The 72089-nt window shown below is 41.5% G+C and overlaps 1 protein-coding gene across 5 annotated transcripts; it reads right to left on the bottom strand.

The window, feature by feature from the left end:
• Positions 1-39519: 39519 nt before the first annotated feature.
• On the bottom strand, positions 39520-45163 carry LOC147606038 (putative pentatricopeptide repeat-containing protein At3g15130). 5 transcript variants are annotated; one of them, XR_015265096.1, is made up of 4 exons: positions 44897-45163; positions 44727-44812; positions 40798-44585; positions 39520-40761 (listed from the first exon to the last, which is right to left on the bottom strand). XR_015265096.1 is itself a non-coding variant. In XM_086792824.1 (3 exons), exons 1-3 carry the CDS (start codon positions 45087-45089, stop codon positions 41292-41294), a joined length of 3573 nt encoding a protein of 1190 aa, XP_086648950.1. In that variant the 5' UTR covers positions 45090-45163; the 3' UTR covers positions 39520-41291. The 5 variants fall into 5 exon arrangements, 4 of the variants coding, with proteins under 4 accessions (XP_086648950.1, XP_086648951.1, XP_086648952.1 ...); XM_086792824.1 differs by having other exon boundaries at positions 39520-44585; XM_086792825.1 differs by having other exon boundaries at positions 39520-44555.
• Positions 45164-72089: the final 26926 nt, after the last annotated feature.

Raw genomic sequence — 72089 nt, 5'->3', positions numbered from 1 at the left:
AAAATGTGTTTTCATTGGTTACTTCCTTGAGCAAAAGGGATACAGATGTTACAATCTTGTCACATGTGAGATAAGGGTGAGCAGGGATGTTGTATTTAATGAGATGAGCAACTAGTATGCTGATTTAAAAGAATCAATTGGGACCGATAAACAAGAACAAGTGGTTACACAAAATGCAAGGTTAACAATCATAGTCATGGAGTGGACCAAGAGAGTCCTCAAATAGTGGCTCTATTATGTCAGAATGCCAATCCTTCAAGTTCAAGAAGTGCATCACGTAAAGGCAAAGAGAAGGTCGATGAGCCCCTTGGTATGCTTGAAATTTTAGCATGGCATTCATTTGTTGATGGAGAGTCTAGTAGCTTAGAGCAGAGCCTTGACATGAGTAGTTTGGGATTCTAGCTCTATCAATACACCTAGTGTAAGGAAGGCTAAGGTAGCTACAACAAGGATACCAAGGACAGATCCAGGACCACGCAGGTTGAATTGATTATTGATGGAGTCTAGTGGCTCAGAGCAGAGCCTTGACGGAGTAGTTTGGGATTCTAAGCTAGCCAGGACACCTGGTGTAAAGAAGGCTAAGGCCGCAAGGACAAATCTAGGACCACATAGGTCGAATAGGGTGAAAAACCCTATTTAGAGATTTATGTATGATGGTTATGTAGCTCACCATTATGCATACATGGTAAAGGTTATGCAGGATGTTGAACCCACATGTTTTGAGGATGCTACTAGGCATGCAAATTGGGATACAGCAATCTTTGTAACCTGTTCCTGATTGTTGTCTGTTCTAATTGCCACAAGATCTTTTGCTCTCCCTGCCTTGAGACTCACCTCTTCCACATGTGTATGATTGATACCTGCTGTGCTGCGAATCATTGGACTACTGTTGTCCATAATTTTGGTTTCCATGTTGGCCACCAACTTGGCCTCGACCACTACCTTTACCAAACCAGGTAGAGAGCACATAATTGTGTACTGTGGCAGGCATATACCCTCTCCTGAACACAGCACAAAAATATAATCCAGAAAGATGTGGTGCTCATATGCGCGCCGCCGTGGTAGACCTATGGTAATCAAACAAAAAATCGGTAAAAATTTCACGAAAAGAGGTGACCGAAATTCGAAAAAAATTAAAAAATGAGCCGGTCGACGGATATTTATAGCCTTGGTGATACATGGCACTAGCCCACGTGGACACATGGACAAACGGATATTGCCACATGGTGTAACAGCTAGTGCCATGTGTCACCGAGGCTATAAATATATGTCGACCAGCTCATTTTTCATTTTTTTCTAAATTTCGATCACCTCTTTACATGGAATTTTCATTGATTTTTTGTTCGATTGCCATAGGTCTGCCGGCGGTGCTCATATAAGCACCACATCTTTCTGGATTATACTTTTGCGCTTCATTCCAGAGAGGGTGTTTTGCCATAGTACACAGTTTTAGAGAGGGTGTTTTTTTTAAACATTGTCAGCATTTTTCGCTGCGCTCTTAAGCATCCACCTATTTGATGAGGCATGTGTTTTCCCTTTTCATATTTCTTGCCGTACTTTCGAAAGGTCTTCATGGTGTGCACATCCAATTTCTGGGTAAATAAGGTACTCCATTTGCGCATCATACAAAGAGATATACAAAGTCATATTTCTTAAATGGTGTGCAAATTAATTCTCTTCTCTCCCCTGATAGCTTCTTGCGCGTGTACTTGCCTGACCACTTCTTGAGCACAGTGGACAAATAGAACAACGTTCTTGCACGGTGCACAAATGTAACTCCATATCATGAGGGGTAAGGTGTTGCCTTTTTATTTTGTTTTCTATTTAGCTACACATCCTTCATTTCTCTTGTATTATTTTCTTTCTTTTTGTGTAGTTCTCATTGGAATGTCATAGTAATTGACCTTAGATTTAAAAAAGTATTTTTCTCATTGGAATGCCATAGTAATTGACCTTAGTTCTCATTGGAATGTCATAGTAATTGACCTTAGATTTATTTTTTTTTTCTCAACTCAATGTATGGCCAACATGGAGAATGAATATTGTAAGCCTAAATTTTACCTCATGACCCTTTTTTTGAAATTGTCTTCCGTTGGCTATTGCTTATTATTTTTGATACTTGCAGATTTTCTAAAAGATTACTTGCTCATTTGGAGATAATGCATCCTCCTCTCAAAGATAAACAACCAACTATGTATTCATTCCTAGTTCCTTTACAAAAGGATGCTACTAGTTGTAGTTGGAGGGTCATTGCTAATGCTTGGAGGCTTGTTAGTGCCAAGCTATTTATTGGACCTCAAAGAACTCTTGTAAGTGCTTTATAATGTATTATTTAAGTTTTTTTGTTGTGTTTTGTCAATAATCCATGCTTTTTTTTAAAGTTTTCTACAACGTGCTACACAGATACATATGTCTGGTATGTGAGAGTCATTGCCATCAGGAAGATGCTTGAACTACATGTTGTCATACCAGAGTTGATCCTGACACATAGGACTCAACAGTGTGTGTCATTCCAAAGAAAAGAAAATCTACAGACTAGAAGGTAGATTCTTTGGGTAAAAAAGGATACCATGTGCTTACCCCAGAACAAAAATTGCATTTCTCTTTTAAAAGACAAAAGGTGTAGAAGTGGAAGTCTCCAAAAAAGCAGATCTCAAAGGAGTCACCAAAGAAAGCAATTACAAAGCCAAGTGAGAAGGAGACAACTCCCAAGAAGAAAACAAAAAAGGGGCAAGCGAAGAAGCAAAGGGACAAAAAACTAATGAGACATTAGAGATTCAAGACTCTAAGAACAACAACTCCCAAAGGCAGAGATTCAAGACTCTAAGAACAACAACTCCAAAGGCAGGTGAGAAAGAGGCAACTCCCAAGAAGCATACTCCTAAGAAGCAAACTCCCAAAGCATCAGAAAAGGAGGCAACTCCTAAGAAGCAAACTCCCAAGGCATCAGAAAAGGAGGCAACTCCTAATAAGAAGCAAACTCTCAAAGCATTAAAAAAAGACAAAACTCCCAAAGCATCAAAAAAGGAGGCACCTCTTGAGCAAGGCAAAACCAAGGAAGAAGCTACCAACAAAGAAGACTTGCATAAAGAGAATGTCTCTAGAATCATATTATAGACTCATTGTGTATGTCAATTTTGCCTTGACGACACTCATGTACACAAATCTTTATGTCGATATTATTAGCTTTCATCGATAACTCACATTTGTAGACATGTTTTAAACTATTGCTTGGATAAACTGTAGCTGCATGTAAAGTAAAAAAACAATGTTCATTGCATTGCAAAAAAAGGAGAGTACAAAATGTTTCAAGGAGAGAAAAATACATGTGCTGATATAGGAATATCAGTGTAACAAATTATCTTCTCTGATCTTTTGTCAATTTTCTGTTTGTTTATACAAAAAAGAAATTATGTTGATTCATTGCTTAGAATGAATTCCAGGGCTACACGAACATCTTTTAATGTCCACTTTGAAGTCACTGACAATACCTTGCATTCACCAAAAGTAAGCCATACTTGCAAATCCTTCTATTCCATATTCTCTTGTGAATCCAATGGAACCCAATAACCTTGCGTTTTCTTCCATCACCGCTATTATTGGAAGACCATGTAAAGTGTTTGTCATTGAATTTGGTATGACAAGATCAGTGAGTCATTGCATGCCCGACACATAAATAGATCCCCTTTGTGTATCTCCTCCTTAACCCTCCATTCCTCTCTAAGAAAATCATCAAATGTTGAGGCTTCAACATTTTTTTAAAGCCACATTGCCCTAGTTCGCTTGTAGAAGGTGACGGTGCTGTAGGAGGTAGCAAGTGGTGTAGCGCTCAGGGGCAGCAAGTGGCACAGCACTCAAGAGCAGCAAGAGGGCACAACAGACGCTGAGGTGGGCACAGGCGACGACGAAGGTGGCAATGTCTCAAAAGCGACGGGAGGCGGCTCTGGACGACGGGCGGAGATGGCATTTTTGCCACTGGAGCTGCGGCGATGGCTCTGAGGCAGTGGCGGAAGCTCTATAGTAGAGGTGGCACCTCTGAAGCTGTGGCTGTAAGATTCCTCCCCCAACCCCTTTTTGATGTCTAGTATATTCCCCTGTAATCAATTCCTTTTCTAAAATATAAGAGATCTTGTTTGTGGCTGTTTTAACCTAGAGAGAAAATATTCTAGAGAGAGAATATTCAGATTTTGAATATTTTTGGATAGAAAAATATCTCTTATAATTCAGATGAGTTTCCCTGAAACAGAAATTTAAAAAGAATTTTCCAATGTGCAATTGGAATTAATTGGAAATAGGTATAAAGAACCTTAGCCTAAGGGTCTAGATTTTCAGAAATCTTTAGGCTATGGTCCAATTAAGGTTTCTATGGGCCAATAGCATCAATCCATGTGTAGGGAGGAGATAAATCCAAATTGTAAAAAGAAAATACCCAAAAATGAGTAAATGCTCGCATGAGGTGAAGAGTTGAAAATGTACAAGGTTTATTAGTAAATAAACTCATATGTAAGGAAGAGGAGTTCTTTAAAGGAGGTGCATATTTCACATAAGATGAAGAGTTGAAAATGTACAAGGTTTATTAGTAAATAAACACATATGTAAGGAAGGGGAGTTCTTTAAAGGAGGTGCATATTTCACATAAGATGAAGAGTTGAAAATGTACAAGGCTTATTAGTAAAAAAAAAACTATGACACATATGTAAGGAAGAGGAGTTCTTTAAAGGAGGTGCATATTTCACATAAGATGAAGAGTTGAAAATGTACAAGGTTTATTAGTAAAAAACTATGAGCAATACAATTTTGACACATATGTAAGGAAGGGGAATTCTTTAAAGGAGGTGCATATTTCACATGCTTGAATGAGTTTTAAACTCATAAAAATTGAGATATTTCATCTCTCCTCTCTCCTCATTCAAGTCTAGTTCCAGAAAGTTAGCTTAACTGACCTAAAAATGGTCAAAAGTGACCAAACTGACTTAGAAAATTCTAGAATCAGTTTGTTTGGTTAGGAGCTCAAATTTTCCTATAAATATAAGCCTTCCCTTGTTGAAAAAGATAGAGAGTCTTATGCCTTGTTACTCTACTCCACCTAAGCCAAAATATATAGTCTCTTATGCTTGTTACTCTACTCCACCTAAGCCAAATTAGATAGTCTCTTATGCTTTGTTACTCTACTCCACCTAAGCCAAAATATAGTCTCTTATGCTTGTTACTCTACTCCACCTAAGCCAAATTAGAGAGAGTCTTATGCCTTGTTACTCTACTCCACCTAAGCTAAAATATATAGTGTCTTATGCTTTGTTACTCTACTCCACCTAAGCTAAAATATATAGTGTCTTATGCTTTGTTACTCTACTCCATCTAAGCCAAAATATATAGTGTCTTATGCTTGTTACTCCACCTAAGCCAAGAACTGTGAATTCTTAATAATTCACTAGTTTTTGACACTTCTCTCTTTCTTCAATCCCCATTGGTGGCTCCATCAACATACTAAACCAATTGATTGGTTGGGGGCCTCTACCGTGAATAAAGAATCAAGCAAATCATAAGGTAAGTATATTGAATTTTGATCTTTTCTATAATTTCTCAATGATTCTCTCTTCTCAACCCCTCTCAAGCTTGAGAAGTTTAATTGGTATGGTTTTTTAAATGCTATTGAAGTTAATTAGTGAATAGTAGTGAAGAGTTACATAATTTAATAAATGCTATAGAAGTTAATTTCCATTTATATTTAAATTCTAATGGTTTTTATAATTTCTCTCTCTCACTCAAGAAATGGTCATACTCATGACCCATTCTCAATCCAAATGAAGCTTTTCATAAAGCTTTTCCTTAATCCAAGATTAAGCTATGCTTGAGGCCAAATTAATGGCTTTTGCTATGCTTTTAGTTTATGCACATTGATGATTCAATCCATTATGGATTGATGACCCAATTAGAGACCATTCTTATTATTTCCTTAATGATAAGCTTTATCCCTTAGAAAAAAATTGAGATTTATCAGTCATAGTAGCGGAACTATGGCAAAATTTTTATAGAAATTACGCATAAAATAAATTCATTCAAAGCATAAAAAGAGGACTTCCTACCATATCCTAGGAACTATCATCCTAGATTAATTAAAAGAATAAATATTATTATGCATGGAGATATGGATGTTTGCATGTATGTAGATGTATGGATGTGAGTGTGAATGTGGAGGTGGATGTGTGCATGGAGATGTGGATGTATGCATGTAGAAGTAGATGTATAGATGAGGATGTAAATGGAGACGTGGATGTATGCATGTAGATGTAGATGTATAGGTGTAGATGTGAATGGAGATGTGGATGTATACATGTAGATGTAGATGTATAGATGTAGATGTGGATGTGGAGGTGGATGGATGCATGTAGATGTAGATGTATAGATGTAGATGGGAATGGAGATATGGATGTATGCAGGTAGATGTAGATGTATAGATGTAGATGAGGATGTGGAGGTGGATGGATGCATGTAGATGTAGATGTATAGATGTAGATGTGAATGGAGATGTGGATGTATGCATGTAGATGTAGGTGTATAGATGTAGATGAGGATGTAGAGGTGGATGTATGCATGTAGACGTAGAGGTATAGATGTAGATGTGAATGTGGAGGTGGATGTATGCATATAGATGTAGATGTATGGAGGTGAATGTGAATGTGGATGTAGATGTATGCATAGAGATGTAGATGTATGCATGTAGATGTGAATGTACGCATATAGATGTAGATGTATGGATGTGAATATACGATTGTGAGGTGAGGGAATCTGAAGTGATGAGATGGAAATGATGTGATGGGATGAGTATACATATAAATGGAATATGGAATAAGTAATGTAGATTGAGGAGGGATAATGTGGAAAAATGAAAGTTAAAATAGAAATTGTATTGTAAACTGTTTGTAAATGCTGTTTGTAAATGCTGTTTGTAAATGATTGTTTTATGTCAAGAATGCTGGGGGGAGCATTTTGACCGTCTTGTGATTAAAGTCGTGATGGTAAAGTTGCAACTGCTGACGGGGAGTCAATGAAGGACGTCTCGCGTAGCAAGGTCGGCCGAGGTCTTGACCAGCCTCGGTGCGATTAAAATGGTGAGCTTCCGGTACGGTGGATGAGGGGCCAAGGAAGCGGCCTATGCGTGAAGCGCTAGGTTACCTGCGAAGGATCCTAGAGGGTGCTGACCATACGGTGCTCGGGCTCTGGGTTGCCTAGGATACCCACGCGTGCGTCGAGGAAGATATTGGAACAGAGTTGGAGTTGTTTTCTGAATCGGGCATGGATCTGGTTGATTGACCTTGCTGGTCTTCAATGGATGAGTCCATGGCCCCTTATATGGATCTGTTGGTTGATCTTGCTGATCTTCAACGAGAGTCCATCTTGATAAGTGATTATATTGCCAAGTATTAAAGGCTAGGAACTATTGAAACGGCCCCTGAGCGTTCTAGTTGCCAATGATGCCATATATACTCTGATGAAGGAATGATGGAAAATTATTAAAGGCTAGGAACTATCGAAACGGCCCCTGAGCGTTCTAGTTGCCAATGATGCCATATATACTCTGATGAAGGAATGATGGAAAATTAAGAATCAATGGGATAAATTGGAAGATTGTGATCAGTGATACTATGGTTTTATTAAAGGATTGTTTTAAACTGGTTGAATCTGATTGAAAAAGGCAATTTCATATTGGGTGTGTGAGTGGTGTGACTAGTTTTATTTTGCATGAACCTCCGGTTAGGGGGCCTTGGAACTCTTTTCCCTGGTACCCGGGACAAAACCTTACCAAATTTTTAATTGGATCCCATCACTACAGTGGTTGGGCGGTTGGCTAACCCATGGGATCGGATGGGGTTAGGCTGGACTGATGGATCCGTAAATCGAGACTCAAACTTTTGTTTTTACGATAGAAAAAAAAAATAAATCCCGGACAGAAACTGTTCTATGGATAGGAATCAACGGCTGTGCCTCTTGAATGGGGAAAAAAGCGTTGATCCCAATGATCCAAGTGCAAGTTTCTTCCTTGAACTGACTAAGTATCTTATAGATGTAATCGGATCCTCTCGATCAGAAATGATCTTGACTACGTTAGAGTAAAAAGTTATCCTGGTGGAATCGCCCGTGCTTTCCGGTAAAGGAAGTTTTTCCGAGTTCGGTTTTGGAATAACCGACGGATTAGTCTCTTATCCGGATATCCGTGGGCGAGGCCCCGAGTGTGGGACCCCTGTCCCGCGCGAGAAGCGCTACTTCCGCTGCCAGTACCCCGAATCCGTTGCTCGGTGGGAACAGGGATCTTACAGTTGGTATCAGAGCATTTGGTTAATAAAGATCAACTGAGAAGACAAATATGTCAAAAAATTATCAAGAAACACCAAAAGGTTATAATTGTGTGATATAATTCATACAATTTGATATTCAAACTGAAATTCATAATTTGGTAATCGGTTCTTCAGATGGAAGTACCGCAATTATATAGAATCCTTGACTTGCTTGAGGCCTAGACATGATAGTATTTACATTATAATTCCAAGGGCCGTGACTACGCGTATATATCGAGAGTATACTGCAGCTCTTTACTGACAGTATATACGAGTAAATCTAAGACTTAAAATTATAAGCGTTAATGCTATCCAGATGATGATTTCGAATGTGATTGATATGATTTTTAATTCTGTTTGAGAATTGATGAATTGATTTGGATTCTGATTGAAAATGCTGATTGAAAATGCTGATTGAAAAAAAAATGTTGATTTTTAAAAATTAGTTGAAATATAATGAAACCACAATGAGGGGGAATGGGACGAGTCCCTGTGATGATATTCATAACTAGAATGATGATAACGAATTCAGCAAATCACTATGAGATTAGTGGGTTGTGCTGTCAGATTGCTACTGTTAATACTTGACCGGTAGATCAAGTTAAGGGATGTCAAATTGAGAACTTGCTTGACTGAAATTTCCGTGTGGAGGAATGTTCCGAAGGAAACTTTTCGGTCTAATGGACCATTATCATGTTAAAGATATGAATGATATAATCTGAATGAATTGTTATTTAATGATGAGTTCTATATAAGGGATATTTATCCCAGTGTTCTGTTGGGTTGACCAGAATATAAGGAACCCCAGAATAAAATTGGATCTTAAGATTAAGAGCTGTCCTCTACCTTGCGAGATGAGGACATCTCGCACTTTTTAAGTGGGGTAGGATGTAAGATTCCTCCCCAGCCTTCGAGGTATATAGGAGTAAGAATCTCCCTTTCGGATCTTATAATTATTCCCTCTCTAAAATAAAAGAAAGTTTCTGTTTAAAAAAGGAATACCCTTTTCCTAAAATACTTCTCAGGAGTCACGCCTATTTTAAGGATTTAGAACAATGAGTTTAGAAGTGAGAATCGGTGTTTTGGATACCAAGGTTTTGGTTTTCATTCGAGTACGGCCCAAAAGAAGTTCTTTATCTCTTGGGGAGTATAAGAAGTTATCCCCCAGATATTGTGATCCTTATATCTGAATTTAATGAAAGTAGGTGACTTAGCCTACAAGTTTCTTTTATCTCCTCATCTCAAAATTCTTAATGCCTTCTATAGAAAAATGTGTCAAACACAAATCATGGAAAGACGGTAAAACTTCAGTGGTAAGTTACCGTTGGCTTCTAGGTTACGCTAGCTCCTTCCTTTATATAAGTCGTAACTTTTACTTGTCGCTCACAGTAATCTTACTCCCATCAATCTCCTTTCTTTCTTAATCTCCTTCATGGCTTGGCAACAGGAATTAGTTTTATCCCTGATGATTTCTCACTTCAAGACGCAAGAGAGTCTGTGAAGAAAGACTTTATAGAACAGTATGAGCGCTCACTTTTTCCTCACCTAGGAACTTCTGTAGCGCAGACCAAATGGCGGACCTATCAAAACATAACTAGGGTAACACCCTGGGGTCAGCAACACTTTTGTAACAATGTCCACTTGGCCATGGTTATTGAAGCTTTGGGTTTGGGTCCCCGATACTACTGTGTCATGAGATCAAGGCATCTTGGGTTTTCTGAGCGGGTCTTCTTACTGGCGTGTTTTCTTCCTCATGAGAAGATATGCCTTTATCCCGTTTTTGGCTTGCCTCTCAGAGGTCCTTTTGTTAGATCACCTCATACCACTGAGATAGGTGCGGCAATAACCAGCAGAATCATTCCCATAGATGAGTTACCCTATACTTGTGCAGCTTGTGAGGACTGCTTTTGTGACCATATGATGGACGGGCTTATGGAAGTGTAAAGAGTTCTTCTATCTTTACTGTATAAGTCCCGTGAATGAATAAAGTTAAATCTTGTTCTTATTTTGAATCTTGCTCTCTTTAAGACTTTTCTTGGTGGTTAATCGTGATTAAAATTTTTCTCTAAGTCTCATATTCGTGCATCTTGTGAAATTATTCCAAGTTGCGAGATGAGGACATCTCGCGTTTTTTAAGTGGGATAGAATGTAAGATTCCTCCCCCAACCCCTTTTTGATGTCTAGTATATTCCCCTGTAATCAATTCCTTTTCTAAAATATAAGAGATCTTGTTTGTGGCTGTTTTAACCTAGAGAGAAAATATTCTAGAGAGAGAATATTCAGATTTTGAATATTTTTGGATAGAAAAATATCTCTTATAATTCAGATGAGTTTCCCTGAAACAGAAATTTAAAAAGAATTTTCCAATGTGCAATTGGAATTAATTGGAAATAGGTATAAAGAACCTTAGCCTAAGGGTCTAGATTTTCAGAAATCTTTAGGCTATGGTCCAATTAAGGTTTCTATGGGCCAATAGCATCAATCCATGTGTAGGGAGGAGATAAATCCAAATTGTAAAAAGAAAATACCCAAAAATGAGTAAATGCTCGCATGAGGTGAAGAGTTGAAAATGTACAAGGTTTATTAGTAAATAAACTCATATGTAAGGAAGAGGAGTTCTTTAAAGGAGGTGCATATTTCACATAAGATGAAGAGTTGAAAATGTACAAGGTTTATTAGTAAATAAACACATATGTAAGGAAGGGGAGTTCTTTAAAGGAGGTGCATATTTCACATAAGATGAAGAGTTGAAAATGTACAAGGCTTATTAGTAAAAAAAAAACTATGACACATATGTAAGGAAGAGGAGTTCTTTAAAGGAGGTGCATATTTCACATAAGATGAAGAGTTGAAAATGTACAAGGTTTATTAGTAAAAAACTATGAGCAATACAATTTTGACACATATGTAAGGAAGGGGAATTCTTTAAAGGAGGTGCATATTTCACATGCTTGAATGAGTTTTAAACTCATAAAAATTGAGATATTTCATCTCTCCTCTCTCCTCATTCAAGTCTAGTTCCAGAAAGTTAGCTTAACTGACCTAAAAATGGTCAAAAAGTGACCAAACTGACTTAGAAAATTCTAGAATCAGTTTGTTTGGTTAGGAGCTCAAATTTTCCTATAAATAGAAGCCTTCCCTTGTTGAAAAAGATAGAGAGTCTTATGCCTTGTTACTCTACTCCACCTAAGCCAAAATATATAGTCTCTTATGCTTGTTACTCTACTCCACCTAAGCCAAATTAGATAGTCTCTTATGCTTTGTTACTCTACTCCACCTAAGCCAAAATATAGTCTCTTATGCTTGTTACTCTACTCCACCTAAGCCAAATTAGAGAGAGTCTTATGCCTTGTTACTCTACTCCACCTAAGCTAAAATATATAGTGTCTTATGCTTTGTTACTCTACTCCACCTAAGCTAAAATATATAGTGTCTTATGCTTTGTTACTCTACTCCATCTAAGCCAAAATATATAGTGTCTTATGCTTGTTACTCCACCTAAGCCAAGAACTGTGAATTCTTAATAATTCACTAGTTTTTGACACTTCTCTCTTTCTTCAATCCCCATTGGTGGCTCCATCAACATACTAAACCAATTGATTGGTTGGGGGCCTCTACCGTGAATAAAGAATCAAGCAAATCATAAGGTAAGTATATTGAATTTTGATCTTTTCTATAATTTCTCAATGATTCTCTCTTCTCAACCCCTCTCAAGCTTGAGAAGTTTAATTGGTATGGTTTTTTAAATGCTATTGAAGTTAATTAGTGAATAGTAGTGAAGAGTTACATAATTTAATAAATGCTATAGAAGTTAATTTCCATTTATATTTAAATTCTAATGGTTTTTATAATTTCTCTCTCTCACTCAAGAAATGGTCATACTCATGACCCATTCTCAATCCAAATGAAGCTTTTCATAAAGCTTTTCCTTAATCCAAGATTAAGCTATGCTTGAGGCCAAATTAATGGCTTTTGCTATGCTTTTAGTTTATGCACATTGATGATTCAATCCATTATGGATTGATGATCCAATTAGAGACCATTCTTATTATTTCCTTAATGATAAGCTTTATCCCTTAGAAAAAAATTGAGATTTATCAGTCATAGTAGCGGAACTATGGCAAAATTTTTATAGAAATTACGCATAAAATAAATTCATTCAAAGCATAAAAAGAGGACTTCCTACCATATCCTAGGAACTATCATCCTAGATTAATTAAAAGAATAAATATTATTATGCATGGAGATATGGATGTTTGCATGTATGTAGATGTATGGATGTGAGTGTGAATGTGGAGGTGGATGTGTGCATGGAGATGTGGATGTATGCATGTAGAAGTAGATGTATAGATGAGGATGTAAATGGAGACGTGGATGTATGCATGTAGATGTAGATGTATAGGTGTAGATGTGAATGGAGATGTGGATGTATACATGTAGATGTAGATGTATAGATGTAGATGTGGATGTGGAGGTGGATGGATGCATGTAGATGTAGATGTATAGATGTAAATGGGAATGGAGATATGGATGTATGCAGGTAGATGTAGATGTATAGATGTAGATGAGGATGTGGAGGTGGATGGATGCATGTAGATGTAGATGTATAGATGTAGATGTGAATGGAGATGTGGATGTATGCATGTAGATGTAGGTGTATAGATGTAGATGAGGATGTAGAGGTGGATGTATGCATGTAGACGTAGAGGTATAGATGTAGATGTGAATGTGGAGGTGGATGTATGCATATAGATGTAGATGTATGGAGGTGAATGTGAATGTGGATGTAGATGTATGCATAGAGATGTAGATGTATGCATGTAGATGTGAATGTACGCATATAGATGTAGATGTATGGATGTGAATATACGATTGTGAGGTGAGGGAATCTGAAGTGATGAGATGGAAATGATGTGATGGGATGAGTATACATATAAATGGAATATGGAATAAGTAATGTAGATTGAGGAGGGATAATGTGGAAAAATGAAAGTTAAAATAGAAATTGTATTGTAAACTGTTTGTAAATGCTGTTTGTAAATGCTGTTTGTAAATGATTGTTTTATGTCAAGAATGCTGGGGGGAGCATTTTGACCGTCTTGTGATTAAAGTCGTGATGGTAAAGTTGCAACTGCTGACGGGGAGTCAATGAAGGACGTCTCGCGTAGCAAGGTCGGCCGAGGTCTTGACCAGCCTCGGTGCGATTAAAATGGTGAGCTTCCGGTACGGTGGATGAGGGGCCAAGGAAGCGGCCTATGCGTGAAGCGCTAGGTTACCTGCGAAGGATCCTAGAGGGTGCTGACCATACGGTGCTCGGGCTCTGGGTTGCCTAGGATACCCACGCGTGCGTCGAGGAAGATATTGGAACAGAGTTGGAGTTGTTTTCTGAATCGGGCATGGATCTGGTTGATTGACCTTGCTGGTCTTCAATGGATGAGTCCATGGCCCCTTATATGGATCTGTTGGTTGATCTTGCTGATCTTCAACGAGAGTCCATCTTGATAAGTGATTATATTGCCAAGTATTAAAGGCTAGGAACTATTGAAACGGCCCCTGAGCGTTCTAGTTGCCAATGATGCCATATATACTCTGATGAAGGAATGATGGAAAATTATTAAAGGCTAGGAACTATCGAAACGGCCCCTGAGCGTTCTAGTTGCCAATGATGCCATATATACTCTGATGAAGGAATGATGGAAAATTAAGAATCAATGGGATAAATTGGAAGATTGTGATCAGTGATACTATGGTTTTATTAAAGGATTGTTTTAAACTGGTTGAATCTGATTGAAAAAGGCAATTTCATATTGGGTGTGTGAGTGGTGTGACTAGTTTTATTTTGCATGAACCTCCGGTTAGGGGGCCTTGGAACTCTTTTCCCTGGTACCCGGGACAAAACCTAACCAAATTTTTAATTGGATCCCATCACTACAGTGGTTGGGCGGTTGGCTAACCCATGGGATCGGATGGGGTTAGGCTGGACTGATGGATCCGTAAATCGAGACTCAAACTTTTGTTTTTACGATAGAAAAAAAAAAATCCCGGACAGAAACTGTTCTATGGATAGGAATCAACGGCTGTGCCTCTTGAATGGGGAAAAAAGCGTTGATCCCAATGATCCAAGTGCAAGTTTCTTCCTTGAACTGACTAAGTATCTTATAGATGTAATCGGATCCTCTCGATCAGAAATGATCTTGACTACGTTAGAGTAAAAAGTTATCCTGGTGGAATCGCCCGTGCTTTCCGGTAAAGGAAGTTTTTCCGGGTTCGGTTTTGGAATAACCGACGGATTAGTCTCTTATCCGGATATCCGTGGGCGAGGCCCCGAGTGTGGGACCCCTGTCCCGCGCGAGAAGCGCTACTTCCGCTGCCAGTACCCCGAATCCGTTGCTCGGTGGGAACAGGGATCTTACAGGCTATATAGTGGAGGAGGAAGATGATGGCCATGTAGAGGCACAAGATGGTGGAGAAGATAATGAAGATGATCATGATGCTCTCTTGCTCTTCCGAAGAAGGCTCTCCACGAGTGCTTCTCCACCTCTTCAAGAGGGTACAAGCTTCTTATATACTTGAAAGGGGTCCCTACTTTTTGCCATGGCTTGCTTTTGCCTTTTCGCTTTTCATCTTTTAAATAGTCAAATATGGCCAAAGTTCTTGATTTATGCTTTTGTAGTTTCAAGGATTTGCTTTTTGGCTCTGGAACTGCTTTTTGAAAAAGCGACTTTTAGCATTTTGGTTCGGCTTAATCTCCTCTTTCCAATTGTGCCCCTGGCTCATGATCAACCTAGTTTGACTTTTTGCTTTTTCTTATTTTTTGACCAAAACTGGTGCTTTTTATTAATCAAACCTTATCATTAGGAACTCAATGGAGTCTTTTTGGGCCCTTTAATTTGCCATTGCCTAATGGAGGTGATTAAGAAATAGACAAATAGGGAGATTACATGTGGACTGACACCAATGGTTTGTAAGAGCCTAGAAGGTAGTGGTCAAACTTAGAATAATAGGCTAAATAGGCTCTTTTTAAATTTTCAAAATCAACTAAAACTCAAAAATTCAAAACGTATATGCATTTTTCCCCTATTTTATATAGAAAAAGATAGCTGCAGCCTGCCAGCAGCCTGCAGCCATCATTAACTAAGGCCTCCAAAGTGATAGAGGCCCAAAAACGAGTTCCCATGCATTCAATGCACATTCCCCTTCACTTTCCACTATCCCTCTCTCCCACGTTCCCTCCAAAACGCTCTCTCTTCCCCCTTTCTCATAGCAAGGCGTTGTTCACTCTCTAGACTACTTCTATTAGCTATCTACATCTTGATCTACCTCTCTCTTCACTCAGAAACCCAGATCTATAGCTATGGAAGCTTGATCTGCAACCTCCTCTTAGAAGCTATGGAAGCTTGATCCTCTGATCTGCAACCTCCTCTTAGAAGCTATGGAAGCTTGATCCTCACTTACATTTCCTTCCTTCATCCTTCTTCCTTGTCCAACCTCCTTTTACAGAGTGTAACAGCAGAGCTTAGCTATGGAAGCTTGATCTGCAACCTCCTCTCAGAGGCTATAGAAGTTTGATCCTCACTTACATTTCCTTTCTTCATCCATCTTCCTTGTCCAACCTCCTTTTACAGAGTGTAACAGCAGAGCTTAGCTATGGAAGCTTGATCTGCAACCTCCTCTCAGAAGCTAGGGAAGTTTGATCCTCACTTACATCCTTCTACCTTGTCCAACCTCCTTTTACAGAGTGTAACAGTGGAGCCAAGCTATGGAAGCTTGAGTTGCAAATGCTTTGGCTCTCATAATCTTACTCATTGTCTCCTCTCATCCCCTCCAATATCCTCTTTCAAAGTGCAGTAATAGCACAGCCAAGCCCTTGGAACTTGCTCTACAACTCCTTCTCTTTTTTACATCTCCCTAGTCTAAGTTTTTTTCTCACCATTCTATTTTTCTTTGCCATCAAGGTTTATAATCTCTCTAATATATACATCTGATGTCTTCTTCTAGAGCTCGAAGGCCTCCGATCAGTATTCAATCTCTCTCTTGTAGCAGTGGTCAAGATGAGGATGGGCACTGGAACATCAAACAGTACGAGAAGTGGAACTGGATTACGATGCAGCCTAGTACAAGAGGAAGCCACAAGGTGTCAAAGCGATACGTTGATATACAAAGTCACCATTGGAAAGGGCGGATATTGGAGCTCAAACAAAATCGTGATGGAAAAAAGCTAGCTAAGGTCCAACATGTTTACAAGGCAACAGAGCTGAAACTAGCAGACCATGACCAACGTCAACGATTTCCTGCAAATTGTAAGTTATTTCACCACTTTATATTCTTGTTTTTAAATCAATTGTGTGCTAATAATGGTATACTGAGCACTGCGTTGATTGTTCTTGGGTTCCTGTGCGTAGATATTTTTCCCTCAAACTATAGTGAATGGGAGCCTATGGAGGCAATTTCAGGAACCTTTGAAGCATACCATGTGGAGCTTGGTAGTTTAATCTTTGGAGGGTGTCCAGCTGCACAACTTCTTGCACGAAACATCTTCTTCTATGAGGATACATATGTGGTTCCCACGACAGCAAATGGTACTGGAAAATTAGTTCCAAAACCTATGCCAACTCTCACATCTATTGAATGGCCAATTCCAGACAATGCTTCAGTGGCCATGGCTTGTTTGCAGATCGAAAGCAAGGTGCAAAATGCTATGAAGTGCACATATGGATCTCACAAAGCAACCATAACCTGCTTCATACCTCTACACCTCTTTGTGTACCTGTTCCGTACAAGTGACACACATCGTACCCCAACTTTATGGATTGCAAAGGGGGAGAGAGCTCTGACTTGTTTCTTATCACCTGCATGGGATAAAAAAGTTGTTCAGCACAATGGAGACACCATCAGATGCGGAGTAATTGTTGAGAAGGTTGTGATGCGCTATCATATTGCTAAGCAACAGTTGTCCATTGCGTTTCCTTACAGGCGATGGAAGCTTACAAATGGAGAATGGGAGGCGTTAGACTCCGACACAACCTCTACAGAACAGGGTGTGCTACATATATCCATGCAAGGTGGGGATGTAGAAGATGTTACTGTGAATGATGACTGGTCCCTTGCCAACTTACGTGACTACTTAGTTCTTCGATTCTCACTCAGTGGTGATTTTGCTTTGATAATCAATGGTAGAGTAGTGCGCAAAAGGCAGGAACGATCTTTTCTTTGTAGAGAAATTACTTTCCCTGGCTGTGTAGCTATCAGATAACCACTGGATATGTAATCTTGAATTGAAGTAAATACAATTTCAATTTTTTTGCCTCACTGTCTTATTAAGGTTTTTCAATTGTCTTGTGCAGTTTTATTTTTTTGTGATAGTGGAAGGTTGGTCACAGAAGCATCTATGGCGTGAGCCACTAGTAAATTGGAAATGACCTTGCGATGGAAGGATACGTTCTTGCTTTCGCATACCATTTTTTAAAATTTTTTGGTACTTACAAATTTTAAAAGTTTTTAAAAATTTTATAACAAGGTTGCCCATATATAAACGATACTTTACTCATTTACATCAATTGACAATTATCGTTCTCTCCTAACACTTGCTCTCAATTTCGCACACCTTTCTGTATCGCACACTCTCTATTTCCTCCAATCACTCATAGCATGGCACCTCTACTTGATGCACTTATTGCACAGCTAGGAAAGCTTGAGTTACTTCATAGGGTTGATGAGATCGTCCCTATGTTTGAGGGGGCAATTGATGTACGTGCAACAATGCATCTACACGCGGATGCTTTTACAGATGTCATTCAGTATATGGATGAACACGTCAGCACGTACTCCATCATGTTTGAGGGTGATGAGGGCTTATGGGTTCCAGTTGACCTCATCAGGTACATATTCAGGGAAGAGAAGAATTTTAGATTTCGCCTATCCAGGTTTTTAAAATCCCTCACAGAAAAGGACTACAGAAATGAGGAGGAAGACTTACTCCTGGAACTACAGATGGGCAACATCGGCACTTCTTTCCTAAGCTGGGACATGGTTTTGGTCCTTCTGTTACAAGAGGGTGTGGCGAAAGAAAGTGGCAAGGAAAAAGAAAAGGGCAAAGTAAAGCTAATGGAGCAGGTCCAAGAGGCCCATGCTGAGGAAGAGAATGTTACAGAACAATGGGAGGCCTCAATGGCATTGGTGGCTCTACAAGATAATGTCCCCGAGGAGGTTCCGGACCTAGTTCTAGAGGGCGATGAAGTACTCGAGGAGGTCCCAGACCTTGTTATCATCAATCTGCATCCAATCATTATTGATGGGAAAGAGTTTTTGTTTTTGGATGACATTGCCAAGACACTCGGGTTACGTGAGGATGAGGCACTTTCTATTATTGCCGTGAATGCTGGGGGTCAAGACAAAGGAAAAGTAAAAATTTCTTTTGAAGATGACAACCTCACAAAAGCGCTTGCATATGATATTGGTAGCAGTACCTTGGAAGTTGTAGTGGCCAAAGCGCTCGTCGAAATAAAGAATGAAGTGCAATTCTATGAGAGCGTAGCTGCCTTTGAACCACACATGCCCTTGGTTGCTGGCGATGCTCAAGACCAAGGAAGCATAAACCTGACGAATGAGCAACTAGTTGCAAGTGACGAGGCAACTGAGGTATGTCCTTACTTCTTAGTTGTAAAGCAAATTATTTTTTGTATCATTTCACGCTTCCTAACTTCTATATTGACATGTTGACAGACTGCTTTTGAAGTGGACAAGTTTGCTATGCGCGTAGGAGGAACGCGGCCAAAGTCAGAGGGTCGAGATGCATCCCTTTGGCACTACATACCTGCCCTGAGGGCCGACATAGTGCGGGTTTTTCATTTAGAATATGCAGAGATCGCCTATGCCGAGCTCCTAAAATGTAAAGCACTTAGTGCTGTCTTGTCAGAGAACCCCCTAGCCTCGAACATAAATAAATGTATTTTGGTAGCTAGGGAAGCTGCCTTGTATTGCTTCACGGGCAACCATCCCGGCTCAGTTCTAGGCCATTGTGCCCTTTCTCAGGCTCAAGGAATCAATGAGCCGAGTGATGTATTCCAAAGCTTAGGCCAGAAACCAGCCTCTAGAACTCTCTCTCCTGAGCTCTTCCAAGAGCTTATTAAAAAGATGTAATGCAAACTTCTCTTCCAAGTTTAATAAAATTTTTTTGTTGTGCATTGTAAGTTGTGATTTTTCCTGGCGTACTTGTGATATACCATTTCAAGCCTCGCAATTTTAAGATTTTGTTCATGTGTTCATAGGAAAAATTGTTTAGGATTTTTTTAAATTGTGATCGTGATTAAAAAAAGTAATCGAGATTGGGTTAGAGCGGTATGAAAAAATATTGTATTTATAGATGTATACACACTCACATATATGTATATGTGTGTGTATATATGTGTGTGTGTATATGTGTGTGTATATATGTGTGTGTGTATAAGATTATAAGGCTATTATCAGATATATATACATATATATAATATTTTATATAAATATATAAGATTTTAGGGCTGTTAGGGCACCTAAAGTGTCTTATGAGAGTCACCAGACCGTTTGATATCAAAAAAAAATAAAAAAAATACCATGTGCGCTACGGCGCGTAAATCGGCATTTTGACCTGGTCAAAGTGCCGATTAACGCGCCGTAGCGCACATGGTAAATTTTTTTTATTTTTTTTATTTTTTTGACCCTGAGGCTCAAAAGGCAATCTATAAGGGTCTCTAGGTGCATTTATAATGGTCACTAGACCATATATATCAAAAAAAAATAAAAAAAATGCAATGTGCGCTACGGCGCGTTAATCTCCATTTTGACCTGGTCAAACTAGAGATCAACGCGCCGTAGCGCACATGGCATTTTTTTTATTTTTTTTTGTTTTTTTTGCCTTGAGGCTCATAAGTTTCTCTAGTTGACTTTATAGGATCTATATTTTTTGTATATATAAATATTCATATATATGTGTGTGTGTGTGTACATATATATATATATATATATGTATGTGCATATGTATATATATTTGTATATGTATATATATGTGTGTATATATGTTTGTGTGTGTATATATATATATTTGTGTGTGTGTGTGTTTGTGTGTGTTTTGTCCTGTGTGTATAGTGCTTTTATAATTTTTAAATGAAATGTTCATTGGCACTGAGCATACAAAAAAAATGGACTCAACAAAGAATGTAACAAAACTCAGAAAGTTTTCATTAATGTGTGAAAAAGCTACAAAGGAATCTGGGAACATTACAAAATTTTGTAGGGAGAATTACAAAATGGGTTAGCCTATTGAGGTAGAAGGCTACGCTCTAAACGTAGACGCAGGGCTAGGGACATATCTACAGGCTTCAAAGTAACTCTCTTGGCATGTACCATTGCCAGCACTGAGTCTTCAAAAACAGAAACTACAATATCTTCAGCAGCTTCTTGAAGAGCTTCAAGAGCTGTGCTCTGTATGCGGTCAACCCTGTCAGAATATTTTTCCATTGTTTCTCTCACCAGTCGAGAGAATGGTGCCTTGGGGATGAGAAGATCTGTGCTTTTCTGATATTTCCTAATCTCTCGTAGCGCGACTGTCCCTGGCCTCCATTTTCTCTTCTTCTTTGGAACTGGTGGAGGCGGTGGTGGTCTTTGATTCTCCCACGGTGGTCGTTCAGACCTGAACTTCTTCTTCTTTTGTGCACGCTCTTCCTCTTCTTGTTGGTCCCGAAACTTGCCCTCCATTCTTTTACCACACTTCTTGACTGGCCGCCTGGATGTTGTGGCTGCCTGTGGCTGTGCTTGGCTTGCCCTCCTTGCGTCCTCTTTGGGCTGCTGTCTCTTTTGCATTTCTGTCTCCCAAGCTGCCCTCACAAGAGCAAACTCTTTGTCAATGGTATCTTTCGTGATGCCGTAGGACAAGAGCTCGACCTCCCTGTTCTGTAAGATAACCTCTAGCTGTTCTAGGGTGTCGGCCTCAATAACAATCTCCGGTGGCTGCCCTTGACCTTCCTCGGCTTCTTTTCGACGCCGTTCTTCTTCTGCTTCTCTACTAGGCCCTGCTTCTTCAGCTTCCTTCCTGCGTTGTGCCTCTTCAGCCTCCTTCCTGCGCTCTTCTTCTCTCATCTCCTTTGCCTCTTGCTCTGTTACGATGGGTAGACTTGTCCTTTTTGCTGTAGCAGGTAGTGGGCCGAGTTGATCGAAAAACCGCAAGTCTTGCTCCTGTTCTTCTGGCATGGCCTAGGTATTTACGAGTGCAAGAGATAGTGGGAGGGCAAGAGAGAGGAGAGCACAAAGAAGAAATTGAAATGTGGTTTCTATAAATGAAAAATGACTTAAATATGTCTATAAATTTAAAACTTTTAGAAAATTTAAAACTTTTTTAAAACTTTTAGAAAATTTAAAAACACAAAAAGATTATAATCAGAGAGTTTAAGCCCATGAGGAACCACACCGACGCTTGCTTGCTACCCACTGCCGTAGTCTCTCCCTAGCATTTGATCTGTTGTATCCTTCAGTTCTTCTTGCATTAACAGTTTTCATTATTTGACGCCTAAGAGACAAATTACCGCGACTTTTCTGCCTTTTTTTACCAACCAGAACGCGATAGAACCAGTTGAACATTTCATGGAGTGCATTACTCTTGACTTTGCCACCACCATGGCGAGTGCCCTTAAAATACACGGCCTTTGCTTGGTAATGTGATTTCTCCATGCCTTGATTGCTCCAAAGTGCTAAAGAGCCATATCTATCGAGAAAGTATGGCCCATGTGCATACAATATATGCTGCATAGAAAATTACAAAAAGTCAACAAACAGTATGAAGAACATACTACAAGGACACAATAAATACAACATTACCATGTAGTGAGTAATGTGTGTTTCTCCCCAGGCCTCGACCATTTCTTCTGTGAATCTACAAGTGGCTTGTTTAAGTGCCTCAATACCATGGTCATCCAGGTGAGGTCGCTCTAGAAGATCGACCATTTTATTACACACCTCCCATACATGTGCACGTTTTAGGCCAAGCCTGGCATCATTTCCTCGATATGTTGTGACATCACATATCTTCTTCCAAATTTCAAAGTCAGTGTGGCTATGAGAACCCAAGTGGTTTGATAGCAAGTGTCTTGCCTTTGATCCACCCATGCAAATTTTATTAGGGTTGTCTTGTGTAGGGTTTGATTTTCTGTCCTTTGTCAAGACCACTGCTCCAGCATGTAATCCCATAGAGGAAAGTACACTCTCTAGTGCACGTATTGACTCTTCTCGTCGATCTTCGGGCTCCATGTTCCAGACATAGTTTATGTGGAGCATCAAAAGCTTATCCAAAATCCTCAGTCTTGCATGTAATGTGCACACATGCACCTGACATAGTGGAATTTCCAAGATTGGGTTCCAAGCATTGTCCTCCTGGTCACGACTAGGTGGCTTGCTCTGGTCACAACTTAATATGCCATTATGCCATACCTTTGATCCTTTCCTCTGTTCAGCATCAAAAACGATTGCTTTTTTTGCACCCACCTGTTTTTGACTTTTGCCTTTGCTAGGTTGTTTCCCTTTTACTCTTGAGTCTACTGCTGTCTTGGAATGACAACAGTAAACACATGAGAATATAGTATTCGCACCTGTTTTACAACCCAACATACACTTTAAGGTTTTTAGATCGCCACCCAAGTGCCATTCAATGTTAAAGCAGCCTATTCCGGGAACATCAAGCTTCTGACCATTGACCTGACAAGAGACGACATGTTGAATGCCAGACCGTTCAAAATACCACCTCAAGGTATCATGGTTCTCTTTTGGGAGGACCCATGCTGCTTGCCACCAGATGTTCTTCTCTGATTGAATGCCGTAGTAGTCTTGCTTATGCCCTTGACCCCTATTGTTGCTGTCTTCAGTTGCATCCAACTCTTGGGTCTCTAAAGGCCTTCCTCTAAGTGCTCGGCTCATCAAGGTTAAACTAACACGCTCCAGTCTTTGACCTTTAACCACTTGACATTCATCCAGCTTCAAGACAAACACGGCATTTCCACCTGTCTCTTCAAGTGTGAGGCCATAGTACTGAATCATTGCTTTTTGTAGCACTTCCATGTCGATGTAGACATTGTTATATGCATTGTATTGAAAGGGTTTGATTGTTGGCATTGGCATAATATCCTCCACCCACTTGTACCCACCCTCGAACATGGATGCAATATCACCATTAGCACACTTCTTTGCCATCTGTAAGCTATAAAGTGTTGGAAGCAAGGATTGCGTAACTCCCTTTGCTCGCAACCCTAAAGTGATTGACCTGTACATTGCTCTGTAACCTTTCTGGCTAATACCTGCTGAGTCACATATATCAAGCATCTCTTTGGGGGTGACAATTTCTTTGATTTCCTTCAAGAAATGTTGACGAAGGGTCTCCCGCAGCTTATCATTACCAGAACCTGTTATCATTTCCATAATATCCTTCTCCTGAAGGACATGCTGAAGAAGGGAGGCATTAACATTGTCCTCAGCGTTGTTACATCCTAGTATAGCTGTTGCACAAGCCCTACAATCACAATGGTCAACCATGAGAGATGCTTTATTCATTAATTGCTTCTCAAAGCTGCTATAATTCCTACAAAAATTTTTACCTGGTTGTTTGTTTACGCCTCTTGCATGCGCCTGCTGTCTTTGAAAGCAACCCAACAGCTTTACGTTTTCTTTGCCTTGCGTGATATCCCATGGGAAGATGAGTGAAATGGTGAACACGACGCCGAAGATTACGAGTGGAGTGTTGAAGACGAACATAATTATCGGTAAATTGATTTATTGTGCGCACACGATCCGCTAGATTATTCTTCTGCACCTCCAGCTCCTCTGAGAGCTCTTTATTCCTCTGCATCAAACCATTGATCTGCTTAGTCGATGCCGCTTGAAGCTGGTCGAAGACAAATTGTGTTTGCCTCTTTTCAGCTGCCTCATCTAGCCACAGCATGTGTAATCTCCTACAATAGCCAAGAAGCCCATTGAAACCATCACCAACAAACATAAGAAAACTTGTAATGCTTCTGAATGGTGGAGGGGCACCAGATATTGGATCTGGTGGATAAAGATTTCCATCAATCCAAAGATCAATGGCCTTTGCTCCTTGCATTCGAAGCTGATCGTATGAAATATTGGGTGCAACATGCCTACTGCGTAGGGTTGCGTATTCTGTCTCCAAATCAACCTGAAGGCGGATCTTAGAAGGCTTATTGGTGATGTCTTGTAGTGCCATCTACAAGAAAGTAGGCTTGTAAGCTTGGGTTGAATAGGAGTGGAAGGAGCAGGATATGGTATCAAAAAATAATGGGAAGAATGGAGATGAGGGTTGCTTCTCTAGAGCTGCATTGTGGATAGAGAAAAAAGCCAGAAAGGGAGCCAAAGAAACATAGAGAGGGTTGGCAATGGTGAGACGAAAATGCAAAGGAGATAATGCATCATGGGAAGCTTCTTTAGTGCAAGCTATGGCTGCTAAGCAATATAGAGAGAGAATACTTCATGAAAAGGTTCTTCTGTGCTACACCTGTGGGTTTGGAGGGAGAACAAAGTATTGTAGAAAGAATGCTCCTGGTAAGCTTCTTCCTTGCAAGCCATGGCTACTACTGTGGGTTTGGAGAGAGAAGGCTCATTTAGGAGTACAGACCTGCTAGCTATGGAGAGAGGACCAAGTTCTGTAGAGAGAATGCTCATGGTAAGCTTCTTCCCTGCAAGCCATGGCTACTACTGTGGGTTTGGAGAGAGAAGGCTCATTTAGGAGTACAGATCTGTTAGCTATGGCTTTTGGAGTAGAGAAAGACGCTTTTTTCCATGGAGAAGGAGTGCAGGGCGTGTTAGAGAGAAGATTTAGAGAGAGAAAGAGATCTGGTGTACACACAAAAAAGGGGGGAAGAAAGTGACGAATTTTTGGAATGTTTGGAGTTCGAAAAGGTTGCTGCAGGCTATGATTACTGACTGACAGCCCATTACAAAGCTTTAAAGTCACCTAGGTGGCCAGATCTAGGAATATCTCCTTTTTTTTATTTATTTTTGTTTTTGTGAAAAATCAAAAATATGCTTTTAGGACTAGGCTTCTAGGCTTGGTCAAAGATGGATTAGCATTTTAAGCATTTCACTAAACGTCCAAATTAAAGGGCCCAAGAAGACTCCATTGAGTTCCTAATGGGACCTTGTCCCCATGTCTTCTTCTACCTATCCGGTGTCCGAGCATGGGTTTCATCATGTGAAATAGAGCTAGGAGGGCCAAATAGTTACAGATCCCTCCTCTGAAACTTTCGCTTTGCCCCTATCATTAGTAAGATGCTTTAGAAGCATCCTGGGCTTTATACTTGGCTTTGGCTTCTCGAGAGTCATCGCAATGAGTAAAACAATGAGCCTTAGTATGACCTGTCCTACCACAGTAATCTCATTCATTGCTTTTGTCCTTGGACTCCTTTGAATCATGTTTACCCTTGCCTTTGCCTTTGTTTTTGAAGTTGTTGTTGTTGGAGTTTCCTTTTCTGCCTTTTCCTTTGTCCTTGTTAGAGACAACAAAAGTAGACATCGACTTGTCTTTTCCGTGAAGCATGCACTTGTTGTGGAGATAACTCACTTCATCAAAAGGGGGGAGAGGTTGGAAATAAATATTATCCCTGAAAGAATAAAAGGAAGAACGAAATTTACCAAGTTTATGAATGGGATTGTTGATGGTGCTTTCGTACTTCTCAAGCTGCACGAGTGAACTCTCCAATCTTCTCAATCAAGTTATCTGACTCATTGATTGTAAGCATAGTTGCCAGGCGTTTCATGAAATGTGTTTCATAAACATTTCATTCATTTTCCAGAAGTTTCAAAAACGTTTCATATAAAAAGGGGGGTACAGGCCTCAAAATTTATATACAGGTTCATAATATGTTAAAAATATGTTGCCTCCCTGCAAAACAATATTAAACATGCATCTTTTACACATTAAAACATGTTTACAAGCTAAAACTAAAGAATCTGGGGTGACCCAGATTACAATCTAAAACTAAAGAATCTGGGGTGACCTAGTTACAGTGGGCACCCAACTCAGTCACTAACCAATTGGCATAAATAAATTAGCAACATCAAGAATCAAGATCTGGATTTCATTATCAATAATGGCAACTACTCAATAATGGCACTCAAAGTGATCACAAAAAGTTTGAATCCTGAGCTGATACAAAAAAAGTAAACTGAAGTCTGAAATACACAAAGTAAAGCATGCTAAAGCCTTGAAGATGGAATCATGCATGAATGATGACAAATAGTAAACCAGAGGAGCTTGATAGTGTAAGATCCTGTCCCCACTGCGCAACGGATTCTGGGTGCTAGCAGCGGAAGTAGCACATCTTGCGCGGGTAGGGTCCTACACTCGGGGCCTCGCCCACAGATATCCAGACAGGTGACTAATTCCTCGGTTCTTCCAAAACCGAACTTGGAAAAAATTCGCTTGCCCAGAAAGCACAGGTGATTCCTCCAGGATAAAATTTTACTCTAACATAGTCAGGGTCATATTACTGACGAAACTGATCCAACCGAACTTAAAGTCACTTGGTCAGATCAAGGAAGAAACTTGCACTTGGATCATAGAGATCAACGTTTTTTTCCCCATCGAGAGGCACAGCCATTGATTCCTTTTTCCATAGAACAATTACTATCCGGGATTCACTTCATCTAGCGTACTATAATAGAAATTGAGTCTCAATTTATGGATCCATCAATCCAGCCTAACCCCAATCCCATGGGTTAGCCAACCGCCCAACCAGTGTAGTGATGGGATCCAATTAGGAATTTGGTTAGGTTTTGTCCCAGGTACCAGGGAAAAGAGTTCCTAGGCCCCCTAGCCGGAAGTTCATGCAAACATAAAACTAGTCACACCACTTACACACCCAATATGAAATTTCCTTTTTCTCAGCATCAGCTAACTTTAAAAGGATCCTTTAATGAAACCAATGACAATTCTCAAAATCTCTGGTTGAATACATATTTCTAATCATTCATTCATCAGTGTACTTATGGCATCATTAGCAACCAGAACGCTCACCACCTATTCACTTAGGGGCCTTTTCAATAGTTCTAAGAACTATCTAGAGCCTAGGCTCTGATACCATGTCAGAATATGCAGCGGAGAAGATGACCAAATCTACACAAGAGCAAAATGCAATGCAAAAAATAACAGCACGAGAGAGAGAGAGAGAGAGAGAGAGAGAGAGAGAGAGAGAGAGAGAGGCATGTAACTCTGCTCTATGTAATCAAGAAGAATCCCAGAATGATACAAAATGGAATGGGGGCCATGGGGCCATTTTATATGGCCCCAAATACCCAGTCGGCTTGTGCTAAAGGCAGCCGATTGCCTCACGACTGGTGTCATCCAGTCGGCCATCATCAGAGGTCCACGACCTGTATAATCCAGTCGTCCTGCTCTAGAAGGTTAACACATGCACACTAGTGCAGTCGGCTAGCCACCACTGGGTCATCCTACCATCAAAGGGCAGCCACCCAAACCATGGAAAAATAGGGAAAAATATGGAGAGTGGGGAAAAATGAGAACAACACCTACAAGGGCGGGCACACCCACAACAAAGGCCCTCGTGTCTACAAAAAGACAGGAGATGACTTCTAACACTACTAGAACCCCCAAATCCTGCTTGGCTCTGTGCATCTTCCTCTGAACCCAACCGTGTTCTCTTTGATGCCTCACATGTATCCTCGCAACCCCAATATCCTCAAGCACAGGCCCACAACCACGTCCTGCAAGTTGCTGTCTTTTCCATTCTTGTAGCTTGGCTTTGATGTTTGCGGGCACAAGTTTGCATGCACCAATTCCTTCCCCGGTTAAACCTGTGAAATGGGCCTTAACACGGATTATGGACCCTCGTGTGATGAGCAAACCCCGTAAAAATTGCATTTCCACTTTGTGTGCCCTGAACCACCATATTTAGATACGGGAGTGATATGGGCCCACATGGCATCCTTAATGCGAGGCATCTTGACAAAAGCAGGGCTAGATTGGCACCCTGGCATGAAAACCCCCAAATTTCAAATCAGTTTGTTTTTTACAAAATTGAAGAAAAAAAGCATAAATCAGCACAACCAACCTGAGAGTTGGCGGGCACGGAACCTCGGAAGTGCGGGAGGAGCTGGTAGGAGTTGATTTCAAGGCAAGAGCTCCTTCAATCAATTTCCCAGTCGCTTGTAGACGTTTTTTTGAAAAACGTGCTCTCTAGATAGAAAACGTTGAAAAACGTAGGTTTTCCCAGGCAGCATGAAAGAAACGCGTTTCATTCCGATGAAACGTTTCATTTCATTCAGATGGAATGACGATGTATGATGGTTGTTGTAAGCTTCATGGAGTCACTGACTTGGGGAGGATTGTAGGATAGGGGTGGGAGAAAGACCTGGATGAGAGGAACTTAGAGAAGAAAGATTGGGAAGAGGAACCACTTGCGGAGCGGGAGCAGGGGATCCAAGTTGTGAAAGTGCTGGAGTATCAACAAGAGGAGCAGCAACAGATAAATCTTCTGAAGCCATGTCCTCTGACAAGAAACCTTCTCTGAAGCAAGAGGGCTGTAAAAAAACACCAAATAGTCTCCTCTCAACAAGCTATGCACAGCAAGAGGAGAGAAAGAAGAAAGGGAGGGACGGTGGGAAAAGAGAAATAGAGAAATCAAATCTCTCAAGAACCTGTCCTTAGCACCTAGAAGTGATCCTCAGCCTCCAACAAGAAAACGCAACAATTCCATAGTACAAATACAGAAAACGCACCACAATGATGAAGCCTCTACTCAAATCAGAAAAACGTAGCAGTTTCTTACCTGTAGATCAGCGTTTGGCTCTGATACCATGAAAGAAAGAGCAAACACAAGTTGTAGGTCCAAACCACAAACTGTAGAAGGCTGGGAACAGTTGATTATTTCTAAAAATGAGCACGAGGGAAGCCTGTAGGTGCTTACAAGCATAAGAGAACGTCTCTATAGCCAATGACCTCCAGCATATATGCAAGAATGAGATGAAAATTGAGGGGAAGGGTGAGCACCCTTATATATCCCTCCTGAGAGCTGGTCGGCCAGCTGTAGTAGCAAGCCGACAGTTGTCCTGTAGCATAAAAATGATATAAAATACCTAAAAATAGTAGAAAATCCCAAATAATATCTGCTAAAATATGCAAATGCAAGGTCTCATAAAATGACCAATACAAGCATGAAAAGGTGTATGTAGACTCTCTGGAGATGATATAAATTCCAACAGCACTCACAACTTCGTTAATGCTAAACTTCTGTAGAAGCTGGGAATAAAGACGCAACCAAGTGATCACGTGTATCATGTGAACCTTGTGGCACGACATGAACAAATCAAGGATAGGTGTGTCACCATTTGGTCACCCAGTTGGTCCACTCATGCTTTCTCATCATGTATGTACATTGGACTGGTGTCCATGGCAGTTGCATATGCCAAGGATTGATGCCACTCATGTGATACTGTGGACTTGGCTTTCCATTGGGGACTTGTGCCTCCATGTACATGCTCGGAAATGCTTGGTGGATTGGTGTTCCATTGGGTCTGGTACCTCATGTACTTGCCTCTTGGAGCACGTCTATTTTGGTATAGTCTCATGAACGGGGATTGTCCATACCAATGCTGCATTGCATAGCATCTTTATGTGCTTGCTTGTTGCAATTGAAATTGCATGCTATTTTCATGCTTGCTTAAACCAATGTGTAGCTCCGGGTAAGGGGATGCCTACTCGCAAACCGTGCGTGTGAAACTGTCTGCTGACATGGTTATGTGGCATGTGATAGGTGGTAAGTATTGGTCATAAACCTAGCCTTAGGAGTTTGCATTAATTTATAAGTGAGTGTGTACACACTTCATTAAGTTTTGGGCGACCAAAACTCACTTACAAATTATGACCAACCCGGTGTTCACACACACTGATGTCTGGAGGTGGACATAACCCAATGTCCACCGCCCAGACCTTATCCCCTTTGTACAAAGGGAGTAACCAGCCATGTGTCCACTCTAGCTTGCTCCACAAAGCACCTGCCTGCCACCTACACTAGACAACTCACCACCTGACTCCTCCTCCTCTCTCTAGAGATTGGCGCCTCCTTCATGAGGACTATTGGGCTGCATTTTCTGCACTTTCTCCTTCCCAACTCCATATCCAAGCTTGCTAAGGTGTTTCTCAAGCTTCCAAGAGTGTTTTCAGGTGCTAATCACTCTCCTACACACTCCCAATGACTGAAATTCAGCAAAACAACTCTCTTTATTGTTGTAATTTCTGGTCTTTCTACTGAAAACCCTAATTTCAGCCCTCCTTTCTCAAGTTGAACCATAGGGGAAGCTTTCCCAAGGTTCCCTTCATCCTCTTGAAGACTTTTGTCGTGAAGAAATGCGACAAATCGAAGATCTCATCACTCCAAGGACTTCCATCGTGAAGACTTCCGCTGTCATCGACTCTACTTGCAATTGGTAAGCTTTTATGCTTAAATATGGAAGCAAGTAGCAGGAGGGAGGAACCGGATTACAAGATCACGTACCCTGTGTAGTGATCTCTTGTCCTGCGTGCTCTCTTGCAGATTGTTGCTACCATGTGTTGGTGGAACAATAGAGAGCAGATGGGAACATGGGCACTTGAGAGGGTAGTGTGGATTGCAAGTCTACATTGGCAACCACTTGTTTGCAATACTGTATTCATATGCATTGGTATGGAAATCTGGTTAGAAATGCCCTTGACACTATGTACTTGATTCTCCCAAGATCAATATACTTTATTTGAGGGAGGGGTCGGCCGTTCCGGCTCATTGTGTGTCTCTTGTCGATTCAGCAAATCACTTCTTGTATTTTCGCAAGCATCCATTAAATCTTAGTGTATTTAAGTGTATTGATTAGCATTGTGTTCAACCAAGTTACATTGGTATCAGAGCATATGGTTCTCTTTCACTTCTATTGTGAGAGACAATCACCTTGAACACTAGCTATCTCTACACTTAGAACATTATGGACAACCATACAATGAATGTTGGAGTGCATGCCTCCAATGCTTTACAGGATGAGCAAACTCAAGTGTGGTGCACAATAGGGAACATGAATATGTGGGACAGCCGTCCCGTGGGTAAAGAGAAGATGCAGGAAGAAGAGTCTAGAGTCTTGAGGGATGAACTTACTTGTATGCAGGCTCTTCTCCATGCACAACAAGAAGAATTGAATCTCTACCACTGTAAGGATCCATTGGTACACGACCGTTTGAAGGCCAAGAAAGCTGAATCTTATATGGATCGTGCAATGACAATGATTGTCCAAGAGTTGCACATGCAACCGAGGGATGCAGCACGTGCATACTTGGCTCGTTTACCGAGGATGCCTATGCAGAAAAGGCAACCATCCCACGTGTCTTGGAATCCCCACAGGTGCCTGAACAAGAACTTATGTCTAAGAGGATGAATCTCCATGCTATGGGAGAGGAACAATCAGTGACTTCACGCCATGCAGAAATACCTTATGTAGCCTGTGAAGGATATAATGTTTATGGTAGTGGTCAAAATGTATATCGAATGCCATTGCCGACTGAAAATGTGCATGTACAACACATGCAACATGGGCTGCAATTTTCTGTTGGTGCAAGTATTCCACGTATCTCTCATGCCACTCATGCCTTTGAGTGCGCTTGTGAGGGAGAAGCTATGGCTGAAAATGTATCAATGCATGTTGAGGGACGAGCCATGACTCATGCTTTTTTAGGGCACATGTATCAATGCCTTATGCATCACCTTTTGGTCCTAAAATGATGCCAGCCACACAGGGGCTGTCCCAATGGACAAACATGGGGGAAAACATGTTGAGATGCAGGCATATGCATCAAAGTCTCGTGACTTCAAAGCCGGAGACAAATCTGTGAAGTTTGACGCATATCATGGGGAATATGATGCATCAAAGGCACTTGCTTTTATTGCCCAGTTTGATATTGCTTTCAGTGGATAAGGATTTCACTCAGAAATCCATGATTCGGCATGTAAGCATGTTTATGAAAGGCACTGCTGCCCATTGGTGGCTCACGGAGAAGCTCTCACCGAATCCTGTTAGATCATGGGAAGAGTTCAAGGAGAGGTTCTATGCTTAATTCTTGCCTCCCAATGCATTGAATGCGATAACAATGAAGTGGGATTGGGTGAAGCAAAATGAGGGGGAATCAGTGAATGCATATGTACAAAAGTTTTGGAAAGTGCTTTTGGAGGTGTCTCCATTTATGCATGTCATCACCGAGGCGGAAAGGAAGAGAAGGTTTCAATTGGGATTGCAACCCGTGTACAAAGCGAGACTACAAATGTATCCTGGTCATACCTTACACCAACTAATCGTAGCCGCCACTGCTACCAAGCAATTGGAACTCAAATTGAGTCGATCCAATAAGGCTAAACCCTCATTTCAAGGCAAAGAGAGGGCTATCCAAAACCTGCAAAATAATGGACAACCACCTAAAAAGGACCAAAACCAAGGTAAAAATGGTCCAAAGGCTGAAAATAACACTACCAAGAATCATCCCTTCAAACTGAGAGACTATGGTCTCACTCCGGAGCAAGAAGAAGCGTGATAATACAAATGCATCAAAGCCTAATGTGCATATGGTTCCGGATGTATAGGGCAACACTTCACATGATAGCAAAGACAAGGTTATATGTAAAGCTTGGGAACAACTCAAGGATCAGCCCGCTTTGTTCATGTTTGATGATTGTGAATTTGAGAATTTCATATCCACACAGATGGCAGCTGCTTTGGGTATTGAAGTGAAGGACATGGGTCCTCAAATTGAAGCAGGGGTTGCTTTATTGGTAGAGAAGTGCAGGTCATGCCTGTTTTTGGCAAGTTGCGCATATACATTCAAGGCTATGTGGATCATGAGGATTTTCTTGTGGTGCCTTTGAATGGCTATGATGTATTGCTTGGAAAGCGTTGGCATACACGTATTGATCCGTGCAAGGCTTACAAGACCAACAGGATCACCTTCATGCATAAAGGCCGAGAGCATGTAATTGATGCTAGTGAAGAGGGTGATACCATTCCCCTTGTATCTCATGTACAAATTAAGAAAGTAATGAAAAAGAGTGTTTTTGCGTACTTGATTTTTGTACGAGATCATGTTCAGGAAAATAATGTACATGTAAACACTCTTAGTAATGATAGGTTGAAATTTTTGCAAGAGCACAATGATTGTTTTGCTGATGAGTTACCAAATGAGTTGCCACCCGTACGACCAGAAGATCATCGCATTGATCTTGTTTCAGGTAGCTCACCACCTAATAGGCCAGCCTATCATGTAAGTGCATCCCAAAAAGAGGAGATCATGAAGCAGGTGAATGAGCTTCTTGAGAAGGGTTTGGTTCAGTCAAGCTCTTCCCCATATTGTTCACATGACATCCTCTTGGTTCAAAAGAAGGATGGATCCTTTCGTATGTGTGTGGATTATAGAGCTTTGAATAAGCTTACCATCAAGAATCTGTTTCTGATTCCATGCATAGATGACATCCTTGACAAGTTGGATGGATCGGCATGCTTTAGCCAAATTGATCTCAAGAGTGGGTATCATCAAGTGCGTGTAGTGCGTGAGAATGTACACAAAACTGCTTTCAGGACAGCATTTGGGCTTTATGAGTATCTTGTTATGCCTTTTGGTATTACAAATGCCCTGGCTACATTTAATAGAATGATGGATCGCATATTCCATGGGTACATGAAATTTACAGGTGTCTTCTTTGATGACATCCTAGTCTTCTCTCGAAGACGAGGAAGAGCATAGAGCTCATTTGGCCATTGTTTTTGAAGAACTCCGTAAGCATAAACTCTTCATAAATGCAAAGAAAAGTGAGTTCTTCGTGTTAGAGATACATTATCTTGGCCATATTGTGTCCAAAGATGGAGTGCAGATGGATCTTGCAAAGATTGATGCAATTTGGAATTGGCCCGAATTGAGTTCGGTGCATGAGATTTGTAGTTTTCTTGGATTATGCTTTTACTACCGCAGGTTCATTCAGCACTTTGCATGGATTGCTTCTCCTTTGCATGATTTGACAAAGAAGAAGGCTACATTTAAATGGACTAATGTAGAGAGGGATGCATTCCTGAAATTGAAAGATGTAACTACTCATGGTCCAGTGTTGATCATTCCGGATTTGCAAAAGCCTTTTAGTGTCGAATGTGATGCATCTGGAAATTGCATAGGAGCTGTCCTTAATCAAGAGGGACATGCCGTGGCTTATGAGAGCCGTAGATTGCATGATTCAGAGCTATCTCTTGGCATTTATGAGAAAGAGCTCTTGGTTGTACTTCATGCACTTACTATATGGAAACATTATCTTCTTGGGACTGATTTCACTGCTGTGAAGACAGATCACCAGAGTTTGAGGTATTTTCTTACCCAAACTAAGTTGTCAGAGAAGCATATGAGGATGGCCAATTTCCTATCTATATTTCATTTTCACATCCTGCACTAGGAAAGAAGAATGTAGTGGCAGATACATTGTCACGAAAGCCATATGTGGTAGCTATCTCGATTGCCTCTCATGGGAACTTGTCTGCCATGTGTGATTTGTATCATACGGATGCTGATTCTGCCACTATTTTGGATTTGTTGGCTGGTCATGTACATGCCTCATATGTGATCAAAGAGGGTTATCTCATGAAAGATAATTGCCTATGTGTGGTGTCTGACATGAAGCAAAAGGTTTTGGATGACTGCAATGCTTCTCCATATGCTGGTCATATAGGCATAATGCCTACTACGCACATGATTGAGCGGAAGGACATAGAGGCACATGTACGTGCATGTATCACCTGTCACAAAAGGTGAGATTTGATAGGCAAAAGGCACCAGGTTTGCTTCAGCCCCATTGCCTATTCCCACGCAGCCATGGAAAAGTATTACAATGGATTTCATTATGGACTTGCCACACGGATAACAAGGTAATGATGCAATTTGGACAATTGTGGACAGGTTTAGCAAGCAAGCTCATTTCTTGCCGGTCAAAAAGACCATCAAAACTGAGCATATAGTTAAAATATATCTTGCCCAAGTGTTCAAGCATCATAGAATGCCGAAGTCCATTGTGGGGGATAGAGATCCAAGGACAACAAGTCTTTTTTAGCAGGCCTTATTTGATAATATGGACACCAAATTGGACTTCTCATCAACTTATCACCCTCAAACAGATTGACAAAGTGAGGCTGCAAATTCAGCCATGTTGGATCTCTTGAAATGTTATGTGGCGGATCAGAAGTCTTCTTGGGAGAAGTACTTACTGCTTGTGGAATTTGCATACAACAACACAGTGCATGCATCTACGGGAAAGGCCCCGTTTGAGATTGTTTATGGTAAGGTGGTTTTGCCACCCATCCTTCGCACAAAGGATGAGATATTTGCACTGATGAGTATGTAAGAGACTTGGATATTGCTTTTGCTCAGGTGCGGACAGCCATTGCAAGGTCACAAGACAAGCATAAAAAGGCTGCCGACAAGCATAGAAGACAATTGGATGTTAAAGAGAATGATTGGGTACTGCTGAAATTTGAGAAAGCAAGACTTGCAAAGAGGCCTTGCAAAGAAAGCTTGCAACCAGGTACTATGGGCCTTTTCGAGTGATCGAGAAGATCAATGAAGTGGCTTTCAGATTGGCATTACCTAGTCATTGGCACATACACAATGCTTTTCATGTGAGTCTTCTTCGCAACAACAAGTATGTAGGGCCAGAGCCCAGTGAAACGGTCATTGAGGATCCACCAGAAGTGGATGAGCTTGAGGAGATCTTGCAACCAGAACAGATTGTGTATCACATGGAACGCAAGCTTGCTACAGGCAAAGTTGTCAGGTGTTACCTTGTGAAGTTTAAGAACTATCTTCCCATTGATGCTAAATGGGTACATGAAGAGTTCTTCAGAGATTGCCCTGTGCTTGCTTGCAATTGAAATTGCATGATATTTTCATGCTTGCTTGACCAATGTGTAGTTCCGGCGGGTAAGGGGATGCTTGCCCGCGAACCGTGCGCGTGAAACTATCTGCTGACATGGTTATGTGGCATGTGACAGGTGGTAAGTATTGGTCATAAACCTAGCCTTAGGAGTTAGCATTAATTTGTAAGTGAGCGTGTACACACTTCATTAAGTTTTGGGTGACCAAAGCTCACTTATAAATTATGACCAACCCGGTGTTCACACACACTGATGTCCGGAGGTGGACATAACCCAATGTCCACCGCCCAGACCTTATCCCCTTTGTACTACAAAGGGAGTAACCAGCCATGTGTCCACTCTAGCTTGCTCCACAAAGCACCTGCCTGCCACCTACACTGGACAACTCACCACCTGACTCCTCCTCTCTCTAGAGATTGGCGCCTCCTTCATGAGGACTGTTGGGCTGCATTTTCTGCACTTTCTCCTTCCCAAATCCATATCCAAGCTTGCTAAGGTGTTTCTCAAGATTCCAAGAGTGTTTCGGGGTGCTAATCACTCTCCTACACACTCCCAATGACTGAAATTCAGCAAAACAGCTCCCTTTATTGTTGTAATTTATGGTCTTTTTGCTGAAAACCCTAATAGGGGAAGCTTTCCCAAGGTTCCCTTCATCCTCTTGAAGACTTTGGTCGCGCGAAGAAATGCCACAAATCGAAGATCTCATCACTCCAAGGACTTCCATCATGAAGACTTCCGCTGTCATCGACTCTACTTGCAATTGGTGAGCTTTTATGCTTAAATATGAAAGCAAGTAGCAAGAGGGAGGAACCGGATTACAAGATCACATATCTTGTGTAGTCTTCTCTTGTCCTACGTGCTCTCTTGCAGATTGTTGCTACCATGTGTTGGTGGAACAATAGAGAGCAGATGGTAGGGAACATGAGCACTTGAGAGGGTAGTGTGGATTGCAAGTCTACGTCGACAACCACTTGTCTGCAATACTGTATTCATATGCATTCGTATGGAAATCTGGTCAGAAATGCCCATGACACTATGTACTTGATTCTCCCAAAATCAATATACTTTATTTGAGGGAGAGGTCGGCCGTTCGAGCTCATTGCGTGTCTCTTGTCAATTCAGCAAATTACTTCTTGTATTTGAGCAAGCATCCATCAAATCTTAGTGTATTTAAGTGTATTGATTAGCATTGTGTTCAACCAAGTTACAAGGTGTGTGTCTCAGTTACCGATACATGTTTTGCTAATCCAAACGTAAACATAATATTCATAAATCTAGGTTAATCATCTTGCCTCAAGATGATACTTTTAATGTGTCTAGATGGGGGTGTAAAGCAATCAGTAAAGGGTGGGAATTTCAGACACTTGATGGGATGCCCCATGAAGTGACATATCTGGCAAGGAATGTTGACTGGCTAATGGAGAAACTTGAAGCCAACTTCAAGGAATGGGATAATTCCAAGGTTTTCATAGCTTGGAATTATTATTTCCCTTGCTGGATTTTAGGGCTGGACATCAGAGGAGGACTCTTAACTATTTAGGCCTTCCTATATGGAAGGGCAGGTAGAGAAAGAACATTCTCTCCTTTCTAGCTTGGCACAAGGTTTGTAAGCCTAAAAAAGGAGGGTAGCCTAGGGATACTAAATTTGAAGACCCATCCAATAGTATTACTTTCCAAGTTTTTGGTTGTCTGTTTTGATAAAGACAGCCAGCCCTGGGCATTAATGCTTACGGAACACAAAAATGAAGTGTCATAAACAGTGGCATGGACACTCCTAGATTGATAAAAAAATTTATCATGCTCCTTTAGTTGTAAAGAACATGCCTTTTGCAAGTTTTATGGTTAGAGGGTGGAAGAGGATTATGCACCTTGTGGAGTAGCAAGGCTCCAGCATATTTATTAAGAATTCTCTTTTGATATATAATGCTTTCTGGTCCCCCTTGTTTAACCCCTTTCTAGCTCTGGTAGATCCCAAGGCATGCAAGAGAGAGAGCTCCCCATTAAGTAACCTAGGGATAGCAGGGGTGTCCTTCCACCACATCCCATTAAGTAACGGGTTGGGTGGACAGCTCCCCATTAAGTAACCTAGGGACAGCAGGGTTGTTCAGACTGTTGAAGAGAAGGGAGCAGGACTTCACTGAACTCAACAAGCTATGGAGGGTCAACTGGAGCCCTAGGGGTTGGCCAGCATCTGGTAGTCTAGACTACCAGCTCATTCAATTACCATTCTTTGAAAGGTGCTGGCAGCCTGGCAGGGCCCTTCCCTTCAGAAGCAAGCTGTACGATATGAATATCTCATCTGGTAGGTGCCCCAGGAGTACACCCCCCTGGTGGAAGACTTCTGACACGGATTTTAGGATTGCCCAGTCTTAAGGTTTTTTTGGACATGGGTTTCTAGGTGGTGCAAGGCAGCCATGGGAGTGTACTTGAATAGGATCATACTAGGGGTTAGGAAAAAGGATAGGACCTGCATAGGAAAGCCACTGCCTTTTCTCTCTTATCAAGTTCAACTGTTTATGGGAGATCTGGGATTCTAAGAATGCACCTTATTTGGAAACTCGCGAGCTCAGTGTCTTAATCTGAAGGAGGTAACAACATACTAAGGCCAAATGTGTAAAGCCTTGTACAGGTGGGTGGACTGTGAATGTGCTTGTACAGAGGATTCTTCAATAAGCTCCGGGATAGGGAAGGATATTTTTTAATAGAAAAAGAATTTATGGCAACCAGGATGAACCAGGATGAAAGGCGGCTATGCTCGGGACTGTGCTACTAGTCATGGGGCTTGTCTGTACTGTTTTACATTGGTGTACCGACCGATCTAGCCATGGATTGATCCTTGGGACATGTACCAGTTGCTGCTAGCATACTGGTCCTCACAAGTACCGATCCCTGTGGCATGCCGATCCCTAGCACATACAGGACGTACCGATTAGAAGTGTTTTGTTCATGGTTTGAGCTTGGTTTTGGGATGTACCATGTACCATTTTCTGGCAGTAGCACTGAATTGGGAACAATCTGTCTTGTGATCATCTGTGACGTTTTTTTGGCTCTCATATCAGTTTGTTCTTCCATATACTAGACCACCAGATCACTTCAGGGGGCTTGGGCAAGGCTCCGGTACTTCACCAACAATTGTATTCAAATACCCTCTCAGCAACAACTCCTTATTCTCCAAAAGACAAATATGATGACGCTTGAAAGAAAACTGCTACAAAATCCATACCAATAAACCTTATTCGCAGGTCAACTGAGTCTATTCATCTTTACATTTATAAGCTCAGGGAATTCCAAATTCCAAGAACATAAGCCCAAATTCAAACTCTTGTCAGCAGCACAAGTCCACACCATGCTTCACATCTGCATGGCCTCCTTTACAAATGGTCCACAACTCCCTGCCAGATTTATGTGCTCCCTTGCTTCTATACAGACCCCTGTGTACTATAATCTTTCATGTGCTGTTTTCTAATACACAAATGTCTCGCATAGGCCAACTGACTCTTCTCCTCACATGTGCTTGTTTTCTCCATGTGCAATAACCGGTCCTGCATGAGCAGACCGCTCATCAACACATTGAATTCTCCCCCTGCTCTATATATGGACACCAACCTTACATAGGCACCCACCTAACATAGGCTGGCTACACTTTCTTTTCACTTGCACTTCTCCAATCTTCCCGCCAAGAAGCTCCACAATATTAGTGCAAGCTAGACGCCTTTAACATATTTTACTCTCAGTCATCTGTAGCACAGGTTCTGCATAAACTGGATGTCTTTTATCTCATGTACTAACTCTTTCCCAAATGGAACCCAACATGGGATGGCTGCCCTTCTCTGAACACCTGCTAGGGGTCACCGCCTCTTCTATTCTATGTAGTCTCACTCTATGCTACCACCTCATGCATAGTATCTGTTCTATATGCACCACAATCTTGGCTAAGCTCGCCATTTTTTCTCTTCACAGCCCTTGCTCCTGTATCACAAATCCCCATGCCCTCTTTTGTTTTTTCCCAGCTCGTACGCAGCAGCCCCCCTCCCTTTCTTGCATAATCTCTGTCCAGAATGGCCTGTTACTCCTGACTCCCCAAATCTTCGCACCACCTGTGTGTCTCAAGTTTCAACACTGCTCCACATGGTCGCTTCTATCATGTTGGCCAAAAACCATGCCTCAACCATTCCCTCTATTTATTAACCACCTGAACCTTTACATTCCCTAAAAACTCATACAAAGACTCCATGAAAACATGCACTTTACACCGTACATGAGACTAAAATCCACGTCTTCTATCTCCTTTTCATCCAAGGAAATAGGCATCAACTGAACCCAAAAAATCTACCTCACACTTTAGTGTAATCACGTAGCCTGTCATACATGCATTCCAAGAAAATTTGTCAGTGTAGCATGTGAAGACTTTTCTTTTTAAATTCCATATAAGTTAATTTTGAAGTAGGGAACTGTTATGTTGTGCCTCCATGGGAAGAGTCGAGAGATTGTTATGTTGTGCCTCCATGGGAAGAGTCGAGAGATTGTTAAGGAACTATTAACACTAAAAATTTGAAAATTCCCTCTGCGCATGTGATGAACTGATGTGTAGCTCCTCTGCAACCATCACGTGGCTCCATATGTGACGAGTCATGCATGTACCAGTATGACTGAGTGTACTTGGATCCAATCAACACAGGCCTCTATAATGCATGCCACCATTAGCAGGCATCCTGCTAAACATGTATGAGACCATGGAGCAACTAGTGTCAAATGCAACCGCAACCAGTCTACTTATCAAATATGAGAATCAATGGGATGGGTTGTACTCGAAGATACTCCATGCAATCAGCAAGGATGATGATTGCTCTATGCTTTGTGTAGTTCTCGCCTCTTTTGAGGTGGTAATCCAAAAGCTTATAGCATAAGGGTGGTGTTTCCTCTTCAATGACCACATGGTTCCGGATGGGCAATGAGCACGACAGCACCCATGCAAGTCCAATGCATAGGAACAGTTCAGTATAAATCTCCACAAGAGCACAGACCATCCTTGAAATAATGGATGCAGCAAGTGTCACGAAGAATGATCTCCCGGCTTTCAATCTTGGATATGATCTTACTTACGTCATGGCAATCATTGCACATCCTCAGATTTTTTGCCACACGCAGCGTTTCTCCCTGTGGTGTGCTGAGAAGCCCAAAGGCTATAGCTAATTTCTCTGCATGTCCGCATAACACTACCTCCTTCTCCTCGTCTGAAATGGGCTTTAGTATCTTATCCAGGTTTGGCATATGCCCTTCTTCCTTAATACGAGAACTCAGAGTTTGTAGCATTGTTGAGATTTCATTGCTTTGGTTGCTACCCACTACAAACTCATGCACTTTCTTATTGACCTCTATCAAAGCAGATGCAGGTTTTTTCCTTGCTCCTGCATGTTTTCTCAAGTCCTCTATCCGGCGTGCATCAACTCGGCTGCCAGCATTCACATAGATATCGGCCATAAGCACGTACCAAGTAGCATCTTCTGCATTTATCTCGACAAGCTGCTGAAAGCATCTCAGCCCTAGTTCTGTGTCCCCATAAGTTTTGCAAGCAGTGAGCAATGCAGCCCATGTTGCTTCGTGCAGAGGACACAACAGTGCCAAAAACTTCTCTGCCTCATACAACTGTCCCGATCTTGCTAGCAGATCGATCATGCATGTGTGATGTTCTACGGTTGGTGCAACGCCATACTGTTCTCTCATCTGCTTATAATAGTGTAGCCCCTTTGATACCAGACTAGCATGGCTGCACGCAGCGAGAAGACAAGTGAATGTTACAGTATCTGGCTTTTCCCCCTGTTCTTGCATGTCCTCAAAACACTGTACTGCCATATTACCCTCATGGCTCATGCAATATCCTTTCATCATCGAACTCCATGCTACAGAATCACGAACTGGCAGTGAATCAAAGACTTCCCGTGCATCTGCAAGAGCGCCACATCTGGCATACATGCTGATCAGACTGTTGCCAGCAGATAGATCTTTGTCAAACTCTTCTTCTGCAATCATTGCATGTATTTCTCTACCTTTTTGTATGGCTCCTAAGTTCCCACATGCTTTTATTATGCAAGCCAGAGTGACAGCATCCACACACAGACCCTTTATTTGCATCCGTTCAAAACACTCCAATGCTTCCTGACCAGGCCCATGCTCAGCATATCCTGCAATTAGTGAGGTCCACGACATGAGATCTGGAACTCCCAGCACATTAAAAGCTTCCCGGGCCTCTGAAAGGGAACCACATTTGGCATACATGCCAACCAGAGTGTTGCCTACAGAAAGTTCCTTTTGCAAGCCTTTCTCTGCAAGAACCATGTGAATTTCTCGACCCTTCTCTATTGCTCCTATGCTGCTGCAAGCTTTCAAGCTGCAAGCAAATGTGGCAGCATCCGGAGACAGCCCCTCCAGCTGCATCTGCTCAAAACACTTCAATGCTTCCTGACCAGGTCCATGCTCAGCATATCCTGCAATCAGTGCAGTCCACAACACAACATCTCGAATTAAAATCTTGTCAAAGACTTTCTGTGCCTCTGCAAGTGCTCCACAACTCGCATACATGCTAATCAAACTGCTGCTGACTGAAGGATCTCCTTCAAAACCAGTTCGTGAAACTTTCAAATGTATTTCGCGGCCTCTCTCTAAAGCTTCTATGCTGCCACAAGCTTTCAAGGTACAAGAAAATGTGACAACATTGGGGAGGACGCCCTGAAGCTGCATCTGCTCAAAACAGATCACTGCTTCCTCACCAGGTCCGTGTTCAGCATATCCTGCAATCAATGCAGTCCATGATACGCAATCTTGCATGGGTAGTTCATTGAAGACTTCCCTTGCCTCTAAAAGTGAGCCACATTTCGCGTACATTCCAACCAAAGTGTTGCCAACCATCAGATCTCTTCTAAGACCCTTTCTTGACAGTGCTTTATGTATTTCTCGGCCCTTATCTATTGCTCCTATGCTGCTGCAAGCTCTCAAGCTGCATGCAAATGCAATAGCATCGGGAGAGACACCCTCTTGTTGCATCTGATCATAACATTTCAGTGCTTCCTGAGCAGGTCCATGTTCAGCATATCCTGCAATTAGGGTAGTCCATGACACGAGATCTCGAACTGGAAGGATATTGAACACTTCCTGTGCCTCTATAAGAGATCCACATTTGGCATACATACCAATCAGGCCATTGGCAACAGAAGGATAGCTTTGCAATCCCTTCACTGCTATCTCAATGTGAAATTCTCTACCCCTGTCTAAGGCTCCTATGCTGCAACAAGCTTTCAAAACACAAGCAAACGTGACAGCGTTTGGAGAGACGCCTCTTTGTTGCATCTGTTCAAAACATTTTAGTGCTTCTGTACCAGGTCCATGCTCAGCATATCCTGCAATTAGAGCAGTCCATGACACAACGTCTTGAACTGGCAACCTATCAAAGATTAACCGTGCCTCTGAAAGCAAGCAGAACTTGGCATACATGCCAACCAGAGTGTTGCCAACAGGAAGATCTCTTTCAAAACCTTTCAATGCTATATCCAGATGAATTTCATGTCCCCTCTCCACATCTTTCAGCCCTGCACAAGCTTGCAGCAGGGCCACAAGCATGTAACTGCTCAGATGCACGCTTTGTTCTTCCATTTTCTGATACAAAATGAGAGCTTCTTGCAGACGGCCACAATTAATGAAACCTAACAAGAGAGAGGTCCATGAATGTTCATTTTGATTAACCAGCTTGTCAAAAACCTGCTGAGCTAAAGCCATACTACCGCATTCCACATGCATAGGCACAATATAGTTCCCAACAATTCGATGAGCTTCCAGCCCGTTATTACAAATATGCAAATGTATGTGCATAGCATAATGTGCATGTTTTTTCTTCTTACATTTATGCAAGATGCAAATGACATTCTCCACTGAAGGCAGCTTGGGTGTGCCAAACAAGGCACTGATAATCTCCTTTATGCTTAGCGTCTCCCAAGCAATTGCATCCAATGCATCCGGTAGTAGCCCTGGATCTGATTGTACTTCAGATCCAAAGCTAGCTTCACGCGAAAGGCTGGATGGTGGCTGGAGCTCCTCCAAGCAAAGGGCACTGGGATACCAGCATGTTGGTGCTTGATCTGCAAGGTGCACGGCAATGCTGCCTTGCACCATTTCTCGATGTCCATCTTCTTCCGCCTCCTTTTTCTCGGGCAAAACTTTATGCCAGCTAAGAGTAGGAGTGTTACATACATCTATCCAGAGGGTTGTCTGCTCATAATCTGAAGCCTTTAGGTCTATCTATGAAAGTCATGGAAACTAAGTAATCAAGTTAAGTTTATGGCTAACATGTCTGTTCCATTAACATGATTGAATTTGACATCAAGGCAAGCGGATTATGATTTTGATTTGTTAGGTAATTAAAGCTCAGCAGGCGCTTACTTGCTTAATGCCATTATCCGCATATTGGGAGGAACCAGCAAAGCACTGCGTCCATGTATGCCTTCGACCTAGCTCGGCTTCCTTGTCTGCAAGGAGAACACAGAAGAAAGATTAGTACAGAGAATTGATGAAGAAACGTAGCAAGGAGGAGTACGCGATGAGTTCTGAACCTGAACTCAGAGTCCTTGGCGGAAAGTACTGCGGTACTTGAGTGTGCCTGCGCAGGCCATCTTCGGGTTCGAAAAACTCTCTTCTTTTTGCAGTGGAAACAAGCTCCGGAAAGGCGAGCTCTGCCGACTGGGAAGTTGAAGGTGAGATGGTAGCTGGGAGGCTTGAATGGCTGCTGATGAGAGGGTGCAACATGCGTCCTGCTCGGTTTACGTTCAGGGCATTTGCCCACAATTCCAACTAGAAGTTCCTATGCTAATGTCACCCACATGTGATAATGTGAATACATACATCAAAGATGATGTGCGCGCCATTGGTGATGTGTGTGAGTGCCCACGATGCCCACATAGTCTGTGATAATGTGAATACATACATCAAATGATGATGATCCATTTGATGATGTGCGTGAGTACATGCACTCGTACGCACATTGATGATGTGGTATGAGTGCATGTACTTTTCTTATTGTCACTCAACAGTATGTGAATGCATACGTCAATGGTGATGGTGTGAGCATGTGTGTGCACACTATGCAAGAGCACACTTTTATTCCTTTTGGGGAAAAGAGGAGGGAAGGTGCAATAGGAATAATAGGGTGACTGGTTTTGCTAAATAGACCTTGAAGTGGTAAAGGGAATGAAGGACCATAGTGGATACGATCATTTGTGTCATTCAAAGATGCACAATTAGTGTAGGCAATACGAGTTGACACCGTATGTGAAACTTTTTCAAATCAACGAAATAGATCGAATCCCCCCCGTGAGCTACTTGGTCTCACTAATTATCAACTAGTCCTTCGAGGTTCTCGGTGGGATGGTAGCACTTGACCTCCTTGATCCTTTGGCTTTTGTGTCCAATCAGGAACCAAGATCGTAGGTTTTGATCAGTAGGGGTGTTTTACTCAATAGGGGTAGCCTTCTAGATAACTCCTTGATTTCCTTTATAAACTCTTTGATGGATATTGATCCCTCCTAAATCCTCTTAAGTTAGTAGAGTACGTCCTTATCACTCCTTGGATTTTCTTTATAAACCCTTTGATGGATATTGATCCCTCCTAATCCTCTCAAGTTTGTAGAGCACGTCCTTGGATCTTTGTATCTTGCAAGGAAGGCATGTCTCATCAACTCATCGGTTGGGAGTTTCTCGGGTGGAACCTAGTAGTACCATTTTTTAGCCTTCTTCTACATATTTTGAGGGAAGTAATCCACAAAGTCCTCCCTCTCAATGCCCCGGGTCCACTCGTTAGAGGCTTGGATGTGAATCCATGGGTCCTTTCATTTTAGTGCCTTTGTACAAATGCAGCTTAATTTTGATCCGAGTTGCTTGAAGTGATATTCTACCGATCCTCTTAGAGTTCTATTCATGAGTTCACTGGTTTGTAAGTGTGGTTCTAACACTTCTTCCAACTCTTCTTTGTTGGTGTTGTTGCCATCCATTGTTTTCTCTTCTCTTTCCTCTTTCTTTGGTGGTGATGTTTCCATCCATTTCTTTCTCTACTCTTCCCTCTTTCTTTTGATTTCTAATTTTCTCTCTTTTCCTTAGGAGGCTAGTGTTTCCATAACCCTACTCCCTTTTCTCTTTTTTTTCCTATTAAGTTCCTTCTCCCTATAGTCTTCTTTTTTATTTCTTGAATTCTTTCCTTCATAATCCTTTCCTCACCCGTCTTTCCTTGGCAGGCCCTTCTTTTCTCTCAAGCAGACCTCTAACTCTTAGCCTAATGTAACTAATTGCTCATATGATTCTTGAGTTTCACTACTCCTTTTCATAGTTCTTTTATCAGCTTTATAGATTGGAATAAAACAAGGCCTTTGGAATTCTTGTTTTCGTAGTTTGGCAAAATTAACTCCCTAGTAGAATCACTAAAATGTGGATAGTGTGTAACTATGAATACTAGAGATATTACCAATTTGAACACAATTTGCACCTTACGTATCACCCTAAGTTGGCCTTAGTGTGAAACTATAGATATTACTAGTTTGCACCTTAGGTATCACTCTAAGTTGACCTTAGGTGAACAAAGGTTGTTAACTACCTCTATTTCCCTGGGGGCAGTTAGGTTACTAGTGTCTACTTTCTGGATATGTCAAAGGTTTCACTAAAACAAATGTATGATATCACGTGTGTGTGCAAAGGAGATCATTTTTAAAGAAGGTCTATTTATTATGTTTACATTTAGAGGTGGTGTCCTATTTATTAGCTGTTAGGTGTGTGAAATATTCGTATGAAAAAATTGTATATATATAAGAAATGATATGTATATCCCTAAAAACTGACCTTATTTTTTAGATGTTTACATTTACAAGAGGTGTCATAATTATTAGCTACTAGGTGTGTAAAATATTTGTATGAAAAAGTGTATACATATAGGAAAAGATATGTATATTCCTAAAAATCGACCTAATTTTTAAAACATAAGTGGTTACTCTAGAGCACTACATGAGGTCACTTGTTGGCTAGGAGTAATTCAACCCACACACTCAATGCTCATAGTTACAAGAAGACAACTGATAGAACAAGTATTATATTATAGATGCAAATATTACAATGGGTGAGGAATACACTGCATTGCAATATACAATTTAAATGCTCATAGTTAGGAGAAGATAACTGGTAGAACAAGTGTTGTAACACATTGTATATATAAATTCAAATATTACAAAGGGTGAGGAATAGAATGTGTTGCAATATGAACTATTACAAGCAACCAAGCGTAAAATGTTCAACCAAGAAATGATTACAATGTTCTCTCTATATGTGGAACCGTACATTGCCAAATGTCAGGTTCCTATTGTTGCCCGCCTCTAAGAATCTCGGCCTTTGAAATATTTGTCATAGAGATTGGTTCCCACTTCGAGATGGATGGTCCTTTTGCTTCTATCGCTAATAACATCAAATGGTGGTAATGATATTTGGGCTTCTTGAACGATATGCATTTAGTACGTAGTATTCTTTGGCCTCCATGAGCAATTTAGATAACTCTAGCTCTTGGGCCTCTTCACTTCTCATGCAAACATGCCATCAACAGCACTGAACCAGGGACCAAAAGATCTTTTAGGCATGGTCTCAGCTTACCATAGTGCATACAAAGCCTTTATGCAACATAGTCCCTTTTAGGACTTTCACTTGGCATTTACCATCCCTTTTATAGTCCCTTTTAGTTGGCACTTGGCCTCAAAGCAATCATGTAGTTTAACTTTAACAGTGGATCCTCCTTTAGTGGACATTCTCTCACCGGTGGGATGCAGCCATTTATATAGTAGTGAATGTGGACGTAGGCTCCTTAGTGGACATTCTCTCACTGGTGGGTTGTAACTTTTTTCCTCTTTATTAGGAGGTTTTTTCCTTAAGTGTATGTATGCACTCTTTTATGAGTTTATGTAAGTGACCTTATCATGTCACTTCATTTGTACTTCACTCGTTCTCATCAATTTACTTTGAGTGTTATGCTTCCATCTGTTTCTCCTTGTTTGCTCCATCTATGTGTGTGTTGCTACATTGAGCTCCACTCTAACAATTAGTATCAGAGCAGGCTCTCTTGGCTCTCACACCTTGACATCTTCTTTTGGAGTTTCTCTTTTGATTGTCTCAGATTGAGCTATCCCCTTAGGTGGACAAGATATATGCTATAGTGTGTTGTTAACTATGTTATCCTCATTTTTGCGTGTTTCAGGGTGTTTCGGGGCTCATTTGCATGCTTTAAGGTTTTCATAGGCATCTCAAGGGAGTGTGAGTTCAAACTTATTTTGTTCAATTTAGGATTTTCTTCATAGCTGAAGCAGCATTGTTATGCAGATAGGGCCCTCGTTATCTTTGACATCACATCTTTCAGCTCTCAGCTTTAACAGCTTCAACATCATTGATTATCATCAATTTTTTGCATTCTTGCTAAGTATCATTTTCACACTCTATACTCTGCAATTTTTCATACACTTTGCAAGTTTCGATCGTCCATCAGTGATCTATTAGTAGCCAAATTGGTTGCATTCATAGTGGGCATTGACAATATTTGCAAGTAGTTGGGTATTTGCATTCTGTGTCAGAGATTAGTTATTTATAGGCTGAAATGGCAGATGGTGATGTATTTGGGATGCCTTCCGTTGAGGATAAACTTGACGAGACCAACTACTCGTTATGGTCCTATATGATGCACCATGTATTGCAAAGGGCTTTAGAATGTTGTTATTGACATTGAGGCAAGCCTTATCTCACCAGCACAATAGCATTGTATAGGTACTTTGGATGGTTATACGAGTTCGGTGTATCTGTTGAAGGAAAACTTAGAGGTTTTTACACGCTTTAGATACTTTATTTCTAATATGGCTAAAAACGTGTCTACATGTAAAGTTGGCACCCTTTGTACAGATCGATGGAGAATATATCAAAGGAGTTTCATGTATATATGGTTGAAAGAGGCATAAAACATCAATGCAGTACCTTACACACCTTAACAAAATGGTGTAGTTAAGAGGAAGAACATATCTCTCATGGAAATGGCATGTTGCATGGTTAGGCCAGGATTTGCCTCATGTTTTTTGAATTAGAGGTAACTAGTTATGTATGCCACTTATGTGCTAAATAGATGCCCCACCAAGACCTTGTTAGACAATTACCCCTTATAAAGCTTAGAATGGAAAAAATCTCTCTGTGGCTCATTTGTTTGTTTTTGGTCATCTTTCTTATGCTCTTGTGCCTGAGCAACAACATAATAAGCTGGATGATAAAGCAGTAAAATGTATTTTTGTGGGATACATCTCAAAAAGCAACTACCATCTGGCCACAAAGCGGACTTTGGTGAGTAGAGGTGTTGTCTTTGTTGAGAACTCAATTCACCCTATGCTTTTATGCAAAAAAATAGCAAAATGTATACTTGTGGGACATCTTTGATACACTCCTACTTTTGTACAATGCCAGGCAGCCATATGTGGAGCAAATGCATGCTCCAAAAGGTGCTATAAATTAGGCCATACCAGCTGAAAATTAGATTGAATTTCAACCCATAAATCAGCCTATTGATGAGGCAATTGCGAATGATACAATGGATGAGGAAAGGGCATCCATATAGGCATCCAAGACATTGCAGGATAACAAATTAGCTACTCCTTTACCTAGTAGGAGGACATGTGCAAGTTCTCGTCATGCATCTTATTTTTTTGCGAATCATGCTCTCATTACGAGTATATGCAATGAAGAGGAGCTTGTTTCCTTTTAGGAAGCACAGGAAAATGATCTCATTGGATGCACGCCATGTAGGATGAGTACGACTCAATACTAAAAAATGACATAATTTGCCTTATAGTGAAAAGGTCATTGGTACAAAGTGGGTTGACAAGCTTAAGTGTAAAGCTGATGGTAGCGTGACTGCTACAAGGCAAAGCTTGTTTACAAAGGATTATGCTTAAGAGAAGGACATAGATTATGATGAGAACTTTGCACCCACATCTTGTATGACTATGATTAGGTGTATCATTGCATTGGCAGTGCATCATTGTTGGAATGTACATCAGTTGGATATCAAGCCTGCCTTCTTGAGTGGTGATTTACATGAGGAGGTTTATGTATCTCAACCTCATGGTTTCAATGAGAGGACATGAATCTAAAGCATGTAAGTTACAAAAATCTTTATAAAGCATGGTATGAGAAGATAAACTCATACTTGGTTGCAAATGGTTTTTTTTTACAATCGAATTGAGAGTACCCTCTATGTAAAGAGGAGTAAAGATTGTTTTTTGTTTATCGGGAGATGACATGTTGGTCACAAGCCCTAATGAGAAGAAGATTTCTATCTTTAAGGCTAAATTACATGTGTCATTTGATATGACAGATTTGGGCTCATTAGTTTATGCAGCTTGATGATGATATTGTGATGTTATAGTCAAAGTACAAATAGAGGTTGCTTACATTGTTTAGTCTTAAAGATTGTAAGCTTGTCGCTACACCAGTAGAGGCAGGTGCTGCTACACTAGTAGAGACAGGTGTTTGTTGAAATGCAAGTAAGCGTGAGCTATGGTGGATCAAATGCAAAGATCAACATGATTAGAAGGTAATTAGAGGATGATTAAGATGAGATTAGTGAACAATTAATCTAATAGGATAATGTAGGCAAGGATACTCAAAAACTAGCAATTTCTCATTAGGCCAATGCCTCAATTTACAGGTTTTACATTCACAAGATGCCAAGTATCTAATCCCACTGATTTCTCCTTGATTTGTGCCACCTCCCCTACATCTGGGGGCACCTTTTCCTAGAATCTTTCCACACCCCTATATTCACTCATGCTACCCTTAATTCTCTCATCAATAGATTCTTCTCACCTTTTCATTACTACCCACTTAATTACAGACTCCCTTTTACAGTCTCTTGCTAAGGGCTTGTTTCCACACACACCCATTCACTTGCATATTTCAACACTTCCCCTCAAGTGAATAACTCTAGCACACCTGGAACCTATACCAAGTTTCCCTTACTTGGTAGCCCGCAACCAGTGCCTCAAGTACCTAACTCATAGTCCTTGACACTCTCTCTCTATGTGTCCAAGGCTACTACAAGTGCCCGTGTCCTAACTAAAGTGCTCACACATACATCTACCACATGGCCTACATCATCGGTGGCTTAGAGGTGGCTTTACTCTATTGGGGCAAGTTACATTGGGTTGTAGGGTTTCTCTCTCTTTCTTTCTCAGAAAAGATGTCCTAATTCCTCTTCCTTAGGATTCTCCATGAAGTTTGCTGATGTCGATCCTTCTTCATTTGGTTTGTTGTAGCAATCTCTAGCCATGTGTCTTGGCTTCCCACAGTTGTGAGACAAGTGAAGGTCCTTCCTCCTCCCGTGCCTCTTCCTCATCCTCGTCCTCGTGCGAGGCCTCCTCGGGTGTAGAATGCTTTCTCATTTCTGTTCTTCCACTCATTCTCCCCATTCTCCTCTGGACATTCATCTCTTCTCTCAACTCATAGATTTTTCCTCATAGCAAATACATGGTCTTTGTTTGCCATGAATGGAAATGTTACTCGTTAAATTTAGCTATTTCTTGTGTAGTGCTCATGATGATGTGAAGGGGGTCTTACCTCTTGATCTAATTCAAGATTCAAGGGTAGTGTCTACCCTTTAACAACTCCAATCTGGTGTTAAATGATTATTACAATAGATTTACAAACATGAATACACCAAAAATTGCATACAGCCAAGGGTAACTGAATTGTACTGAATGGTTGGGATATCAAACCATCTCTGAATTACAATCTAAAGTGATAGAGATTTGTATCAGATACCCAATGGTAAATTTGAACCATCAATTGCACTAAAATGCAATGATGAGTAGTAATTAATCATTAATTAATGAAATAATCCCATGTTTTGTGTATAGAAAATAGAGTGTATGGGGAGGCCAGATCTGGTGCCTTAGAGTTCAAATCAGCTTAAATCCTTTCAAAGGCATCAATATCAGATACTAATCCTTTCAAAGGCATCAATATCAGATACTTTGGTAGAGGATCAAGCCAAGAAAAAAAAATTTTGACTAAACATGGAATGCTTAATCTTTGTTTTACCAAAGTCACTTGCTGATTTGATGCAGAGCTTGATTCCTCTTCTCCTTGAAGAATTTCTAAAATATGAGATGATAGGCTTGTAGAGAACCCTTTAAAACCCCTGGGGCCAAGAGGAATTAGCTTGATTCACCTTGTGTAAGTGTAGATCTACAAAGTCCTTCAGAAAGCTGGTGCCTACAAATCGACAAAAATTAGGAGTTCTACGTGTGGCGATCTGACAAATTGCAGTGCTGATCCAAGTCATGGGGATTGTGGCTAGATGAGGCTAAGATCTCTTGGGCTAATGTTGAGGTTAGAGGGAGAGCAAGCCCCCCTGCCAGCTGGGGGTACAGAGTATAGTTGAAAAGAGGTTAAAAATTGGGATTAGCTTTTAATCATGATTAGCAAGATAATTATGTTTTAAAAATTAGATGGATCCTAGGCCATGGCTCTGATACCATGTTGAAATGCAAGCAAGAGTGTGCTATGGTGGATCAAATGCAAAGATCAATGTGATTAGAAGGTAATTAGAAGATGATTAAGACGAGATTAGTGAACAATTAATCTAATAGGATATGTAGGCATGGATACTCAAAAACCAAAAATTTCTCATTAGGCCAATGCCTCAATTTATAGGTTTTACATCCACAAGATGCCAAGCATCTAATCCCACTGATTTCTCCTTGATTTGTGCCACCTTCCCTACATTTTTGGGGGCACCTTTTCCTAATCTTTCCACACCCCTATATTCACTCATGCTACCCTTGATTCTCTCATCAATAGATTCTTCTCACCTTTTCACTGCTACCCACTTAATTACAGACTCCCTTTTACAGTCTCTTGCTAAGGGCTTGTTCCTGGACACACCCATTCACTTGCATATTTCAACAGTGTTAGGATTAGTCTCTAGGATACAAGAGAACCATTTGATGCATCCTCCACTACCCCTTAAAGGATAGTTGGTTATGGGAATAAACCACTTATACCACCACAACCCCCCTAAGGATGGTAACCAATGCCATAATGGATGACTTGCTATACCCTCAGGGGGGTCACTCATAAATATGTACGCATAGCACGTGGGTTCAACGGAATGGATTTTTAAAATCCCCTTTTGTCCACAATTTTTACATACAGAAGGGTACCATTTAAAGGGGGTATTCACAGGCTGAATAGAAAAAGTGCATGCTTTATTCATGAGAAAAGTTTACAGATTACGAATTTTTAAAATAGGCCTTGAACGCACATGATACAAAGGGTTTACTTATAGCGAACCCCCCAAGGCTATACCAACCTTTGAAACTTGTTGTTGAGTCTCCAAAATGGTAAGATTAGCTTTGTTCCATTGAATGCATTTATTAGATTATAGGTTGAGAAATAAAACTTCTACTTTGAAGGTGATCATAAGTGTAAATTGATGCCCAAGCTACTAAAAGGGAAACAATTATGTGTCACTCACTAGCGACCGTGATGATAGGGTCACTATTAAAACCAAACCTGAGGAAGAAACTTCTTTGACTTGGTATTCACTGAGTGATCCTATAGAGGAGATTAGAACATGACCTATGTTGAAAAAGGGTAAAACTATAGTAATTAATATCAAGTCATCCTAAAAGGATGGAAAGGGTACTCTAACCCCTCCAACCATGTGTTGGAGATATCTTGAGTTGAAAAGGCATAAGAGTTGGTCAAACAAGTCCCCAAGTTGATTAGGTGGTGGAATATGAACCACCACACAAGTCTAAACATCACTTGAACCTAGACTACCTTCAAATTCTAAACTTATGTTGTCTCAATCTACTACAAAAAGGGACAACCCCTTTAACATCTTTTCACATGTGGATGATTCTAAACTCACAACTCGTTCTTGAGACAACAAGAAATAATTCTTGATACCTTAATCGAGGGTTCAGACAAACGCTCTTATGTAATGTTATTGGGGTGAGATACTATAATCAAGGGTTGGACGATCCTAAACTCACAACTCAGCCTTTCACACTTGAGTTAAAACGTGAAATAATGCTTGATACCTTAATTAAGGGTTCCAATAAAGGCTTTGATGTAATGTCGATGGGGTAAGATATACTATATTTTTTCACGTGATTAGTAATGACCTATAAGCCCTCATGTTACCTTAGAAAATATCTCTAAGTAATTATCTTTCATTTTATACCTTAGTCATAGTATTTTATACCTTAGTCATAGTATTTTATTCAGTTTATACCTTAGTCATAGTATTTTATTCAGTTTATCCTTAGGTACCAAGTTGTAACCAAATAAGTGATACTGCTTCATATTTTAATTGATAGCATAATCATATTTTAACTGATATAATCATATTTTAACTGATATAATCATGTAGCACAATCATATATATACATTCTTACATGGATTCAACAGTCATGGAGATATATCAATACAATACAGTGTTCGGTAATGTTTTTCTTTGTCTTTTTGTAAGCATGATTACATGTTATCAATAGTCACAGAGATGTATCAATATAATGCAATGTTTGGTTATCTTTATCTTTGTCTTTTTGTAAGCATGATTATATGTTATTATTATATGCTAACTATTAATAGTCAAATAATACGCTAATCTTACCATGGTAGCCATACTCCTCTACGTCGGTGATTCACCTTGCTCTGGTTTTTGGTGCTAGTATGTCAAGGCTTTGTCATGGATTTGTCTTGGGTTCTACGATTACCCCTTCCTGCTAAACAAGCAACTGTCCAGGGCCTCATTGACTAGGAGGATCTTCTTTTGTCTTACCAACAAGGCTCTTGAGCATGCATTGCTTATGTACATGTGGTAAGATGTCAAGCTTAACACGTGCTCACACTTTTGGGAAGCTTTGATTTAGAATTGTTTCTATCTGACCACTGATTAGTGTAGTAGTGTATTTTGGGTGTCTAAATAGTGATTCCACACATGTTTTGTTGATTGTGGGTGTATGTGCATGTACTATGGTCACATGTGCTATGACATACAGATTGTGCAGAGGTACCAATATAGGAGTTAAATTAGATACTGTTGTGTTACAGGTTACATATAAAAGTTGTTTGTTTGTAGATTTTTGGTTGTTGCAAGAAGAGATGTCTGATAATATCAACCAAATTATCAGTGAGAAGCTTGACAAGAACAATTACATTGAAGGAGACAATGATGAGCCTCTAGAATTGCCTGAAGAGAATGCAAGTCCAACAGAGATAAAGGTATAGTCATGTATTGGCTTTCAGTCAAGTGTAACAGATATTATGATAGGGCATATATAGGATGCTAACACTCTAGTATAGTTACATATGGTAAAACCTAGTAAAGATGTTCCAGACAAACACAAAGGTAAGGAAGTAACATTTAAAATAGGAGTTTCATGCAGTGGAGAAGAAGAACATGTTTATCAATGAGTATGCATTGAAGATCAAGGGAATCATTGAATCCCTTAGATCTATTAATGTCTTAGTGGAAGATGATGACTTGGTGAGCGTATGTTTGAATGGGCTTGGCAAAGAATACAAGCCATTCAAAACCTTTATTGCTGTAATAGAGAATGTTCCCAACTTTTGGGATTTGTTGTTTATGTTAATCATAGAAGAGAAGTCTTTGGATGAAGACTCTTCATCCCAAAATAAGAACACTTTAGAATAGGCCTCCTACTCAAACTTAGGTAGAGGTAGGTGTAGAGGTTGTGGGTCACGTTGAGGCTAAGGTGGTGGCCAATTTGGATATCAAAATTATGGATAATAGAGCAATTCAATGATTCGCACAGCCAACAACAAACACACACAGGTGAAAGAGGCCAGTCTCATGGTAGGGGGGCCAGAGATGCCAAGGGAATTGGAAAAGATAGATTAAGTTCAAAGGATTTCTTTTATTGTCGCAAAACAAGTCACTATATAGCAGAATGTCACAAGAAGTAGAGTGACATAAGAGGTGGCAAGTCGAGCAAAACAATTATGCATCTTTAAGCAAGTTGGCTGAAGATAAATGTGAGCAGATATTTGCTATGGAACATATGTCAAATTCAATGCATATGCATCCACAAATGGTGATAATGTATGGTAAGAGGATTCGGGAGCCTCTAACCACATGACTTATCATGGTGGAGTAGTTTATAGATGTCAAAAATTTGGAAAACTAGGTTATGTAGAGATGGGGGGATGGCATGGCTTATCCTATTGCTCACATTATAAATGTGCCATTAGCTATGCAGGATGGCAAGATGAGGTACTTGGTTGATGTACTTCATGTACCTAACATAACAAAGAATTTGGTTTCTATTATGTAGATGGTTGAGCAAGGTTTGTAGATACGCTTCAACCCTGAGGGTTGCTATGTTGAGAACTTCAAAAACGAATGTTGTTTGGTTGCAAAGGGAAATAGAGTGGGTAGAATGTTTACTTTGGATATGCAAGCATGCCTAAGGTGAAAGCTACTATGTTTGCACAAGGTGCAAGTGTTGTGGTCGATATAGATATCTGGCGCAAATGTTTAATGAGCGCAACGATTGAAGTCTATGCAGAATTTAGAAATTGCTATCAATTTAAGGTAGATGGAATGCATAAAGTATGTGAAGCCTATTAGTTTGGAAAACAAACAAAGAATTTATTTCCACGACGGGAGGAATTTAAGAGAGCACTTGATGTGGTGCACTCAGATATATGGTGGCCACAAAGGTGGCATCAATGGGGGAATGTGGTTAATATATACCTTTCATTGATGACCACACAAGGAAGGTGTGGATCGATTTCATGAAAGAGAAAAGTGAAGTGTTTACTCACTTTCAAAATTTTATAATGTTGGCTAAAAAGCAAACATGTTTATAGGTTAAGTGCCTAAGGTCAGATGGAGGGGGAGAATACTTCTCCAATGAGTTCAGTGATGATGAGTACTTGAGAAAGCACGGAGTTCAGAGGTAATTCACATGCAGGTACACTTCACACCAAAATGGTGTTACTGAGAGGAAGAATAAGCACATTGTAGATGTGGCGCGTGCATTGAGAAGAGAGCATGCCTCACCATTATTGGGCTAAAGCAGTTGTAGTGTAGTTAACATTGCAACTATAGTTTACATTATGAACATGACCTCACAGTGAGGCAGTGCATGGTGTGACTCCAAAAAGGAGAAACATACTAACCAGATTTGTCACACTTGAAAGTATTTGGATGCATTGCATATGTACACATTCCTGATGAGATACATAACAAGTTAGATCCAAAGGTTGAAAAATGTGTGCTCATTCGTTATTCCCTTAAGCAAAAGGGGTACATATGTTTAACCCTGTCACACATGAGATGAGGGTGAGCATGGATGTTGTTTTTGATGAGATGAGCAGTTGGTACGATGTTGTAAAAGACTTGATTAGGGCTAATGCATAGGAGCAAGTGATTGCGCAGAATACAGGTCTACAATCACAGTCATTGAGCATTGAGTGGATCGAGAGAGTCCTCTAGCAATGGGTCTATTGATAGACTATGAAGTGGTAGGCTGTGTGAGAAAATCAATCTAGCAGGTTCAGCACAAGTGCATCACATAAAGGCAAGGAGACATGCCTGACATTTTAATAGGACATTCATATGTGTTGACAATCCTAATATGGGATTGATCATGGTGGATAAACATATATTAAGCATAAAGACTAAGGTGGATTAAACCACACAAGAAACTCCATGACTAGAGAGAGACATTAGCACACTCAACACAAGATCTCTACTATTATATGATTAATGAACCATACACTATGGCTTCTCGTATAGATAGCCATTGACCCAATATCCTTTACATGTCATCATGCCATGTGGCAAATCCTTTTCCACATTCTTTTATGTGGATCTCACCATTCACACAATATCTTATATGACATTCTTATCTTGCCACCCACAATATCTTGCACCTCTGCTTACATATTTCAACACCCCCTCTTAAAGCGAGGTGTATCTCACTCACCCATCACCCATACAATTTAGCATCGCTCTTATGCAACATGTCTCTCAACACTCCCCCTCAATTGGAGTGTTTAACCAAAAAATGTGTATGCATGTGTCTACCATCCTAGACATGAAGTCCTTTTTTAGTCCACTTACTCACAATGGAACCACTGAGTCCAATTTGAACATAAATGTTTGGGTGGGTACCAATCCATATGCATGCATCTTACATGTGCATCACTGATGCACACTACTACAAAACCATTTTGAGCTTTTGGGGGAGCTTCGGTATGGTTACCCTCATACCATGGGTGAAGATGATTTACATACCATTTTGGCCGCAACTGGGCAGGGGACCCTCGATGTGTGGGTTTCATCTCCTTAAGGATAATTACATTTAGTGTTCAACCATATGAACAAGCCTCAAAGACATTGTCTATTTTTTGACATTTGGTGTGTGTGTGAACTATCCTTATGTTCACTAAGAGTTGAAATTAACACTTTAAGGAGAATCTCCTCATCTATGCATGGGCAATGCGCTGAACCTAATGGATGCCAGACTATGGTCCAAAATTGTGGATTGAAGGCACTTGCCAACACCATGTTGCTTTTGGGACCCGCAGACATCTCTCTCTAGTTGTTGTGTGCATGCTTCTCTTTTGCTACTTTCTTCCTTTGTAGCTTCCATGGTGTCCTTGGCTTCTTGTGGTTTTATTTTGCACTAACTACCATCCCTGGTAGCTTCCCTCATCAAGGGTTATCTTCTTACTACAGCTAGTCATGACCTCTCTCTCACGAATACCTTTCGTTGCTCTGCTACTCTTCAATTTGCCATGCTGCTCAATATTGTGTGCATAACAAGTGCCTCTAAATATGCCACAACTGAAGCTTCATTGTTGCTGTTGTGGCCATTCCTTTGCTCCAGCCGCTCATCTATCTTGCTGCTTTTTTTTTGTGTGTGATTTTGAGAAGGGCCACACATTGCTTTGCAACTTCGTCTCTATCTTTCTGCTCTTCATCTTCGTCTCACTCACATTCTTTTCGTGTTGTTCGCCATGGCCATAGCTTGCCATACCTTACTTTGTTATGCTGCCCTCAAGCTCCCTGAGTGAAGGTTGAACTCCCTTACTCAAGGCTCAACCTTTGCTCGTTGTTGTTTGCTTGCCTGCTGTTTGCTGCAGTGCTTTTGGTAGATCATAGCTTCCTCTGCTTCTACAGCAGCCAGCTCCCTGCAAGAATCTTGCCCTGATCTTATAACCAGATAGAAATCATGTTGCTCGTTCTCTTTGAAGATCTTTGTGTGCTTCCTCCTTCTCAATCACTGTAGTAGCTTTCCTTTTGCTTCTTTATCCTGCCGCTCCTTTCTGAGTAGCCCTCTTTGCTGCTTCAATTATGCAGCTTGCCTTAGTTGCTACTCTTTGCCTCAAAGAACCTCCTTCATGTGGTTATCTTAGCCATTGAATGGCTAACACTAGAAGCTCCTAAATGAACTCCATAACCTTGCATGCTCTCCTCTTTGCATGTGCTGAACTTTCAAGGGTGCTTCCATTGGTTTCTCACAAGAAACCATGGGTGCAAAACCATTCTGAAAGTCTCCATTGCTTCCACACAAGTTCGCTCATCTTTCGTGAGCAGATCTCTAAGAATAACCCCTTTTGGTGTTTCAACCATGGGCTCCATTCCTTAGCCCAAACTTGCTTATCCCCATTTATACAAGTTGCACCTCATAATACTCTTTGATCACTTGTAAAGAACCATGGGATCCAAATATCCCATCAAATAGCAACCCTTCTTATGAGCAATCTCTCATGCTCAAACCAAAAATTAATGAGGCAAATAATCACAAAATACCTTCTTTGGTAATCTTCTTGGTGGCAGCTTTCTTGTTGACATTGAAGACTCCATAGCCTTCATACTTGCTGAAAATTCTTATTTTGGCTTCTTTGATGATGAGCAGGCTCACCATGTTGCAAAACTCCCATTTGCAACTCTCTTGAGCGGCTTCTTTGATGTTGAAGACTTCACAGTATTCATATTGCAAAAATCTTCATTTTCAGCTTCCATGGCAACACCATAATCTCCAAATCTCCATGAGCAGCTTCCAAGACTCCAAATTCAATCCATAATGATGAGTGTGCATAATTCTCTCATAATAGAAATGCTAAAACTGAAAATATGCTTAATCAAATGAATACATAAACTAATACACATAGATAATCACCATGATCAAGAGCCCATCCTAGCTTTGATACCATGTTGAGAATCCTAATATGGGATTGTATATTAAGCATAAAGAATAAGGTGGATTAAACCACACAAGAAACTCCATGACTAGAGAAAGAGAGTAGCACACTTAACACAAGATCTCTATTGCATATGCTTAATGAACCATACACTATGGCTTCTCGTATAGATAGCCATTGGCCCAATCTCCTTCACATGTCATCATGCCATGTGGCAAATCCTTTTCCATATTCTTTTATGTGGCTCTTACCATTTACACAATATCTTACCATTCTTTTATGTGTGATGTATGATGGTTATGTAGCTCACCATTATATATACATGGAAAAGGTTGTGTAAGAGGTTGAAACCACATGCTTTGATGATGTTGTTGGGGCCTTGTACATTGGGAGAAAGCCATGGATGAAGAAATGGCTGTATTTGATGCAAATAAGACATGTGAATTGGTGCCTTTACCTGAGGGTAAAAAAGCTATTGGATATAAGTGGGTATTTGATGCAAATAAGACATGTGAATTGGTGCCTTTACCTGAGGGTAAAAAAGCTATTAGATATAAGTGGGTCTAAAAGTTAGGCACAACTTAGATGGAAGCATTAGCAGGTACAAAGTGAGATTGGTTGCCAAGGTTATGCTTAAACCTATGGCATTGATTAGGAGAAGACATTTAGCCCCATTGCCAAGATGGCAACCGTGAGAGTTGTTATTGTTGCAGTGGCTACATCAAAAGGTTGGGTTTTACATCAGAATAAGCGTTCTTGCATGGTGAGCTGCAAGAAGAAGTATATTTAGAAAATCCACTACTTGGTTATGAGAATTTGAGTCACCCAGATTATGTGTGCAAGCTAGTAAAGCCTTGTATGTCTTGAAGCAGGCATTGAGAGCATAGCATGATAAGATTATACAGTATCTTCACCATTGGCTTTCGTACAGAAGATGTTGATCATTGACTCTATGTGTGTGAAAGAGTGATAAGGAGATTGTGATCATCATCATTTAAGTGGGGATGACTTGATTGTTGGGTGTGACGAGATAAAGAGGAAGTTGAGAACACAAAGGGTCTCCTTAAGAAGAAGTTTAACATGAAGGATTTGGGTGACCTGACATACTTTCTTAGCAATGAGGTCATCATGATGCTCGAGGACATATGGTTGTCATAGAGACAATATGGATAGGTTGTCAAAATATGGTATAGTTAGCTATAAGCCAATTTATGTACCATTGGATCATAATGGAAAGCTAATGCAAAGACATGTGAGATTTTAGAGAATGCCACCATGTATAGGAAGATAGTGGGTAGCTTGATCTACATGACGACGATCACTAGGCCAAACATGAACTACATAGTTAGGTTGGAGAGTTAGTCTATGCAGGTTCTTTGGAAGCCACATTTGGATAGTGTGAGATTCACACTATGTTACGTGAGGTCCACAATGGATTATGGTCTCTTCTATGAGGTGCTGGTATATAGTTGGAGGTGTATGGATACACTGATGTAGATTGGGATGGTAGTGTCTTGGATAGAAGATCTACTAGCAGGTTTATGTTTTCCTTTAGGAGTGGTGCTATTACATGGAGCCGTAAGAAGTAGCAGTTGCCTTGTCAAGTATCACCAATGATACCAATGATAATCAAGTCATCCACATAAGTGACAGATCTACTAGCGGGTTTATGTTTTCCTTAAGGAGTGTTGCTACTACATGGATTAGTAAGAAGAAGCAGTTGCCTTGTCAAGTATTACTAGTGATAATCAAATCATCCACATAAATGACTAATAGCATGATCTCTCTATCTATCTTTTTCACTTAAAGTGAAAAATCTATCTTTTTCACTTAAAGTGATCTCCAGCATCTTCAAACCTGTCTCCATTGGAGTAGTAATAGGCTTGTAGTCTTTAAGGCCAAATCTCCGCAACAATGTCTCAATATACTTTGTCTGACACAAAGCAATACCTCCATCACACTGCTTAAATTGTATCCCCAAATAATGATGCAAATGGCCCAAATCTGACATCTTAAAAGAGGCATTCAAATCAGCCTTTAAATCAGCAATATGACTCTCATTTGGTCCTGTGAGCAGCATGTCATCGATATAGAGAGCAATGATTAGATGTACATCATCCACATGTTTAACATACAAAGTGCTTTCTGTTGGACTATTCTGAAAACCATGTGCAGTCAAATATGCATGTATCTTTTTATACCAAGCTCGTGGAGCTTGCTTTAAACCATATAAAGCCTTTTTCAACCTGCACACTTTGTTTTCCTGCCCTCTTTGAACAAAACCACGAGGCTGCGATACATACACCTCCTCATGCAAATCTCCATTCAAGAACGTAGTCTTTATGTCCAACTGATGTACATTCCAACCATTATGAGCTGCCAATGCACAAATGCTACGAATGGTAGTCATACGACAAGTGGGAGCAAAGGTCTCATCAAAATCAATGCCCTTTTCTTGAACATAGCCCTTTGCAACAAGTCTAGCCTTATAGCGATCAACAATGCCATCTAGCTTTCGTTTCAACTTAAAAACCCACTTACATCCAATGACCTTTTTACCAATAGGCAAATCACAAAGACCATGAACCATTCTTCATTATAGCATCATATTCACTTTGCATTGCAGCCAACCAATTTTCTGATTTTTGTGCCTCATCAAATGAAAGAGGTTCTTCCTCTTCACACATACTAGACATAGCCAAAGCATAACAATATGATGCATAAGAGGCATGCTGAAAACTTGAACGAGTACGACTAGACATAGGTACATCAACTTTACTATCACGCAAGGTTTGCACCAGCCATTTAGGCATACCTCTAGCCTGCTCATTTTCAACCCTATCCTCATAAATTACATCCTGTAAATCTGCATCAGAAATAGGCTGATCTATGATGTTGTTTGAAATCTACATAGACTGAATATTTGCCTCATTAGGACTTACATTTGAATTCCCACCTGTAAATAGAGGCAACAACATATCAAATACATCGCGTGAGCTCACACCTGTCTCTTTGGTACATGATAACAAAGGCTGCACAGCATCTTCCACAAAAACAACATCTCGACTAATCAAGATATGCTTTGACTGTGGATGATACAATCTGTAACCCTTGCTCTCAGCACTGTAACCAACAAAAATGCATTTGACAGCCTTATCATCCAATTTTCTACGTTGTTGCATAGGCACTGTTAGGGGTTAACTTTACCTAAGTGGGAATATCCGAATTCTATATATGTGAATGATCCTTTTGGGTAGTTGCTTAGGAATTCGTGAGAAGGGAAAGATATGAAGAGATGTAGTTAGTTGATCATGGGAAGGCGCATAACTGATTTTCAGAATTGTAGAAGATGAGGAAGCGGAAATGTAATCCCTGGCATGATTATGATATCAATGAATTCTGATCATCTGTTCAGGATTACTGTGTGTAGTGGATATTCTGCATGATGTTTCGTATTCCGTTTTACTGTTATGATTTTCTGCTAAAGGGAATGTCTTTGAGTTAGGGTTTGTTCTTTTTATGATATTTCCATTACCAAGTATCAGGCATTTAGTGCCCAGATACACATTGGCGATCCTGCGGTGTTCGCATACTCAGCATTGTCTTGTTCTGTTGGGTATGGGGTTGTTTTGTGCTGTGCTGTTTGTGTCTCGCCTGAATGTCAGATCGGGAGCGGCAAACTAGTCCCATTCATTTCACGAGGGCACAAGCCAGGAAGCGCAGATATGACAGGTCGGAAGCTTCTAGCAGTGGAAGCGGTGATGCTGCGAAAGGGCCACCTGTGGCGGTTACGTCGGTTTCTGCTGGCGTAATTGAGGGCCAGTTGGCGCAGACCGGCGTGGACGCGGCGGACGCTGTCGAGCATACGACACCACTTCCAGAAGGGCCGGGGCAGAATGTCGCTAGCCCGGAGCAAGCTCGGCGTCATTTGCATCAATTTGTTGGTGCCCTATTTCTGTCCAGACCGCCTGTTCGGAGTCAGAGACGGTTGCAATTTGATCCATTGAAAAATCTGCCACCAGCGAATCCACTACCAGGAGTTGTGAACATGGCTGCACCACCACCCAATCCAACGGTTAAGGCGGCCAAATTTAAGGCAAAGCCTAAGGAAGACCCAGACTGTCACGTGGCTCAATTCGAGACCTGATGGCAAGCCAGTGGGTACCCTGCCCATTTTGGAGATCCGGTGAAATTGCAGCAGTTTGCCGCAACCCTGGAGGGGGTAGCAATGAGTTGGTTTAGCCAATATGGCTTGGCCCACTTTGCAGATTTCAATGCTTTGAAGGATGCGTTTTTGGCCCGGTTCAGGAAGGAGAAAACTCCTACTGATATCGTCAAAAAGATCAAGGCCATGGAACAGAAGCATCTGTTAGTGGAGGATTATGCTCAGAAGTTTCGGGGATTGGCTGCCAGACTGCAGGGTAATGAAAGACCCTCGGATGAAATGCTTGCCAGTTACTTTGTCAAAGGATTGCGGAGGAACTTGAAGAGTGCTGTCGCAAATGTGGATATTGCCGGCGGCTTTGATAACCTCGTGACAGCTGCCTCTCGGGTGGAAAAGCGCCTGGGCATTCAGAAGGACAAACGGAAGGGCAGGAAGCAGGATGGCTCAGAGTCGGATAGTTCGACTGAGTCAGACTCGGATAGTGAGGCCGAGTCGGCATGCTCATCTGATGAATCGGAGGATGAGGGGCAAAGTGAGAAGAAAAAGGCCTCAAGGAAGGCTAAGCTGAAAAAAGATAAAGAGAAACAGGTTAGGGCGGAGAAGGAGAAAAAGCTTCTTCACAAACTTAAAGCCTTGGGGTATGCAGCTGTCTTGCCCAAGGAGAAACAATACTGCCATATCTGTGAGAAGGACGGCCATCTTACGAGTGCCTGTTGGTACAACCCCAACTACAGAGGCAAGGTGCCACCCAATGTGGTTCAGCGAGCACCACCTCCGCAAGTTGCAGAGGCTAATCCGGTGGTTCCGACCGTTCCGCATGTTCCCTATAATCGGCCTCCAAGACCATATGCTCCAAGACCTAATTGGCAGGGGCAGCCAGGGTTTCAGAGGGGACCTCAGGGTGTGCCACTGTGTGATTACTGTGCAAAAGACGGGCATCGAATTGGTCCGGCCTGTGAATTATGGTGTAAGCATCGGGAGGAACGAGGGAAACCTATCATTCGATTCAATGAGGGGAATCGGGGTCAGGGACCTCCCCAGGACCAGCAGCAGCAGCGCCCTCCAGCTCAAGCAAATGCCATCCTGATAGAGATGGTGGGAGATCATGCAGGGGGGGCCAGCGCGGGGGTTTCCCATCTTCAGGGTGTGCCGCAGCAGTTCCACGTGCTGAACGCTTCTAGCTCTGTTGATGCGCAGGGGGAGTGCTCCATGGGTATGCCCGTTGGGGATTGTACGGGGCAAGATTTAGTGGACACTTTGGCTGTTACCCGTGCAAAGGGTAAGGGACCTATCAGTTGGGAGGACCAGGAGGTGGTTCGTAGAAAAGTTTCCAGTCAGGTTCAGAAACTCCAGCAGAAGCAGCTCCCGGTGGAACCAATGGAGCCACTGCTAAAGGCACAGTTGTCGGAGGAACCGATTCCAGCCCAGCCACCTTGTGATCCACTTCCAGGAAAGATTGCGGTGGTCCATTCCGATCCCGTTCCTAAGGTAACTGAAACAGTACCAGGTTCTGGGGATCTATTTGATGCACTCATGCATGCGCCTATTCAAATTTCCTTGGATCAGCTGTTGAGCATGGTTCCGGCTTTCCGGGAACAGCTGTTGGGGAAGCTGCAGGAGCCAGTTCCAGCCAAGATGGTGGAGGATCAAGCCCCGTTTGTGGGAGTTTCTCAAGCTGAGTCCGCAGATGTGGATTTTCAAGTCCCAGTGATTAAGGTGGCATTCCACGGGCACAAGTTTGAAGAGGTTTTACTGGACGGGGGTTCAGGAGTCAATATTCTACCGGAGACCGTTTACCTCCGTATGAAGTTGGGGGCGTTAGCACCAGCACCTTTTCAAGTACGGATGGCAGATCAGAGGCGACTTCAACCTTTGGGGATTCTTAAGAATCAATCTATTAAGGTGGGTGGTCTGTCGTTTCTTGTGAATTTTGTGGTGCTCCGGATGCAGGATAGCGGGTCTGCCTATGCCATGTTGCTAGGCCGCCCCTGGTTTAAAATTGCCCGTGTCAAGCAGGATTGGGAGGATAATACTGTGGTGATCAGGCAGGGCAAGAAGACAACTCGCTTGTCCATGTTATCCAAAGTTCTCTTGCCGCAGGGGCAGAAGCCTTTATGTGCTCAGGGCATTCATTTGGCCAGTGATGTAGGTGAAGATGAGGAGGAGGCATATATGCAAGCAAATCCAACGGTTGTACCGGTCTTTGATGTAGATGTGGAAGCTATTGTCACCCGATATCAGAATACTGGACAACCTGTCTCGGCAGTTCCGCAGAGTGTGGAGGGGGAGGCACCATCATCGGATAGTCCGACTGAAGACAGTGTGGTGCCCGAGCAGGAGATCCAGGTGGTTCCAGGCCAGATAATGGAAGGCAATATTTTACAGAGGGCTGTGGAAGAAGCTTTAGCTGCCAAGGCTCAGCAGGTGCATACTGTAACCGAGCAGGAAGCCATTCTAGCAGCTGAACAGCAATATGAACGGCGTTTGCAGAAGTCCATCAGGGTGGAGGAAGATGAATTACAGGACATGAATTTAGGTACTGCATCCGATCCTAAGATGGTTCGAGTTAGTGTGCATGTTAAAGGTCAATTTAAGGAGGACTTGCAGAAACTGTTAGTGGAGTTTCGAGATGTGTTTGCTTGGGAGTATTCTGATATGAAGGGCATTGATCCAGCTTTACATCAGCACCGCATTAATTTGAAGAGTGATGCTGTTCCTGTTATCCAACAGCGGTATCGCATGAATCCAAATTTCGCCAAGCAGGTCAAGGAGGAGCTGGATAAGCTATTACGGGTAGGGTTTATCAAGCAGGTCAATGAGGTGACTTGGCTGTCTCCCATTGTGGTCGTGCCCAAGAAGAATGGCAAGATCAGGGTGTGTGTGGACTACAGGAAGTTGAATGCTGCCACAATTACTGACCCGTTTCCGTTACCGTTCTGTGATACCCTCCTTGATGCTGTGGCTGGTCATGAGATGTATAGTTTTTTGGATGGTTTCTCAGGGTATAATCAGATAAGGATGGCACCGGAGGATGTGGATAAGACGGCCTTTATCACTGAGTGGGGAGCATTTGCTTACACGGTGATGAGCTTTGGATTAAAGAATGGCCCACCATCATTTTCCTTTGTGGCTCAGAAGGCTTTTGAGCCATATCTGTTGGATTTTATGCGAGCCTTTCTTGATGATTTTAGTGTCTTTGGTAAAAAGGCTTTGCACTTACAGCACCTGAGGCTCTGTTTGGAGCGCTGTCGGATGTTCCGCATAGCTCTTAATCCCTTCAAGTGTGCTATTGCAGTAAGGCGTGGGATTCTCTTGGGCCATGTGGTGTCCCAAGAAGGCATCTTGATTGATGCAAAGAAGATTGAGGCCATTCAGAAGGCTTCCGCACCACGTAATCTTAAGGAATTAAGCAGGTTTTTGGGGCAGGTTAAGTGGCATAGTAGGTTTTTGCGATATCTTTCAGATGTGTGTGCACCCCTTACTCATTTGACCAAGAAGGGCGTGGATTTTGTGTGGTCTCCAGTTCAAGAAAAGGCATTTCAAATTCTGAAGAAGATGTTGGTGGTGGCACCGATAGTGCTACCTCCTGATTGGGGGTTACCATTTCATGTTTTTGTAGATGCTTCGGACATTGCCGTAGGGGCTGTACTCATGCAGGAGAAGGTTAAGGGTTGGTTTCGACCAGTGTACTATGCTAGCAAGATGTTGACAAGTGCTGAAAGGAATTATGCCGTTACGGAGAGGGAAGCTTTGGGGATGGTGTATTCTCTTCACAAGTTCCGGCATTATCTGTTGAGCAATAAGCTGGTTTTCCATGTAGATCATCAGGCCTTATTGTATCTGGTCAAGAAACCACACTTGACGGGTGGGTTAGCTCGGTGGATGCTTCTACTCCAGGAGTTTGACTTTCTGATCCTACATACCCCGGGAAAGGAGCATGCTGTAGTGGATTATTTGAGTAGGTTGGAGATTGGGGAAGTAGCTGAGGGGGTGGATGATAATTTACCTGATTCGGTTTTGTTTTCAGCTACTGTGGCGATATTGGATTCTTGGTATGATCAGATGTTGAGTTTCTTGACAGATGGCACCCTGCCAGTGGAATTTTCCACTGATCAACGGAGAAAGCTGGTACTCCGGAGTAAACCTTTTTTGGTGATTGCAGGTGCTCTGTACAAGAGGGGGATAGATCAGATTATCCGTCGCTGTGTCCCAGAATTTGAGCACTCAGCAGTTCTCCAAGAGGCTCATGGTGGCATTGCAGGTGGGCATTTTTCTGGAGACATTACCGGTAAGAAGATTCTTCAATCTGGGCTTTGGTGGCCTACCGTGCTGAAGGATGCACACAATTATGCTCGGAGTTGCTTGGTTTGTCAACAGTTGGGGCAGCCCGGAGCTTCAGACCGCATGGCGGATAATCCAATTCTGCCCTTAGATCCTTTTCAGAAGTGGGGTTTGGATTTTGTTGGGCCAATCAAGCCTAAGTCCAAGCGGACAGGTTGCCGTTATATCTTGGTGGCTACTGATTACTGTACGAAGTGGGTGGAAGCTGTTGCTTTGAAAGATAATACTGCCAACAGTGTGGCCAAGTTTCTCTATCACAACATTATGACTAGGTTTGGGTGCCCAGTGGAATTGGTTAGTGATCGGGGTACTCATTTTCTCAATGCTGTCATTGCTGAGTTGACCAAGACTCATTTGATTATGCATAAGAAGTCTACTGCCTATCATCCTCAAGCCAATGGTCAAGTAGAGAGCTCCAACAAGATCTTGGTGAAGATTTTGAAGAAGATCGTAGCAGAGAATCGGGATGACTGGGATGTGAAGCTTGATTCTGCTCTATGGTCATTCCGTACAGCTTTTAAAGTTACTACAGGTCTGACACCCTTCAAGCTGGTGTATGGTTTGGAGGCGGTGGTTCCGATGGAGTATGTAGTTCCTAGTTTGCGGGTGGCTATTGCTGATCGGTTATCACCGGAAGAATCTGTTCAGTTCCGACAGCAGATGCTGTGTCAGCTCGAAGAGGATAGGATTGTTAGTGGGTATATCACAGAGGTGATTCAGCAAAGGCGGAGGGCTTGGGTAAGTAGACAGATCAAATTCAAAGTTTTTCAGGTTGGGGATTGGGTTTTGCTGTATAATTCGAAGCTTGGTCCTCATCCGGGTAAATTAAAGCTGAGGTACATAGGGCCGTACAAAATCATGGAGGATTGTGGTCAGGGTACTTTCCGACTTGCTGATATGTTTGGGACTCTGGTTGAGAAACCGATTAATGGTTTCCGATTGAAGAAGTTTGTGGGTCAGCCACCAGTGGTCGGAGTAACCGCAGAGGTCGGAGTTTTAGCAGATGGAGGGATATCCGCATTAGTGAGCAACTTAGGTGACGGTGTAAGTGGGGATGTGTTCGAACATTTGGGGATGTCCGCTAGTGTACAAGTGGAGGATCTTGATAGGAAGTCGGGCATGTGTGGTAGATTTGGCCGACTGGGTGACGTTGTGTTTTATATCACCACGTGTGGGGGTTTTGTCATGCACATTTCAATTTTGGCACGCTTGGAGGAGACCTTTTGCATGAATAACGCAGAGCGCTTAGCAAAGCTGAATTCCCTGCGTCAAGCGCTGGCTGAGATGGGGCGTTCGATGCCGCTTAAGGTGGTTCCTGTGGAGCGCTCTTCTCCCCGGCGACTGCGTCAACAACCTGCCGCCAGTAAGGAGCTTTCTGTTCGTGCGTCTGTGGAGGCTGATGAAGATTTCGAGCCTGAGGATGCGCTGTCTGCAGAGGTAGGGGGGTTGGAAGCTAATACTTTGCAGGCTTTAATGGATCCTTTCTTGGATTTTTCTGTTCATCTGGATTTGTCAGAGGAGGCGACTACTCAGTGGTTGCAGACCATTGGATTATGGGAGTTTGCATCTTTGCCGTGGGACAGATGGCGGGAGAATGTTTATGCCAAAACGCAGTTGGAGGTGATTCGTAAGAGGAATGGTTACCTCTCTGCGACTGTGGGTTTGACACCTCAATTGATAGCAGAAGTGTTTCATCTCCATTATGAAGAAACTGTGGCTGTGGCAAAGTGTTCGGATGTGGCCATGAGGAAGGAATTTGGGCTTCCACAGGGGTCTCGAGCCTATTACATGGTGAAGAATGTCGCTGAACCCCGTCGTCAGCATTTAAGATGGTACCTTGAACGCATTTGTCAGGTAATCAAATTGGAATACATGTCAAAAGACAATTTTGCACCTTTGCTGTATGCTGAGAAAGGGGGAAAAGTTAGTTGGGCTTCTTTGGTGCACGCTAGAATTCTGCAGGAGGTGGAAATCACTGATAAGAGGAAGTCTCAAGTCACTTCTTAGCAGCTTTGTTTGAGCAGGTTCCTATGATTTCTGCCAGCAAATTGACTCTTTTGCCGACTCAACCAGTGCATGGTGGTCTTGAAGAACCGGGTCAGGATGACGTTGTCCCGGACGGAGCAGTGGATTCTCCATTAGGATTTGAGCATCAGCCTGACAAGATGAATGTGTTTAAGGATTTGATGGAAGCAGGCTATACTCGTTCCGAAGCCAAGGAGGTGTTGGTCTCACCTGATGTTCCGAAAGGGTTAGATTTGTTGCATCAGGCCACAGAGTCTGTGGGTACTGATCCATCCTTAGTTTCAGTGGGTAAGAAATTCACTTTTAGCAAGAAGAGAAAATTGGATGTGGATTCATCTGCGATCCAAGATGTGGTAAAGACGATGGATTTTACACCTGTTAAGTCAAATCAGTGGGATTCTGTTATAGTCATAGCTAAGGAAGCAGAACAGAGTGTTCAGAGTGGAGAGTTGCAGGATGTGCTCTGGTCTTTGAATAAGGTCCAAGAGTATGTTCGGAAGCAGGAGAGTAGTATTGCAGATTGGAAACAGCAGGTTCGGGTTATCCAGGAGCAGTCGAGATCAGAAGCTACTTATCAGCTTAAAGTCAAGCATCAAGAGGAGGAGTTAGTGAAAACTAAGATGTTGTTAGTTCAGGCTCAGGAGGCAGTGGTTAAAGAGAAAGACCAGGCAGCAGAGTGTCAGAGAAATTTGGTGAAGACAAAGATGTCGTTGGGATTGTTTCAAGAATGGACAAATCAATTGCAGGAGAAGATGCATAAAGAGTTGGAAGTGTTGTCTGAGCAAAATGTGGGTTTGCAGGTGGAGAATCAGATGTTAGTTCAACGTCTTCAACCATTGTTGGCTATTGAAAGACAGATGCTATCTCAGAGTAATGAAGATGTAGAGGGAGTGTTAGTTTCAGAGTCTGATTTAGCAGTGATTAGGAGGAGCTTAACTGAGGTGGGAGTCAAATTGTGGCAAGGTATC

Source organism: Cibotium barometz, chromosome 58 (genome assembly GCF_041138505.1).
Source record: "Cibotium barometz isolate CiBa-2024 chromosome 58, ASM4113850v1, whole genome shotgun sequence".
Lineage (NCBI taxonomy): Eukaryota > Viridiplantae > Streptophyta > Polypodiopsida > Cyatheales > Cibotiaceae > Cibotium > Cibotium barometz.
This window is presented reverse-complemented; position numbering and strand designations above follow the sequence as displayed.

What these genes read in the sequence shown, in the direction of transcription:
- LOC147606038 (XM_086792824.1), bottom strand. Translation starts at nt 45,089, where the DNA reads ATGTTGCACCCTCTCATCAGCAGCCATTCAAGCCTCCCAGCTACCATC. An exon ending in GCCAAGGACTCTGAGTTCAG is followed by an intron (nt 44,813 to 44,896) that starts GTTCAGAACTCA and finishes TTCTCCTTGCAG; the next exon opens with ACAAGGAAGCCGAGCTAGGT. An exon ending in CGGATAATGGCATTAAGCAA is followed by an intron (nt 44,586 to 44,726) that starts GTAAGCGCCTGC and finishes TGACTTTCATAG; the next exon opens with ATAGACCTAAAGGCTTCAGA.